The sequence below is a fragment of the Halictus rubicundus genome, chromosome 5, assembly GCF_050948215.1.
Source record: "Halictus rubicundus isolate RS-2024b chromosome 5, iyHalRubi1_principal, whole genome shotgun sequence".
Taxonomy (NCBI): Eukaryota; Metazoa; Arthropoda; class Insecta; order Hymenoptera; family Halictidae; genus Halictus; species Halictus rubicundus.
The window spans coordinates 7864925-7934740 of record NC_135153.1 but is presented as its reverse complement, the minus strand read 5'-3'; the positions used below and the strand labels follow the sequence as shown (position 1 = coordinate 7934740).

The window sequence follows — 69816 nt, the reverse complement described above, 5'->3', positions numbered from 1 at the left end:
TCACCGTTTTTGCCTGAGCTGGGGGCTTCTGCTCGTCATGCTGACGTGTTTCTCGGAGGGACACTTCTTCTCCGAGGAGTGTTTTCTTTTGAAGTTTATCAAGGACATGTTGCGACCTATCAAGGACAAATCCGGAAATACCTACGGGATAGGTCACTACTCGGGTCATGGCAGACGGGCCCCGCGATCTAGCACGACCTCGACGACGTCGACGACGACCAGGCGCCCGACCACCACCTCGTGGATCTGGATGTTTCCTACACCCAAAACACCAACCACCACCACCACCACCACCACCACCACCACCACGGAGGAAACGGGCATCGAATTTCGGCAGATCATAGATTTTCCCATCAGGTGCCCGGAGAATCATGTTTACGTTGGGGGAAGGTGCCGATTGCGTGTGTGAAATAAACGGATTTTGCATTCATTACATTGGTGTAGCTCGATTTCTTTCCAATTAACAATTTCAGCGCCGCGCCCCCCGCAAATGGGACACGGGATTATTTGTCTAGATTTATAAAGACATATTTAATATTTATAAAGAAATATTTGCGAATGCTGGGCGACAGAGTATTCTTAGAGTAATTCATCAACTTTTCGATTTTTTTCTCCTTCTCGTAGATTGACTATATGGCATTTTTGAAACTGCTGGGTAGGCACTCAAAGTGTTATCAGGCGATCCTCGCTATTCGTTATTCAAGAAACCACGAGGACAATCTTTTTGAACATTTATGTACAATTTGCCTCTAGTTCGAGGAACATGTACTCTGATTTTTTCGTTGTAAAATATGTATGAGGAATGGATGTGTGTAAACATGTACGTAGAGCCCCTCGCCTGTAGCCTTAAATTTTTAACAGCCTGAAGTCTTTAGCCTGGAATCTTTACGCAAAATGTTTGCATTGATTGCGAGACGCAGGAGCGAAATAAAAGTTTATTTCTTCTTTTAATTATTTTATTAAGTTGAAACCGATACGCTGATATCCTTAAATCTTTTTAATATGTCCACTGGTTTAAATTGCGGTTATCCATTTCTGTCATGAATGTATAAAATCAGCAGTCTAGTAATAAAAGAACGAACAATATTAAAAATTTTGCGAAAACAAGTACAAAATCGTCGAACTGGTGCAAGGTTGAACGAGTATTTTCTCGTGCACCGAAAGAACAGATTAATTCTACACGACTCGATTCAGCCGGCACTTTAAGGATTCCTTCTCCTAAAGGGCCAGAATATATGGAAAAATGTCTACCGTAGATTCCGGGATCTTGAAAATACTCGGAGAAACGCGAGGAGGATGTTCAACTTAAATACGCTTTTAAATTCAAATTCCTGGTCCTGGGTGGAATCGAATAAAAACCGAATCTAGGAACCGGAAGTAGAGTTTTTCGAAGATTTGTGCCTTGTCGATGTTATTAGGTCAGCGTGAAAGCTCGTGTCCGAATTCGTATCAAAATAGAACAAGGAATCAATCAGGAACCATTGGATAATTACCTTTCGTGCGGGAAATTCGAATCGTCGATGCGGACGTCGGATACTTTTGAAGAAAAACGAGGATCTCCGGGGGTTAAGGGATGACGCGAGGGGGGTAACATAATCTCGCGCAACTTCTTAGAGGATCGTGGAATGGTGGGAAAGTTGAAGAACGTAGCAGCAAATAAAACGCGAGGGGAAGAGTTATCGAGGCAAAGGTTCCGCGGGGGTGAAGTTTACGAGGGCGCGATGAATCTTGCGTCAAATGAAATGTGAAAAACTTATCGAATAAAGGTACCGTGTAATTTTACGAGGGCCGACGAATCTTCCGTCAAATGAAATGTGAAATAATCGCTCGAATGAAACCGTGCGCCGTGCCGCGTCGGCCGACGCACAAACCGAGCCTGTACTCTCTCCTGATTTATTCGCGGCTGGCTAACCGACCGTTAAACAACGCCCGAAAGGAAAAATGAAACAGAACAAACGCATACACTCACGCACACACGCACCCGTGCCACGCGTGCAGACGAGAGTAAAAAAAAAAAACGTGCGACCACCGGGAAAAAAAGAGCGGGTTTTAATCGATCGACGCCCGTGTTTAGTTTTCCATCTGGTAAACACGAATCGGCGTTAATTTCCCGTACAAATTGACAGAGCTGCGCGAAATTCCCGGGAAAAATGGTTCAAAATGCTATATCAGATACGCGTACCTCCGATCGAGCTGCGGTGCAAATTGGCGGTATAATGCTTTTTTGTTTCTGCCATTCGATGCGCGGAATAAAATGTAATCTTGGGATTTCACGTTTCTGTTGAACGGGTAATCATTCCTGATATCTAGAATGCATAACGATACGATCTACAGTAGTAGAGATTGATTATTGGTCAGACGGTGCTCAGGAAACGACCCTTAACACTAGGTTTACGGGACGCGTATACAGATATATATATGAGCCGTTTATTTTTAAAGTGGCCTAAGTCCACTTATACTTAATTTGAGATATTTAAGGGTTTGTGTTTCAATAAAATTAAAAATATACATACAGTATACCAATGTGTCATACTGCTTAAATGTATCTAGAAGAGTTAAATTTACAGTTCCTATTAAAATGATAGGAATTATTAAGTGAATGATATGTCTTTCCTTACCAAAAATGGAGTTAAGCCACTTTCAATGGGAAGTTTTACCGCACCCCCCGTACTCACCGGATATTGCTCCCTCTGAACTTTTCAGATCTCTGGAGCATTATTTAAGAAATAAAACATTCTGTAGAAGATGTAAGGAGGCACCTTGAGTCATATTTTGCTTCTCGAACCCTGGATTTCTATAAGAGGGGGGTTGAAAATTTGCAGGAAAGATGGCAAACTGTCCTTGATAATGATGGAGATTATATAATAAATTAAGAAATAAGGACTTGAATTTCCTACAAAGTTCGTTTTAGATTTCAAAATAATTGATTACTTATGGCCCCCCCCCTAATACTTAGTACAGAAGTCATGATTTTGGTCAGGTGAAACCTGGAATTGTAGCTGGGCGAATTTGTCAAATGTGTGACCGGGCGTGTTGTAAGTCGGGTGTCCGCGGGATTATGCGACGCGTACGCGGGCGTGTGCTTGCTGCTGGCACGGCCGTTGAATGAAAAGGAGAGCCGAATTCGCGTGATCGCTAATTGTGAATGTAGCCGGGGCTTTGTGACGAGTCCCCGGCACACTGCCGGGGCTGCTTGCTCGCCCCGTATTCGAGTCAGCCAGATTTTGTACTCATTGTCAGAAGTAAAGACCGCCACCCTCGACACTTGTTGCTCGCCATCGACATTTGTCTGCTCCGCAGTTCTATACGCCGGGAGCAGAGAAGAGAGGAGAAGAGAGGAAACCAGAGAGAGAGAGAGAGAGAGAGAGAGAGAGAGAAAGAGGGAGGACGGCCGCGTTTCGCTTTCGTGGTCGCATTCTTTGCCGAGTTACACGCGCAGACGGCCACGTACACACCGCGAACGGTGACTTCATAATGCCGGCCCGGTTGGTATTGCGTTTCCTCCGTTTCCTGTGCGGTGACGACGAACGCTCGGGAACGCTGCGGGAACGATTCCTGTGATGTCCTTCCAGCGCGGGGAATCTGCCACGAGCGAGGAGCATGTTCGGTATGGAGCCCGGCTCGGACCGATCCCATTCGAACACCATTCTCCCCTTCGACCAGTTAACCCGTAACCCCTGTCGTTCCATTTATCCAAAGTAATTAGCTGTCGTCGGATAAATCTTGATTCCGCGAAAGTCCGCGCCCGGCCAACCGCAAACCGCCGCTATTGAACATTCTATGTCTGTAGACAAAATACGGCGCGCGCGTTCCATTCGTCGCGGGTAATTAGATGTCGGCGAATAAATTTTAATTTTACACGGTCTGACCAACGACAGACCTGGACTACTTAAAATACTGGCGTGTAAACTACCGCGAGACTAGGACTCTACCGCGTCTAGTAGAATTGAACCTTACGGGTCCTGAGCTCCGTCTGGCCAATGGTTAAGCTGCACTACTGATAGATTCTCAAACAGGGTTTCGAATACATAGAACACATTTTATTGAATCGAATCCCATTCAATTGTTCTTTTGTACAGAGACCAGTCTGATCATTGCTACATCTGCACTACTGAAACTTCTATGTCGATGTACGCGTCTATAAGAACTATATTACGAGGCGTTCCTTTTATCACAGATAATTGTACGTCCGTAGATAAACGTTAATTGTGTAGACTTTACGTCCGACCAATTACCATCCGGCGCCGCTGAAACTTTTACCTGTGCTTCTTCGTAGAAAATAAACCACGGCACATCACGCTTATTAGAAGCAATCAGACGTTACAGTTCTGTCTGACTAATAGCTGCCCGGTACCTCTGAAACTTTCAAACCGAGCACAGTTTAAAATTTGTACGGAAAATTCAACCATCGCTGTTACCGCGGATAAAAATCACAATTCCGCGTGTACTGTAGAATTTCTATTGTATTCGGCGAAGATCGACGAATAAAACCGCAGAAATTTTCGGCCGTTGTTTTCCGTTGGTTTTGACTGCGGGAATGAAACAAAAAAAAAAAAAGTATTTCGGGGAAAATGCGACTTTTCGGCTACCGGGAGCGAACGATAGAGGGAGCCAGCAAAACAATTTGTTAGCGCCGGTGATCGGTGACCACCGTGGCAATCGTCGCGTTAACATTTACGGCCGCGAGCGTGTAACCGCGCAGCTTTAATTCGAAGCCGTGTCGCGGCCGGCGTGTCACGCGAAACAATCATGAATCAAACGAGCGCAAACTCCATCGTAATTGATAATTGGCCGGGCCCGCGTGGAATTTACTTAATAAGCGATCAAGGCCGATAAGGCTCGGCCCATTTGTCGCCGTTCGACCCTCGCCTCGCCTCGCCTCGCCTCGCTTTGCCTCGTGCCACGCCACGCTGGCAAAATGTTGCCAATGCTAGCGAGAGAGCTTTCAGATGTTATCAGATGTTATCGGGGAACGATAAAATTAACAGGGGACCGCAGTGTCCCGGACAAACTTGAACTCGCTTATCGAATAAACGCGATCAGGCCACAGTGGCGCGTTCTGATGAAAATTATTTTTTTCCTCTCCTTCTCTCTCTCTCTCTCTCTCTCTCTCTCTCTCTCTCTCTCGTTCTCGCACGCTATTAATAGAACGAGGAGCGGAGCTCTGCGATTCGCAGGATCGGGTAATAGCCACCAACGGTAAATAGTCCATTTTATTCCGAGTTTTTCACTCGGTGTGAAGTTTTGCATATATATTGAAATGATAGCACTCTGCTTCACGCGTTAGATTACCGAGACAAACATATTTTATTTAACTTTGTATATCGACGCGAGCTTCTCAATTCGCAGGATATTGTTTCGCATAGTAATATGCTAATTACATTTTCAACTTTAATAATTTATCGAAAATATTCTGTTCCATGCTTTAGATTAACGGAATCAAAATATTGCATTTTATTTTGTATGTCCACGCGAGCTCCTCGATTTGCAGGATATCGTTTCGCATGGCGATGTGTCCATTATATTTTCAATTTTTTACTTAGCGCGAAGTTCTGCAAATTTATCGAAAATATCCTGTTCCACGCCTCAAAATCCTTGGATTATCGATATCAAAATATTTTGTTCTGTATGTCAACGCCAGCTTCTCAATTCGCAGGATATTGTTTCGCATAGTAATATGCTAATTACATTTTCAACTTTAATAATTTATCGAAAATATTCTGTTCCATGCTTTAGATTAACGGAATCAAAATATTGCATTTTATTTTGTATGTCCACGCGAGCTCCTCGATTTGCAGGATATCGTTTCGCATGGCGATGTGTCCATTATATTTTCAATTTTTTACTTAGCGCGAAGTTTTGTAAATTTATCGAAAATATTCTGTTCCACGCCTTAGAATCCTTGGATTATCGATATCAAAATATTTTGTTTTGTATGTCAACGCGAGCGGCTCAATTTGCAGGATATTGTTTCGTAATGTGTTCATTATAATTTCAGTTCTTCATTCGGTGCGAAGATCTGTGAAACTGTCCAAGCGAAAATGTGCTGTCCGTTGGATTATCGGAGTAACTATATTTTATGCATCGCGGTGTTGAACTAAACGGGACCGTTTTTTTATTCTCGGAATTTTATCTATCGGCTGGACGGGATCGATGTCGACGAATTATTTACGCGAGCCACGAACCATTTACTTTCGCGAATCGCCCTCTAATCGATTAATCGAGAGGCAATTGGCTGAGTAGCTTTCCCAATTAGACGGAGCGCGCGTTTTGAAATGTTCATTTTCGTCGTTTGCGGGAACCGTTGTGCGTCGACCGCCGATATTTTTCTAGGGTCTTCGAAACGTTTAACCCTCCGGGAAACGCCGCATTCGAATTTCGTGAATGAAATTGAATGAAACTCTGCGTGCTCGACGCTCGGGAAAAAGCTTTTCCGCGTGTTCGATTGTAATATACGCGAAATATTTGTGTTTGATTCTCGCTTGTATATTCGCGGCTCGGGGAGTACACTGGCACAAATAAAAATTTAATTTTGCAAATGCCGTCGGAAAAGGCGGCTACGAATGGGCAATGCGTATTCGCGGAATCATTCTTCCTCGAACAGTAAATTTTGACATCCGGAGCGGCGAAGCGAATTTAACGTGTCTATTAAAGCAAACGGAGAACGCTAAACTTTTATTTCTCGTAAATATAGTCGGGATCAACGGCGGTTTAAGAAAGTTACGGGGTCTCCGGGATTCCGCGAGATTCAAATGTCTGGTCGTTTTCAATAGGGCGAGCAACGATAAACTCGAAAAGCGATGCGTCTTCGCATAAGTTTTCATTACGACTCGTGTCTCGCCGAAAAATCCTCGGGTCCGTCCCCGAGTAATTAAATGTTCCACGACGATGGGACTCGTGTTATTGAAATCACCGAACAAAGGCCGATGATTCCAGCACGATGCAACGTGGCTTGAAAACGAGCCAAAAATTGGCCGACGACAGCCGCGAAAAACACATAAAAATTCCGTCCGCGTAACTTCATCTGCATTACTAATGTATCCTCGCTGTCAAAACAAATCCGCCCGACGAGAACAAGCGTCGCGACGCCGCGACGCAACGCCTCCGTTGTTGCTTCGTCGTACACAAATTTCGAAGAGTTTCAAACTCCATTTTCGAGAGAGGCGGAAGGATCTTCTTGCGGCGCGGGAATTGGATTCATTAAAGCGTTGTCCTGCTTGCCAGACAACGGCGGACCGGTAATGAAAAGGATTTCCAAATCATTTTACACTGGATATTATGCTAGATCCACGCTGAAGCAACATCGAGCAACTTTTTCTAACTCATTGTTACCTTCTACTTCTTTTAATGAACGAAAGAAGACTGCAGGAAAGCTGAGAGTGTAGCGAGCTGAGAAAGTAGAGAGCTGAGAGAGTATAGAGCTGAAGGAGTAGAGACATGACCTTAGAAAGTAGAAGGTTGAGTGAGTAGAGGCCTGAGAGAATAGAAAGCTAGCTGAGTGAGTAGTGTCCTGAGACAGTAGAAAGCTGAGAGAGTAGAAAGCTGAGAGAGTAGAGAGCTGAGAGAGTAGAGAGTTCAGAGAGTAGAAAGCTGAGAGTGAAGAGACCTGAGAGATTAGAAAGCTAGCTGTGTGAGTAGTGACCTGAGAGAGTAAGAGGTTGATTGAGTAGTGACCTGAGAGAGTAGAAAGCTGAGAGAGTAGAGAGCTGAGAGAGTATAGAGTTGAAGGAGTAGAGACCTGAGAGATTAGAAAGTTGGCTGTGTGAGTAGTGACCTGAGAGAGTAGGAGGTTGAGTGAGTAGAGGCCTGAGAGAATAGGAAGCTAGCTGAGTGAGTAGTGTCCTGAGACAGTAGAAAGCTGCGAGAGTAGAAAGCTGAGAGAGTAGAGAGCTGAGAGAGTAGAGAGTTCAGAGAGTAGAAAGCTGAGAGTGAAGAGACCTGAGAGATTAGAAAGCTAGCTGTGTGAGTAGTGACCTGAGAGAGTAAGAGGTTGATTGAGTAGTGACCTGAGAGAGTAGAAAGCTGAGAGAGTAGAGAGCTGAGAGAGTATAGAGTTGAAGGAGTAGATACCTGAGAGATTAGAAAGCTGGCTGTGTGAGTAGAGACCTGAGAGAGTAGGAGGTTGAGTGAGTAGAGGCCTGTGAGAATAGGAAGCTAGCTGAGTGAGTAGTGCCCTGAGACAGTAGAAAGCTCAAAGAGTAGAGAGCTTGGAGTGTAGAGAGCTGAGAGAGTAGAGAGCTGAGAGAGTATAGAGATGAAAGAGTAGAGACCTGAGAGAGTAGGAGATTGAGTGATCAGAGGCCTGAAAGAGTAGAAAGCTAGCTGAGTTAGTAGTGTCCTGAGACAGTAAAAAACTGAGAGAGTAGAAAGCTGAGAGAGTAGAGAGCTGAGAGAGTAGGGAGCTGAGAGGGTATAGAGCTGAAAGAGTGGAGAACTGAGAGAGTAGAGTCCCGAGAGTTTAGAAAAGTAGCTGTGTGAGTAGTGACCTGCGAGAGTAGGAGGTTGAGTGAGTGGAGGCCTGAGAGAGTAGAAAGCTAGTTGAGTTAGTAGTGCCCTGAGACAGTAAAAAACTGAGAGAGTAGAGTGCTTGGAGAGTAGAGAACTGAGAGAGTAGAGAGCTCAGAGAGTAGAGAACTGAGAGAGTATGAGCTGGTAGGCTAGAGACCTGAGAGATTAGAAAGCTGGCTGTGTGATTAGTGACCTTAGAAAGTAGGTTATTTAGATGTAGGGACCTTAGAACGTAGGAGAGTAGAAAGCTAGCCGAGTGAGTAGTATCCTGAGAGAGTAGAAAGTGGAGGGTTTTAAAATGCTTTTCGACTGAAAAACATAGAAAAAAGGGGAGATCCAAAATAAAAGTGAGGGAGAATGTGTTCCAAATCCCATTTCAGGGAGGAATGGCAAGGCAGAGGAAGGGACAGGCAAAGACAGAGTTATTAGAAAAGTGTAACGCATCACGAAGGACGCGGACGTCGTCCTAATTGCGCGAGACGTCACGATTGTCGATATTTCGTGATATATTGCCGGCGAGATAGCCGCCCGGAGAAAATGTAGGTCCGTCTCGTTTGCGGCAGCCAGAAACAGATGACAGGATATTGCCTTTATGGCAATAATCCATTGTCGTTACTTCGTTACTGGAGGCCCGGGGCCGCGTTATTGCCCGGCCGGGACAAGAATCCTCTCGCTTTTACATTTCATTGGACACCCGTTGATCCGGCACATTTATTTCGAGAGCCCCGACCCTTAACCCTTCGCCCGGCTTCGGGGACTGTGCCCGTTTCCCGATCCGACGGCACATTTCACTCTTATCCGGCCGGTGCGGGTTCGCCCCGGGGTTAAATAGGCGATTATAGTAATTAAAGTAATTCGTCCTCGGAGCGCACTCGTCGTTAAAACGATAGAACGATAAATTTGATGAAGGTAATCGTCCGTCATGGCGGGGGGAAACACGGGAATAGAATGCGTCGAAGGGAAAAGCGATAAACTGAAAAACGATTATACTTACCAAACGATTCAATATTTGCCCCCCGGACTTCCGGTCTGTACAGAGCGTTCAAAGCGTTTTCGTCCAGCGTCGAACTGATAAAGACGACGAAATACTAACAGCGAAACGTCACGGAGCCCCGTGAAACGGGTCGAACTATAATATTGATTCCCCGCCACCAAAAAAATCTGTCGGGTCTTTCATTAGAGCACGCCGCGCGCCGTTGCCCGTTCATTCGAGCGGTCCCGGTTACTTAGGGACAAGAGTGCATAAACAAATTAAAAAAACGGGACGGGAAGAGTTCGAAGCCGGCGTTGCGCGCTATCCACGCTGGAAATTCTTTCGGCGAATTCGCGTCGGTCCATCCATTAGCGAAAATATCACGGATCTAAATATCCGCGACTCGGTCAATCAATTTTCCCGAATACTTCTGGTCTGCTCGAATGGATTCACCCTCGCGTTCCCCTTCACCGTTCTCGCCCCTCGTTTACCCCGTCCGACTCTCCATATCTCTCGGTTCGACCGGTATCTGACCGGAAAATGCGAAAAAAAAACCGCGGCCGTGCGCACACACGTATACACAAGAAAGACCAAACAGAAAAACAACGAAAAAAAAAAAGAATTCGTCGATTCTGAAAGTTCATTTAAACGTGCCCCCTCCCTCTTCCCCTACCTGGAACGACGGTGGTTGGCTCGGAGAGAAGAGACAGAAAGAGAGAGAGAGAGAGAGAGAGAGAAACCGGAAAAATTTCTCCATTCGATTCATCGAACGACTAAATACAAGAGCAACGGGGATTGGGGGATGGGGCACGAGAGGGGGAGGGGGGATAGACGGCGCGACACGAGAACGAATTTCGAGGCTGAATCCCCCTCTGTCCCCCCACCCCCCACCCTCCCGTTCACTCCGGACGGCTCGTCAAACACCGAATTTTTTATCCCGGCCAATATCTGGTCGCGGTGAGGGTGATTTTTGCATATCCATGAGTCGCGGCGTCGAACAGCATCGATAACCCATAATGATTGGTGGTCCCGCGCGGCTGGCAATCGGCATGAATAAAACAAACATAAGTTTCGCAGCGGATTCAATATACCTGCGTCGCGCCGCGCCGTACCACCACGGCTCCTCAAAGTACGAGGAACGATCTGGAATCGGCACGTACGATGAACGGCGCGGGCTCCTCTGTCGCAGAGCAGCGAAAGCAAAACTCCGGCGTCCGGTTCGTCCGACTCCACCGAAATTGGCCTCTTTTTATGGGGCCGACACATCCCCCTGCGAAAAACGCGCTTTAAACATTTTTATTGTCTGACCGGTCCAATAGGAATTTTCGAAAGTTTCACCGCGTTCGGACAACGGGGGTCGAAGAACACGCGAATTCTCGAGTTGACGGATTGATTTTTCAAGAGGTTATTAACCCTTAGCTGTATCATTATTCAAAATATTTTTTACATTATTAAATTTCTTTGTATTTAATAAATTATTAAACATTTCGATATTGTACGAGTAAATTCCACCATTTTCGTATGTATAACATGAAAAGAAAATATATAGAAGGGAAATATTCTAGGTGGGAAGAAATCTTCCGTTTTGGAGTTGAAATAGCTTCGAGTGCAAAGGTTTAAAATATATAGTGGTTCGCAAAAGTTCTAGTATGTTTAAAAAATTGATCTTTTATTACGGTATCACAGTTTCTACTAGATTAGAAAGTCCAGTGGAATCTACAGTAATTGCGATGCGTTATATCTACGGTGCGTGAAAAAGTGCTGGGACGTTCTCGTGTCTATGTTTGACCAATGCAGAGGCTATACTACTGAAACCATTTACTTGGAACTTATACGTGAGCCGTAATCTATTTCAATTTGACTCTCGAATAGGAATTGCGTGATGAGAGATTTTTTTCATTGAATTCAAACTGTATCCTTTGTGTCTGATCAGGAACAGACTCATACCCCTTAAACTTCTAAATCGATGTTTCTGTATAGCGTTTATGAAGGTATATTGCGTTTATCCGATGAAATTAACTGTTAGAAGAGAAATGTAAATTGTACACCAGTTGCGTCTGACTAATTACAGGCATGTACTACCCAAACTTTAAAATACAGGTCTCTCTGCACAGAATTGAGCTAAATTGTATTGAGTAGACGCCAGAAAACCATGAAAACAGTTTTTCATTATTTTCTACATTTTTATCTGTGCGCAGTGTTCCGCCTGATCAATATACTTATGCTACTGAAAAGTCTATATTGAGCTCCTGCACAGAATCCATTACTTTAAATAACAGCTATTAGAAATATTTAACTTTTGGGAGTGATTCTATATTAACCCTTTGCACTCCGGAATTTTGCAACCAGTCAACCTGTTAAATGTCGCTCCAGCCTCGACATACATCAGACGTACATCGACGTAAATCAGAACTTCTTCGAATCTCCGCCTGATCAATGCTATATCTGTACTACTGAGCATTGTAAATCGACGTTCCGTGTAGGACATATCACTTTAAATTCCATTTACGTAGACACAATTACTTCTGACGGTTGATTTTTCATCGAGTTTCAACCCCTGCTCGAGTTTCCGTCCGACCAGCGGTAAGTCTGCGTTACCGAAACTTCTAACTACATAACGCAGTACGAAACGGACTACATGCATTAACACTTTGACTATTAGTAGTCTATCAGTACGCTTTTGAATGATTCAGGCACATCTACAGAAGGCTCAATAATTTCATTTTAACCCTTTGCGCTCGAATATTTCCCTTCTATATATTCTTGTTTATGTTATACATACGAAAATCGTGCAATTTAATCGTACAATACTGAAGTGTTTAATAATGTATTAAATACAGACAAATTTCATAATGTAAAAAATATTTTGAATAATGATACAGCACTTTTTAGTGGCGTCTTACAGTCGCCGTTCGACTATTAAGGGTTAAACAATTGTTCCAAACTCTATCGCTATCGAACAGCTGACCAAGGATTCCTCGCAAGACCGCGATTTTCATAAAACACGCGAGGCGTTGAAAACAATTAACTCCTAGCAGGAACGTCTCTGAATTTCGCGTTGTTTACGCCTGGACGTCCGACAAACGGCTGGCCACGACTACTGGAAATTTCGGAATCGAGCCTCGTCGGGCAAAAAGCACGTTGTTTCCGATTATTTCGTCGGATGAAGCGAGGTGTCGTGGGTAGCGTGCCGCTAAATTCCATTCGCTTTCGACTGTCGGCCGCAAATATTTGCCCCCCGGCCCTGCCCGGCCCGGCCCGGCTTTCAAGCAGTGCTCGAAGGAGATATCAATGAGAAAATATCCCGACCCCCATTCTTCAGCGCGGGCTGGCGCGTAGCATGGTTCTCGAGCGCCGCGCCGGTACAACTCGAGTGCATTTCTATTCATTCGGACGCAATATAAGAGGATCGGTGAAGTGGACCGGCCGCCGATCGGTGCCGATCCCGAGCTCCACTTTTCCGCACGCGTGTCGGAACGACGAAGCGAGAGAAACAGCGGGACAGAGATTGAGAGAGAAAGTTAGAGAGAGAGAGAGAGAGAGAGAGGGAGAGAGAAAGAGAGAGAGAGAGAGAATGGCCTGCCTAGCTGCCTAGCTGGCTGGCTGGCTGGCGAGAGAGCCGCGTTTCGGGCAATGCCGCTTTGAAAATCGATAAGCGGCTCCGCGTAGTCGACCAGTCAGGAGCTTTTCGGTGTATCCGCGCGAGATCCTGGCTGGTCACGTGGCCGTCCATAGCGTCCGCGTAAAACCGAACACACCGACGACCCCGGTGCTAGCATGCCCGACGTAATTTCTGCTCTTCGATCAGCTTCTCTCCTCTCTCTTTTTCTCTCTCCCTCTCTCCTTCGCGCGAAGCATCTATGAAAAGATCACGTCCCCTGAAATTCGATCGAACGACCAAGCGGGTCGACCCTCTGTCTCGTTGCTCTTCTCTCCCCATCGTCGTTGATCGACGACGGATGATTGATCGAATTAATCCTGTCCGCGAGAGGGAGAGAGAGAGAGAGAGAGAGAGAGAGAGAGAGAGAGGGAGAGAGAAAAGATGACGGAGACAGGATAAAAAAGTAAAAAAGCAGCGATAAATGGAACGCGGCCAATTTAAATAGGATCGAGTAACGAGTTCAGGCTGGCCTGGTGACTCGATAACATCTCGGCCCATTGATTATTCCCATGGATAAGGATGCGGCGCGGAGGGGGTTCGACGGTGACGAGAGGGGGTGAGCGGGGCATGGGGGATGGAGGGTCAAACATCTCGAAAAGGTCGATTCATTAGGGATCGCGGTGGAAGGGAAACGCTGGTAACTGGTACAGATGTATCTCTGGCCTCCGAAGGCCGGAGGACTCGAAGAAGAGAGAACAAGAAGAAGAAGAAGAAGAAGAAGAAGAAGAAGAGGAGGAAGAAGACGATGACGAAGACATCGAAGACGAGGACGAGGTAGAGTAGAACCATGAGAAGGAGAACAGGACAAGGACGACGAGAAGACGTCGGAAGGAAGAAGCTATCGCGTCGTTCGGCCGGCGTAGTCCTGGCGACGTGCAATGCGCAGACGTCCTCCGAGGATGCCCGAAAGAGTCACGGAGGCGCGAAACGCTCGTTCCACCGTGTCCGGAAGCATCGATGTGGGTGAACGGAGGGCCACGGTCGGAGAAGGAGGACAGGACGAGCGAGCGAGCGAGCGAGCGAGCGAACGAACGAGAAGCGGAATAGAGGGTGGAACACGGTGTGCCGAGGAACCCTAGAACGAGGAGGAAACACACGGGGATGGATATATAGGTGTACATCGGGGGACGCATGCGTACGCTCTCTCGGCTACCGGAAAACCCGACAGAGATCTAGATGGGGTACGGATCGGCCGAGGCTAGAGTCCGACAGAGAAGGGTAGAAGACCGCGCGCGAGAGGGGTCGAACAGAGGTCTGAAGAGAGGGAGGGTTGGTCGAAGAGAGGGAGGGAGGGTGAGAAGGAAGGAGGAACGTATACAGAGAGCGCGGCTCGTAGGGCAGTTGTTCCTCCTTCGTCGTTCCTTCGCGGAGGCGCAGAGCCGCGCTTTTAACGAAATTATTCCGTGGGAAAAAAAGCTCGGCCCTGGCCTGGGCTTGCCGCGAGCCAGCCAGCCGTCGACAAGCCTCTCCACTACTCTCGCCTCCGCTCGGGAGCGGCGCTACCAACTCGCCTCCGTCGCGACGCATCGCCTCGCCTCGCCTCGCCTCGCCTCGCCTCGTCTCGCCTCGTCTCGCTTCGCTTTGCCCGACGGAGCGCAGAGGCAGTCGGATAGAGAGCAGTCTGGTTGTTGCGTGCGTGCCTGCCAGCCTGTCTGCCTGTGCCTGCCCGCCAGTAGAAAGCGCACAGTGTTGTCCGTCGCAAAGTGCTGGTGACAAAGCCGCGCGGCCGCCCCACGGAGCAGCAGGAGGCGCGCCGGAGCCGCGGGGCCACAACCGAAGCCGCGAGAAGCCGGGAACGTCGCACGGTTTTTTCCTTCGTCCACGGTCAGTATCGCGAGCCTGCCGCCAAGGACCTTCGTTCGCGAGTCCACCGCTCTGCGACTTCTTCCTCGAGGAAGGAGGAGAATCGAGCCCGGGCGTGGATCCCGTAGCCGGAGAGATTTCCTCGAGACGGTTTTTCCGGCCCCCGATCGCCTATTATTGATTTCCGCAGGACGCGGCGCCCGTTTCTCCGCTCGTCACGCGAAAATTTTGGCCGCACCATCGCGCGTTTCGCCGCGATCGATTCGCACGCTCGTCCTCCCACCAGTCTCGCAAGCGCGGCCGACCCTACGCCGAACTCTCTCTCTCTCTCTCTCTCTCTCCTTCCTCTCTTCTTCCTCCTCGTCTATCTACCCCTCTGGCCATCTCTCTCTCTCTTATTCCGTTTCTTGTTCTCTCTGTCCCCGTCTGATCGCGCTCACGCTATTTCTCCCGAGCGTCGCGGTATCATCGTTTTTCGCGGTTCCCTAAGAGTTCTCCGGCCCTCGAGGTCGAGGAAATCGATCTTCCGGCCGAAGAAGGATCTCCGGGGCGAGAGAGATCCTGGGGATCCATAGGGTCAATTCTCGCGAGTGTGTGCGGGTGGATGTGGGGACGTCGCGCCACCACTGTGGACACAGTGTTCGTTCGATCCTTCGGGCCGAACCATGGCGATCCTCTCGCGGTAGGAAGCTGTTGAGCCAATCCGGACACCGGGTCTGTCTATGGCCTCTGTCTCTTTCTCTCTCTCTCTCTCTCTCTTTCTGTCCCTCTCTTCCACGAGTGCACGGGACGAGTCGACGCGGCCGTAGATTCGAGAAAACCGTGAGTCGAGAGTCGAGTTCTACGGGCAGAACGGTCAATTATCGTGGAGAGCCGGGCCCGTTGTTAGCCCGGCCGTTGTTTCGACGGCCGGTCAGCGAAACCGGGAAACAGACGCGTACACATCGATATATATATATAGAAGCGATTCGAAGCGATACCCATCTATGTAGAGTCGCTTTGCCTGTGCACATCTACGCGTGCCTGCCTGCATATATGCATGCAGGAACGCCGAGCGCACTAGAGCCCTCCACTCCGATAATTGCACTCGAGTGGAAGGGAAGAGACCTCTTTCTACGCCTGATTAGACGGTATTCGAACTAGAAGCTCCGCGAGCCGAGCCGAGCCAAGCCGCGAGAAATATTCGATTCGCCGTCGGCGCCGAGCTGACCGTTCGTTTGCATAGCCGGAAAGGTCCTGCTGTCAGTGTAACCGTCGCTTCGACCAGGCTTCCTTCTCCTTGTGACTCAGGTGTGTTTGCAAAAGTTCGCAGGATTCCTTCCCCCTCCAATGGTGGAGAATCCTCGTTGATCTCCGTTCCGTCGAAAGAAACCGATTCCTTCGGAGAGTGCCAACGCTGTTCTCCTAGTCCTGCGCCATTTTTACACAGTCGAGAAAGACTTCGCAGGTGTCCTTCATGGGAACAGAGGAATCCTTGGAATCGTCGAACCTACGTTTCTATGTGAAATCTTTATCGACAGATTGGACGGCGGATTAATCGGCTCGATATTTAATTCAGGACTCTCTCTCTCTCTCTCTCTCTCTCTTGATTAGAAGTAGAAAGGGGAACAGGTAAAATCGTTCGGGCGATCGAACGATAAAATCGCTGTCGACGATTATAAACAAACGGGGACTCCGTCCCCGGAGCCTTTGTCGAATCGACGATAATTGTCTCGTTATCCGTGAATCCCGCGAGACGGGAAAAGTCGCGTCGATGCGAGCGGATTGCTCCTCGGAATCCGATAAGCTTCCGAAAATAGCTGAAACTCTCATCAGAGATCGCGATAATCGACGTGTCACTGAAATATCGACTCGTTTTGCGAGCGGGACGGTGAAATTTTACACAGGAAACAGGCGAATCGCTTCGGGACGTCGATTATCTGCTATCCGACGGACCAGGGCCGTCCGGAGGATCTCGCCGACCCTACTTGCTCGCATACTCGATCCCCGATCTTTGTTACAGAATTTTATTCCCGTACCAATTCTTTGCTAATCGTTCCACGTTGATCCTAACCTTTTTATCCTCGTTCCAGAAACGTTCCACGAAAATTCTTGTACTACTTTTTAGAGTAAACCCTTAACCTTTTTTACTCTCTTCTCACAATTCGTTTTTCCTTGGGAATTTCTGCACTATTTTTCGTTAATCCTTCCGTGGGTATTTAGAGTCAACGTTTAACTCCTTTTTCCTGCGTTTCACCAATTTATTTTCCTTTCGAACTCACGTACAATTTTTCGCTGATCCCTCGGCGAGCGGTTAGAGTCAATCCCCAGAATTTTTACCTTTGTTTCACTGTTATATTTTTGTTTCGAAGTTTCTGCACAATTTTTCGTCAATCCTTCCCCGGGAATTTAGAGTTAACCTCCACCCTTTTTCAGCTTCGTTTCACAATTTGATTTTTTCCCACCGAATTCCTGTCAATATTTCGCTAATCCTTTCATAGCTATTTATTCTCGCCTGAAAACTTCTGCCTTTATTTCCAGAATTTCACTCTACCTTTCCTGCGGCCATTCGTGCACAATCCCTGGCAGTCTTATTTTTATTTCGCTCCCCAACTCTTATACGATTTTTAGAAAACCATGGTTCCAAGAGGTTGCATTAATAATGGAGTCATTAGCGACCGTTTCTACCATTATCGGTTACACATTAGATCGTACGATTTATACTTAACAGTTATTTTATTAATCTCGTTTTCATAGGTTCTAGACATGAATACGCGACTCTCAAACTTCCATTCGAAAAATTTATTCCCTTCCAAACTTTCTCTAGAATCCCTCGCTAAATTCTGGCGATAATCTCCGTCTCAAAATTTGATTTCCACAGTCCCATACCAATTTTCCTGGTCACTTGAGCCGTATGCACACGCTCAACTTTGTTGGTCACTATCATCATTCGTTAGCTAAAAAATAGAAATGGACTGTGTTGTCGGAGATGAAAGTAGTAATTCTGATTTTTTCTTATACTGCTGAAATATGAAGTTCTTTGACTTGTAGTCATATTTGTACTTAAATATAATAAAAAAAAGGCCTTCTTTTCATATTTCCTTATGATGCAAATGGGTTAACCACCTCTTATCGTGCAAACTTTCAAACAAAATTAGTCGAGCACGAAGGACGACTTTTATTCTGTAGCTACCAGTATTTAAGCAATTAAGCGAACGCAGGGACACGATTCATCTAAATTGTCTTTCTCTTCTAGGGAATCGTTAGGAGTAAAGAGGTTCTAGCGATTGTAACTCGGAGGAAGACCATGCGTCAAGGGTTTGGCAAAGAATCGGTCGAATAATCGCGGTGGCTCGACGGGATCGGAAGCAAACAGGATCGGGAGACGCGCGGGTTTCGCGGGCGATCGGCTTATTAGCGTCGAATGAGCCAACTTTTACGCTCGGTTAGAATGCGGCCGCCGCGCCGGGCCTCGGACAAAGGGTGCTCGCGACGGAGCGAAACAATCGTTCGAAATTCAATGAAGAACCGTCTGGTAGACGGCTTCGGCGGCGGCCGAAAGAAAAACGAGTCGGCGGGCGGATAGGGGTAGGCGTTGCAAGGGGGCGGTACGGGGGCCAGAGGGAGGGAGGGGGGCAGGGCGGTTGAGAGCCGAGTCATCGTACTCGGGACACGGTCGGAGGGCTCTTATCTCGATGCTGCCGGTGTAGGTTAGAGACACTCCGGTGTCCCAGCGCGATCCTCAGGCCCGATACGAGGAGATCGGATCGATCGATCGACTTTCCGAACAGAGTCTACTCGAGTTTTCCTGACCTAAGAATACATCGGCGTGGAGTGTCGTGGAACGGGGTGGAGTGGACCGGGTGGGTGGGGGGTCGCACGGTTGCCGGTGGGTGGCGGGTCGCGGGCGGTGGGCGGGGGATCGACGGGGGAACCCCGCCCCCTCGGAGCCGGAGGAGCGTTTCGACAACGATCACTGCAGATTTGTCTTTTCTTTCGCGTGTCCGAGGCTCGGCGCGACGCGACGGCACACGTCCGCGATCCACCGGTGGGTTCACTAGCCGGCCACGGGATCTACGCGATCTAGCGTATGGGGAGACGGAGTTGTGGAGGTGGTCGCGTGACCACGCTCGATTAAAACACGCCCCCGTCGTTGACATTCCCGCACGATCGATATCGTTATCGCGTGTGTCATCTACGCGCGCGAGATCCTCGGACGAGATTAGGGAACCGTGGTGGTGTATCCACGCCGCTTTCGTCGGACGAGCCAAAGGAGAATCGTGTGTCGTGTGCTTCGAAAGAAAAGAAAAACAAGAAAAAAGAAAGACGACGAAGAGACTCTCTGGCTGGGATTAATAAAGGGAAATTGATTCGCGACGTTGCGCTGCCGCGCGGAGATCAAAGACGATTCAGAGAGTATTCGTTAGGGGATCGGCCCACGTGGGAGACTGGGAACATCGTACACGTGTTCGTCGATCAACCCGATATATATATCTATATCTATATATATATATATATCTTCTTCTTTCTCTTTTTCTTCGTAGAATCGAGACGAATGATGTTCAATTGACGAAGACCGCGCAACGCTAGGAATGGCCCCATTCAGTTCCGTTTTCCTGGGCGTCTGGGGAGTGTTCGTTCTCGTTATGATACAAGGTATTGTGCGACGCGAACCGGCGATCCACGGGCCGCGTAATCAGCGGTTCTTAACCTGAAGATTAATCGAACCGCCAAGAGGCCTCTCTTTTCTCTTTCCTGCTTTCCCGTCGCATCTTGTCGTTTCCTTCCCGCGGAAACGACTAGCGTCCGGTGCTCGCGAGGGCTAGATCTTTTGATATCATTGTTCCCCCCCCCCCCCGGGGACACGAGACCGTGTAATTGAGACGAGTGGCTCGTTATTCGGCGAACCGTGGCCAAATATCCACAGCCACTTGACCCAAGACGTAACTGGTTCTAGGTTAAGGACTGCTCAGCGCGTCGCGTAAACGACATCGCGGAAATTCTTGATAACCTAACTATTTCCAGAATCTAGGCCCGTCAGCTGGGACGCCTGGTGGACCTACGACGGCATTTCCGGTAAGGGATTCTTCCGTTAGGTTCCCGCCGATCGTTAACTTCCACCCTCGCTCGGAGACCGAACCTGTGTCCTTGTCTCGCTCCTTCGGAATACGCGGAATCTTCCCCCAAGCAAAGTGTCTGCCGAGTGAAATCTCTGCTCTCCGAGGAGTCTCCCTATCGCGACGGCTTTGACAAATCTTTTTTTTTTCTCCGGTCTCTCGTGGCTCTGTGTCTTGGAAAGTGGTTTGAACTCCTGCAGTCCTCGAAATCGAAATCCGCGCCTGCTACCGGTGGCCGAATCTCCGAAAACCAGTCGTCCGATTTGCTTGAAATTGAAATTTGCCAGACATCTTCGGAGGATGTCTCGCTTCTACACGAATCCGAATCGAGTCGATACTCGCGGCGTTGCATCCGCGAGAGTTAAAACATCTGGCAATTACTTGAAGAGAACAGGAAATTCGTATTTCAAAATTTCGATGTTCTTCCGCGTTTTATTTTTCTCTATTCGACTATTTTTCGATTCGGCTTTGGCGATTTTTTTGTTTGTTTCGTAAGTTCCCTGAAGATTGATGAAAGTGTCTAAAAATTTTGAGACCGATACATTCATTGGTTTAGATAAATTCCTGAAGGAAGGTGTGAATTTTCGACCATCGAAGTTCAGTCGACCGTTTCTACAGTACGTGTCCCGAGAGCACGATGAAATTGCGTGTATAAGAATGAACAAAATATGTAGAATGAAATTTTCTCACCTGATGGTTTGTTTTAAAAAAGAATCGGTCTTGGAACTTGATCGTGCACGCGAAGGGGAAACGGTCAGCCATGCACGGACACGCGAGCGCGTCTGACGGACATTCAAGCTCGATTTTCTCGAAAGCTGGACGTTCCGCGAACTAATTTAACACTGTACGCTTTCTGTCTGTATCGTTTCTCAAGGAATCGGTTCGTGTCTCCTTTCGATCGCGACGATCGTAAAAAGCTTGCGTTCTATTCGCTGGCCTATAAAAATAATTAAGAGGCTCGTGGCTGGTCTCGGCGTCCGCTTTGAGCCACTTAGATCAGACGCGACGGTTTTCCCATCGTATGAAAAAATGATATCGGGGGGCTGGTTTTATGAAATCATGAACCGGTCGGCACTTGACTCTCCCCCGACCCCTGAATAATTTGTCAGGCGGGCAGGCCTTGCGCGCTAATCCCCGGGCTTAGCGTCGCGGAAACTTCGTTCCGAAGTTGTTAACCGGTCCCGTGGGGGTCCGCGTTCATCGATCGAAAGCCTCCCCGTTCCCCACCGGTTTAATCGGCGCGATTTGAAGGTCCCGGGTTCTGGGGTCTGATCAATCCCGAATGGTGGCTGTGCCACAAGGGCAGGCGGCAATCGCCGGTGAACCTCGAGCCGTCCAGGCTCCTCTTCGACCCGAACCTGCAACCTCTACACTTCGACAAGCACCGGGTCGGCGGCGTTCTCGCGAACACAGGGCACAGCGTCGCGTTCGCCGTCGACAACGACACACGACATCCCGTCAACATCTCCGGAGGACCGCTCAGCTACCGGTACCAGCTCCACGAGATCCACCTGCACTTTGGCCTCGACGATCGGACGGGCAGCGAGCACATCGTCGATGGACACGCCTTTCCAGCCGAGGTGAGACTTGACTTCTTTCAAGAGTCCAATCGTATAAACTATTCGGCCCCAATATCATTTTCAGCAACACGTATCTGCGGAATAATGCCTTTACTCGTGGACTTCCACTTTGCAAGATCGAGACGAGACCTTTAATTTTAGTTTTCTCGGTCCCTGTAAAAGATATTCGAGCGAATCCAACGGGAGATAGTAAAGGCATCCTAGCTCTACTTGACAGAAGTTTTTCAAAATTTTAACCCTCGCATTGAGTCCAGGAAAAAATTATTTAGTTTTTCTCTTTTGGTTCTTCGAACTACTCCTTGTGTATCACTTGTGCGGAAGTCTAGAGCGATGTAACCATAGGAAATTCGTAAATAACTCGAACAATGATTAAACTGAATGAGAGGAAACACTTGTCTAATTCGAAATAAATTTTGTAAAATTTTTGTCTCGTCTTGTGCTCCACTGTCCGTACGTCTACAAGAATTGAATTTTTCGTCGGTTTTTGCACTAATTTTGTAAAAAATGAACCAGCAGAGACGTTAAGGAAACTCTTGTCGATGTTCTTTCGAGTGCAGATGAAAGATCAAGTCGAAAAAGTTCAATTCCGCAGGCGAGAACACAAAATATGCAGGACGCCTGACCAACGGCCGACCCGCACCACTGAATGTCTTCCACATTTCCATTTATACACGCAAGGAGGCACATTTGATTATTCCGCAGATACGATACTTGTATTCATTCAAGGGTAATGCTACTCTCCCGCATCTGTGAACTCTGTTACGGGCGTCTGACCATTCGCGGTACTACTCTACTTAAATTGCTAAACAGATGCTTCTATATGTTCCTTCATTCCTCGATCCTGGGTGAAGTATGCAACTTTGTCCCCTCGCATGCATTCTTCCTGTATTCATTCAGAGGGAACGTTTGTCCTTCTTGCCTCTTCTGGAAAGCATGTGGCGGTGGTCTGACCACTGGCACTCCTATTCTAGTCGAATCCCTGAATACATTCACGATGTTCCTCTTTTATCTCTTGTGTGGCCTTTTTACAATGAATATCCATTGTGTGTCGTTGCTGTCCGACTAATGGCAATCCCATTCCACTGGGAATTCTAACTTGCCTGCACAGAAACCGTAGATTACGTTGTCGTTCGTATTATTATAAAATTGAACCTCTATAATCTGTCAGGGTATAGTCGTTTAATCACTTTCGCACCTTTTGTATTCCTCTGTTTGATCGCAAACGATCTATTACTACTGAAGCGTGTAAATCGATGCTCAGTATTAGAACTGCTTTGCAGCTGCATTTCAGGTCTATTTACAGTTCTGTCAAAGATAAACAAATACCACTGTACACACAATACATTGTGTTGTACTCGGCAGTTAGCGACCGTACCTTGTTAGAATAACTTTCTATTGAATCCTGCACAATATTTCATTTATTTCTGACTGAAGGCTAACTTGTACCACTGAACCTTCTAAACCAAAGCCTTTATGTGAAGTATGCTGTGTTACGTTCGAATGATTGGCAACAGTAAATTAAATTCGACACGGTTTCTCGTCTCCGTCTGACCAAAGACAAGTCCATACCACTGCGTGTTCCGAGTGACCACAGAAAACAATTGATCTATCCCAAAAAGCAAGGTGTTGGGACAGTTTCCTGGGAAACTCTGTTCCCTTTGTCCTTGTCCGACCAAAGGCAGACGTAGACCGTTGAAGTTAGTAAATCGAAGCGCGTACACAAGGCGCGGCGGTGTTGATGTATCAGAAACAGTAAGTTGTTTGGGAGGGGTAGGGGTCGGTTCTCCCCGGCTAAACTGTGGTCCGTTTTCATTCACAGCTGCAAATATTTGGCTTCAACGCGCAGCTGTACAACAACTTCTCGGACGCGTTGCACAAGGCGCAGGGGATCGTCGCGGTGTCGCTTCTGCTCCAGGTACATGTCTAATCTCTCTCTCGCTCCGCGGATATTCCTGCCGGCAAAGATCGGGCCGGCGATCAGCGAAGATCGCACCGAGCGATACGTCACAGATATCCTCTCGGTTGGCTTTCAGGTCGGGGACCTCTCGAACCCGGAGCTACGGATATTCACCGAAGAGCTGAATAAGATCAAATACGGAGGTGAGAGCATCAGTAATTTAATACGTTCTCTCGCGGCGATGCCAGACAGATTCGAATTTCCCGGGCAGATAGCCCCTCGTTGTGCTCCCCGCTAAATTCACCGCAAATTTATTACGACAGCCAACTCGCTGGCCGGCCGGCGCGAAAATTGATCTGGAATTTTATAAAAGTCCGGAATCTGCGAAACGGTTTGCGGAAAATTGGGCTCGAACGTGAAACAATTGAATTCCGAAAAATCGATTGCCCCCGGGTTTTCGAAAAGCGTAGATTCCGTGGAGTATACCCTATAAAATTGAATTGGAACCTAGGAAAATCAAATTTAGGAAATTCGATTCCCCTTCTGTTTTAGAAGAGTATGAAATCCGTAGAGTGCATTGTAAAATGGAGTTCAAACGTTGAAAAATTGTATTTAGTAATATCGATCGACTCTCGGTATTTTATGAAACCGTGGATTGCGATGGTGCTTATTTGTGAAATTCAGTTTGAAGGTTGAAATATTGAATTTCGAAAGATCGGTTGTCTTTGTGTTTCGCGAGTGCGCGCGACGTCTACGGAATCGATCTATATATAGACACGAAAAAATTGGGCGTTGAAAGATCGATAGACCCTGTGTTTTATAAAACTGTAGAACCTATAGAAGGGTATCTGTGATATTAAGCCGGGAACGGTGGCAGAAACTGACGAAAATACGAAGGTCGTGCGCGAAGAGGCGGCCGGTATCGAAAAACCGATTGGATTTTTTCGTATTATCCCGGGGCTTGGCACATAAAGTTATAGGCTGATAGCAGGAAAATTCATCCTTGATATCTTATGGCGCACCCCGGTCCTTTAAGTGACATATGTGGTACGAGGTCAGCCCCAGAGGGCTGTTCCGTCAGCTCCCTCATTTTTTCCAATGTAGCTGGCGTATAATATTTCTCGTCGCATTTTACTCGATCTTCCTCGGGGCGGCTGAATACAAAGACTATTCGAAAATACGTGTTCCGATGCTCGCGACATCTCATCGCGAAACGATGCCCTTAAACACTGCCTCGCGTTCTGCCAGTAATTAATCGACGGAAAACCGTTCGTTCTAAACCGTCCGAATCGATCAAAATGACCCACTTCAGCTTTTTTATTTCGCGGTCATCGACGTCGCATTATAATGGAGACCGCGTGAAATTCGTCAATTGGTTTTTCAGTGATCGGTACTTGTAGCGTCAACGGGCTGTGACGTTTTTGGGGGAAAAACTGCTGGACAGATTAATTTCAAATTTTGAATGTTCATTACCAGGTGTTTCAAGGATACGGAATACTTTTAAAAGTGGAACAGATCGCGTGCAATTCGTCAATTGGTTCTTCAGTGATCGGTACTTGTAGCGTCAACGGGCTGCGACGTTTTTGGGGAAAAACTGCTGGACAGATTAATTTCAAATTTTGAATGTTCATTACCAGGTGTTTCAAGGATACGGAATACTTTTAAAAGTGGAACAGATCGCGTGCAATTCGTCAATTGGTTCTTCAGTGATCGGTACTTGTAGCGTCAACGGGCTGCGACGTTTTTGGGGAAAAACTGCTGGACAGATTAATTTCAAATTTTGAATGTTCATTACCAGGTGTTTCAAGGATACGGAATACTTTTAAAGGTAGGACAGATCGCGTGAAATTCGTCAATTCAATGATCGGTACTTCTTGTGTCGAGGGAGTGGAAGGTTCGGCAATTTTTGGGGAGGAAACTACTGGGCAGATAAATTGAAAACTTTACGTACTCGTTGCCGGGTATTTCAAGAACACGTGGAATTCTTTTCAAGCAAAAATATTCGTGCACTCCGAGGCAGTATTTTCGAAGGCTGAATAGGTATCGAGCACAGCAGCTTGCAACTTCAATATTAGTAAATCGAGGAGCGGTAGAATGGAGCGGGCGGTTGATCACCATCCCCTAAGAAGGGTTCGGGTTCCACGGCGCGGATAAGGGTTATTCGATAACCGTGTCGGGATCGCGCGCGCGTACCCCAAACCCCAATCCGGCGGAGGGTGTATAAAGCTGTCCTCGTAGGCGCGAGGTAGCATCCGCTGGTTGAAAATTTCAGCTGCGTCCGCCCCGTGACCCGCTTGCGGCGCGGCGGCCCGTTAAGCCGGAGAAATTTCGCGAAGTTGAAGCCAGCAAGGGTTCGATCGGGCTCGGAAATTAGCGTGGCACGGGGCTGGCCGTGTGTCGGGACGCACGCGAACTTTTCGCCATGCTCGCGGCCATTAGCTCTTAAGTGACTGGGAAAACGGGCTCCGGGTGTTGTAAGCGGCCCCGGTATTACACTTGCCTGGGCGGGGGCAAGGTGTTAGAGGGGTCGTGTAGAGGCACGTCGATGCTAATTGGGGTACGTATGCGCGTCACGGTCGATGCCTTGTCAGATCCACCTCCCATGCGCCCCGAACACCGCTCGTTCATCGATCGATTCTACCGATTGCACACAGGTCAGGCGATGGAGATTAAGAATTTCGCGGTGAGGGCTCTCCTGCCGGACACGAAATATTACATGACGTACGACGGCTCCTTCACCATGCCGGCCTGCCAGGAGACCACCACGTGGATCATCCTGAACAAACCGATATACATCACCAAGCAGCAGGTGAGAATCGAATCACGCTAACCTACCACCGATACCTCGAGAACCAGCATGCTCTCTCCGTGCCCTAGCTCGAGCAGTGAATATCAATCGCAGCCCCCGATCTTCTTTTTCGAGCTGGGCTGACCTTTGAACGATCCGAGGGTGGGGCTCCGGCACGCGGAGAATGCTCGAAGCGCGTCAGCTGTCGGGAAAGGCGCAGCAATCCTTGGAAACGCAGACGTTTCATTGGCCATCCATCTGTTTCCAAAATAATCTGCTTGTAGAAGAAGGGGGGAACAGTTGCGTAACAATTGCACCGTTTGCTGGAAATAGTGTTTTGAAATTTGGACGCGAACAAAGTAAACACACCCTTAGATTCATATTTCAGAGAGCATACAGTTTTCAATGATATTTGATACGCGACAATTTTCTATTGAATTCTACCGTTTCGCACTTGTGTCTGACCAGAGACGACCCTGTACTACTGAAACTTCTAAATCAAAGCTATCTACATAACATACCGTTATAATGGAGTTGTCATCGTGAGCTGTAAGAATAATTTTCTATTAAATATTAACGAGTTCACTGATCAGAGGCATTCTACTAAGGTTTGACTAAAGACGAAAGTATACTACCGAAGTTTCTCAATCAAACGTGTACATACTTTATACTGTTTTCCATTCGAGTTGTAAGTATTTCCTATAAAATTCTAAAGAATCGTTCACGTGTGTCTGACCAAAGACGAACCTCTACTACTTAAATGTTCTAAATCGAAGCTGTACATACAGTGTACTGTGTTCAAACTCTTGTATTCGAGCTATTAGTAGCTGTGAGATGTCGGAATAATTTCCTATAAAATTCTAAAGAATCGTTCACGTGTGTCTGACCAAAGACGAATCTGTACCACTTAAATATTCTAAATCGAAGCTATACATACAGTGTGCTGTGTTCACACTCTTGTATTCGAGCTGTTGGTAGCTGTGAGATGTCGGAATAATTTCCTATTAAATTCTACATAATTGTCTCGTGTGTCTGATCAAAGGCGAACCTGTGCTACTAACACATCTCAATCAGCGCTGCATACGCATTGCCTTGGTATTGGATGTAATTGTAACAGTACCATGTCAGAATAATTTTCTATTAGATTCGGCACAATTCTTCATGCGTGTCTGACGAAATACGAATCTGTACTACTTAAATGTTCCAAGTTAAAGTGGTTCGCGCAGCGTGCTGCGTTCACACAGTTGTATTCGAGTTGTTGGCAACTGTGAGAAGTCCGAATTGGTTTCTATTAAATTCTGCGCGGTTTTTCACGTCTGTCCGATCAAACTCGGGTCAATACCACTGAATCTTTCCGGGCAGCCGAGAAAACAATCGCTTTATCCGGGGGAACGTAAAATTACGATTTCTATGAAATTTTCAGCCGAATCCGGTTGGAACGCAGGAGATCCGTAGTCCGGGGATTTCCGGATCAATTTTCGAAAGTGGGCGGGAGTGTTTTCCGTGGTTTCCCGGTCGGAAAGGACGCGGAGCGAGATTTTCGCGGGCGATATCGCGCCTCCAGGGTTGACCTTATTCGGGCCGGGGGATCGAAGCAGCAGTTTCCCCGATCGTGTTCAGGGTCTAGAACTTGATTCCTTTGGCATCGGATCGTATCTGGCCGCGACGACTTGAGGGATCGCGGTAGCTCACGCACGAAAGTAGTTTCTGATGTTCTTTTAACGATTTCGCGTGGCCAGGGACGCGGCGTAATCTCGTGCGGCTCCGGCGCGACCTCGAACAAAAGGAAATTGGTTTACGTGGCTCCTTTTATCTGTCCCGGATTACCCTTTGACGACTTAATGCGATTTTTTTCACTCGGAACAAACGATCGCTCCCACCCCACCGGTAAACCGTATTATTGTCGGCCGGTGAAAGGGTTCGTTAATTAAACCGAGCCATCGCTTGATACACTCTCGCTCGGCGACGTAATGATTCTATGATAATTTAATTATTCGGAACGAGCGCCGCGTAAAATGATCCCCGGCCGCGTTTCGTTCGATGAAACAACGCGCGGCTCGTCTTTATCGCCTCGGAAAAGCTTCGTACTAAACATCGCCGCTTCGTATTAATTAACACTTTGCTCGCGATTGGTCGAGCTACCTTGCTATCAACTGGCGTAGTTTGATCGTTTCCTTTCGAGCACGGAAAGTGAATCTAATTCATTCAAATTAAGCACAAACCACTAGGATTTTGTGCATTCGTAACGAAATTGTGTTGGTGAAATTTCAAATATTCGGAATATTAGAGCAAATGGAAGAAGGCTATTTTCAATCTACTATTAAGATTATCAAAGAAGGAAAAAACTTTCTATTTGGTTCCTATTTTTTGAAAACATTGATTCTCCATAAAAATCCGCAGTCCAATTCTCACAATTAACCCGGCCACGGTCTCCTTATTATTTCAACGCAACAGTGCCATCACGCGTCGAGAGTGGGAGAGTATCGATAAAAATGAAAAAAAAAAAAAAACGTCGGGAAGTCTCCGAATAAACTGGCGATAAATAGTGGAAGACTTTTAAGCGCGAGATTCGACGGGATATGAAAAATTGCGAGCGTATCGAACACGCCGAAGTAAACAACGATTCGGACGCGTAACAAAATAACGAATCGGCTTTGCGGAAAGTTTTAGCCGGGCAATTATCCGCGGATTAATTCTGATCGATCGTCGGCGATTTATTATTCACGGGACCCGACCGGTTCGTGAACGATTATTGTTCGCGCGACACGCGGGCCCGCCGCGAAATCCGACGCGGCCGGATCGATCGGATGAACGGGGGGGGGGGGGGGGGGGGGCGGCGGCCATTTTCGAAAACACCCACACACACAGTCAGAGAAAGAGGGAGAGGAAACGGCACGGTTTCGTCTCGGCTCGCATTTTAATAATACGGGGGCACCGGGAGTCGTAGCCGGCACGCGTTCGCGAAAAAACGGGCGCAAACAATGCCGGAGAATTCAATAACGGAGTCCATTGACTTCCGACGGAAGTATGGCGGTGCCTATTGTCAAACGTTTAAACGATTCGCGAAGCCCCCTCTCGCTTCCTCTTCTTCTTTCTCTGTTTCTCGCACAGCGGTTGGGGCTGCTGCTGCTTCGTTTCAGAAATTAATCATCGACCCGAAAAATACGAACCGATCCCCACCGGTCGATCTTCTGTTTTTTCTCCCTCTCCCGCTCTTTTTTTTTATTCGTCGGAATTAATTACTATTGTTCGGTCGAAACAAAACATCGGTCGGGAAGATAAAAGGGCGCTCTCTCTCTCTCTCTGTCTCTCTCTGTTCGCTTCCCGGAAACGACGGGGGTACAAAGAGCCTCCTTCGAGGGTTCTCGCGATTCAATAATTGGAAAACGGCCTCCCGTGGAATAAAATTACGATACTGTTAAATTCCACGGCCCTGATTCGCGTTGCTCCGGCCGGCGATGCCGAATGCGGTTGCGAGAGGATCGAGAAGATCGTGGAATCCCCCAATCTCGCGTTCTTGATGGGAATTTTTTCCTGTTAAAGTGGTGCAAGTGCAAGGGATTAAAACACGCGTGATGTCTGTAGGCGATCACGAAATTAAACAGTGGCGGTAAAACGAAACGCGACGTTAAAAAATTCGAATAATAAATTGTGACTTCAACGGGATTATACAGAACTGATAGAATAATTCCTGTGATAAATTTGAATCGTGGGATGTTTTTGGGTGCTAACGTGAAAGCAAATAAATCGGAATCACGAAAATTCGGAAACGCGGCAGAAAATTAATGGGTTTTTAATCGGCGAAAGAAATTCTTCCCTCTTCCTTCCGACTTTTATCGAATAATCCGGAATAATCCTACCAGCAACAAACGCTATCATTAATATCATTTAATTGTCTGAATAATTACCAGCTGAGTCCGCAGCCTTCTCCACCGTTCTCCTGTCAATTTGTCAGAGTCGAACGAGCGGCGACAGCTCGTTTCCTGCTTCCGATCTGCATATCCGTTCGCCACCACTGCATTTTATCGGCCCGGTGTCGTGCGCCTTGGAGCAACAATGTAGCAGAAACCTGAAAATAAAACGATTACTCACTCACTCTCTCTCTCTCTCACACTCTCTCTCTCTCGCTCGCTCGCTCGTTGCACACGCGATCATAAAAGAAAACGATGTTGTCGAATCGGGAACGAATAAAATTGAATCAAACGACCGCGAAAATAAAATTAAACGGCCGATAAACGAGCGCCGGGAAAAACGGCCGATAACACTTTCCGTTTTCCGGTGGTTTTCTGGCCGACTGTCCGTTTACGGGGTGGCGGGAAAAACTCGGTCGGGACGTCTGAGAAAAAAGTTTCGGTTCATTAAGGGGCCGGGGAGAAGTGCTCGAAAAGTTCCGCGCTGCGTTTCGAGCGAGCAAAGCATCGTAAAGCGACTTTTTCTGCCGACAAAATTATCCAAAAACGAACGATATTCAGGAGGTTGGAGCTTCGAAGTGTGTGGCAATTTGCAGGAAAAAGAATTCCTTTAAATAATCCTGGGGGATTGAACTTTGGACACGAAAAGTCGTTTTACGGACCGCACACTGTACGTCGGTGTAAAGACGGATATATACTACTGAGACTGTTGAGTCATTGTTCGTGTATACAACATACTGTGTTGTATCCATGTTGGCACGGACAGCGACACGCAGGAGTAATTTTCTATTAAATTCCCAATTTATTCACGCGTGTCTGATCAAAGATGAATCTGTACTACTGAAACTTCTCGATCCGAGAGGCGTCAGAATCATTTTTCCGTTAAATCCTGCACTATTTCCACGTGTGCCTGACCAACGGCGAGCTTGTATTTGAGTTGCTTCGAGATTTGAGTTGTTCGTAACAGCGAGAAAATTCCAGACAATAGAGCATAAACTGTTAAACTTGAAAAATTGGCTATAGGGAAGAGAAAGCAACTTTCCAGGCTGTCAAGCCCTACAGTAACGCAACCAAGAGGGAGTTTTCGATTATGTGAAGGACCAAGCGCCGTGAAAACGGCTCCCCGTGCCCCGTGGCGTCGAAGGAGCAATTATTTTTGGCTCGTCGCCCCGTCGAATTAATCTCGGCGATGCGCGCAGGCGATTTATCCCGCGGACGAGAACTACATGTGTTCAACGCGACACTCCCCTTTTTTCGCAGGGGTGTAGAAAGGGGTGGCAGAGTAGAGAGAGAGAGAGAGAGAGAGAGAGAGAGAGAAAAAAAAATTGTTGACTGGAAAATTATGTCGACGCCGTGTCGTTGAGAGCGAAATCCCGGTGTAATTAATGGAGAGGCGGAAATCTCCGCTCGCAGCTTTGTTTGGTATAGAGGGTGATTCATGTCGAGTGGCGCCGGCTGTTTTTGACTGGAGAGGATTAACGCGTTTCCATCTTCTCTCTCTCTGTCTCCCCCTCCATTTTTTTCGGCCGTGTGTATTTTGTTGCGGCAAATGATCCGTGCCGGGCGAGCGATTATCCGCTTCGAATCGGTCTCTCTCGAGTGTGAAATTGTACAGGCCGTTTCAGAGACCGGGTCAACCGATAAACATCCTTTTAGCATTGCCACCCTCGGAGAATCCCGCAATGTCAAAACACTGTGGTCAACGAGGGACTAGGACATTTTGGGGTCGGTCTTGTACGCTGTTTTAATTAAAAACTTGGAGGTGTTCGAAATCTTTTGAAGCTTTCATAAACTAACCATCGTGGTTCCAGTTTTTCAGCTCCTACGTTGATAACAACTTTCTAACAAATTGAGTGGCAGCCTAAAAAATCCCACAAAAGTAATTTACGAACGTCAAAAATTCATTTCGGACGAACAATTCTGTCTCCCGTTTTCGTCGCACTCGAACTGTTAATGAAGCTTTAAAAAAGCCTACGTGTACGCAGCTGTTCCTTATTTAGATCCATAGAATATGCAGACAATGTGTGACCGTTTAAATCTGGGACATCAGCTCCGCAGAGAGTATTTCCCGATCTCCTCTCTTTGTCATGTTGATTGACGCTTGTACAGTTATTCCAGTAACCTATTACGGCAATATACATACGTGACCATTCTGCATGCACATACAGAACGTCGCAAGAGAAGCGTAACGCACGCGAGCCAACGGATTAGCCGTTTCGATCCCTCTTCGCGGTTATGATTAGCGATTAAACGGTGGATCGGCACTTTTGCGAACGGCAACGGCGAACGCTCGACGAACTTGATAAAACTCCACCGACAACCAGTGTCGGTGTGGGAAGGATTATACTTGCTAATTCCCCGCGACAAGTTGCACCGAGCACGGCAAAGGGATGCAAAATAACCGAACACAGTGTGCCGTGCCCGGGACACACCGTAACCTATCATGGCCCATCACCATAATAAATAAATCCCGAGGATTCTTCGGGATTCTCCGGCCAGCTCTCTCTCTCTCTCTCTCTCTCTCTCTCTCTCTTCCGCGAGAGCTTTGCTCTCAGTCAGATCGATGTTGTAGGGTTGGTTCGCGATATTGGCGAAGGATCGCAAAGGTGAGGCTCGACTCCCAGTACGTCTGAGAGCTGATTCGTGTGTCTTTTCAGCTGCTGGCGCTGCGGCTGCTGATGAGAGGCGAACAGAAGGACCCGATCGCGCCTCTCGGGAATAATTTCAGACCGCCCCAGCCGCTTCATCATCGTCCCGTGCGAACAAACATCGATTTCAATGTGCAGGTAATCCTCGAACCGAGTCCCGACCCCCTGCTGCGGAGCTTCGTGCAATTACCGTGAACAAAAATCCCCCGGAATTTCGCAAACGCCGCCACGATAAAAACAAAATTCTCTTTGATCAGAGTTTCGTCGGTTCAACCCCTTGCCCTGTGATATTTCTCACAGAATCGTTAGAGTTTCTTTGCTCTTTATAATTTTCCGAAAATGTACATTTGTATTTGTATACTTTCACTGATGTTCAAATAACAAGGAGTCATACCTTCGTGTACAACCTGGGTAGTTAACGTTCGATGCGAAATTTCAATCTTGAGTTTATTTCTGTCCAACATTAGAGTTTCTTTGCTCTTTATCATTTTCCGAAAATGTACATTTGCATTTGTATACTTTCACTGATGTTTAAATAACATGGAGTCATACCTTCGTGTACAACCTGGGTAGTTTACGTTCGAAGCGAAATTTCAATCTTGAGTTTATTTCTGTCCAATATTGACTTTGTCCCGTTAATGTTTTAAAGATTTGACGGTCCAACTTGGAACAGTAAAAAATTTAGTCGCGTACGTAAACGACCCAGTATGCAGACGGCGACGATAAAAATACTTGGAGTGCTGAATGTGTTTAATAATTTAGAACCATCTCTGCTCGCTGGGTAATTGTGCATAAACAAACTTGAGATTCTGGTTAATCTTACCATTTTTCATGGACCATTTATAGTGAGATTGTGTAAATCAATGTTCTAAAACAATGCGCGGTGAAAGTTTAATTGGATTTTTAATTCCTTTGATGGAGAAGCCTCGACGCGGGGAATGTGTTTTAATTTTTATAAATCGTTTCACGGAGGTCCGAGTTTGCACAGAGGTCCGCAGCGTAGTTGTAACCGAGTTTGATTGTTTAAACGTTTCTTCCCTTGTTATGCTGTCCTCCAGGGACCGAAAAACTGTCCGACGATGAACAGGGACATATATTACAAAGGTATGAGAAGCTGTACACAATGGCCGCGAGATAAAATGGGAAAAGTTCATTGAATATTCGCTGGAACTGGGTTACGGCTCGTCCCGCCTAATTTCGCGCCGGTATATTTCTGTTTTCCCGGCGACGAAACGAGGGTGAACGGATCCGACATGCCTGCCACACCTGCGCCCCATTTCGATGCAATTATTTATAGCGCGCCTTTACGAAAAAATAATCAATTATTGGTCTGGACGAGCTGGTTTTCCTACATTTTTTACCGACCAAAATTGTCTCTGCATTTTTCTCGTTTGCAAAAACGGAAAATTCGAACGAACATTCGCGATATTTCAATCGGTAACGTCAATTCTTCCTGAGTTCTTATAAAATAATCTAGCTTACGTCAAATTTTTTGGAAGGGACGAAAGATCATTGACCCGTTGGTTCATCGATCACATCCGTTGATTGACAGGTACATTTAATTAAAAATATTTCATTCAGCAGGCTGTAGCATCGTTTGAAAAATTATTAGGATTGTTTAATAAGAAATTTTCGTTTGATAAGATTGTAATCGTTGGAATGCAGTGTCCCTTCATGCTTCAAACTTCGAATGTAAATTAATTTAGAATTATAACTGTAGAACAATTTCACTGTCAACAAAGACATGTAAGAAATTGTAAAGACAAATTGGAAGTAACTACTTGGATATTTGAAGAGCTCAGGGCAACAGTCAGCTCGATTTAGACATGGCTGCCCACTTGGATTTTATAATCGTCCGGGGCAACAAACAGTCACAAACTTTGTTGTCCCGAGCTCATCATTTATACAAGGATTAAATGATTCACAGTTTTAAAAGACCCTAAAGTAAGAATTGCTAGAGTCCACCACTGTTTTAAGTAAACTGTGCCCACGTGTAAACGAGAAAATGGTCGACAACTTTGTTTAATTTAAAGCTACCATAAAATCACGTCATCTTGCATCAGCTCTAAGGTAAAAATTGCCAGAGTCCACTCCTGTTTTAAGTAAACGGTTGCTGATGTGTAAAAGAGAAAACGTTCTCGTACCTTGAAGAGTACGCTGAAAATTGGGGCTCGCAAACTATCGGTTAGGGGACACACGAACGCCTTGAAGTGTTCGGTATCTCACGGCCATTTTGCCGCCGAAAACCCTGCACTAGCCGGCGGCGATAGCATGATCTCTCGCGTTTGTTGTTGCAGCGAACAGCTGGAAATAACCTTGAGGAGCCGAGGGAGACGGCCGGCGTTTCGCAGTTAACTACGCTTTCCCCGGGAGGATCTGGAGGAGTTCGCTGATAAGAGAATTAAAAAAAACCCATTGACATATCAATTATAAGACGCGCTCGATCGCGGCGGTCCTCGATCAGATCGAGAATCCGATCGATATTCTGGTCGCGGTGTTTGGCGCGTGTCGTTGAGGTCGCGCGTGTGAGAACGAAGGAACGAAAGAGAGAACGTGCGAGAGAGAGAGAGAGAGAGAGAGAATGTGAGAGAGAACGAAGGACGAAAGAGCGAGCGAGAGAGGGAGAGAGAGAGAGAGAGAGAGAACACAAGAAGAGGCAGAAGAAAAGAGGAAGAAAGAAAAGACGTGGATAAAGGGAACTGAAAAAATGCTTCGTTGTACTATTAGACGTGAACTGCCAAGTATGTTTTCAGTAACGAGAAAAGAAAACAGAACACACACGATTAAAAAGAAAAAATATACAACACGTACACACACAAACACACACAGAAGATATACCTATATATATATTATATATATAGATTACAATTTAGCGGAGATAAGGTAAAACGTAAGATTACACAAGATATATTATCATACGCATATCGATCAACTATCGAAAGCTATTGACTATCGTGGCCTGGCGTGCGAGGGGGCAGGGGGAATACGGGCGAGAGGAGACGAGAGAAAGAGAGCGAGAGAGAGAGAGAGAGAGAGAGAGAGAGAGAGAGCGAGTGATGACTCTTATGTATAAAAATGAAAAACATTCATGCGCGACGACAGTGCAGACACGTACACAGAGGACACACATTCACACAGACCCTATCGAAACGAAAGTTTATACTATATTCTTGTAATAAAATGCTGAAAACGTAGACGGAGGTGCGACATCGAGAACCGGCGATACTACAATCCCATCGATCTGATCCATACATCCTTTTTTTTTTCAAGATTCTGTTGCATCCTTCGATTAATTTCCTTAACGCCTTCGCAGCCTTTCTCTAGAAGCTTCGTCCTCCCAAAGAATGAAGCTATTGGAAAAATCATAGCGTTCACAGCGTCCAATTTTTTTTAAACCCTCTATAACTATTTTATTTGAAATCCGAGCGGAAAGGGTTGTAACTCGGCAAGAATGTAACTTGGAAAGAGTTTGAAAAATGTATGAGGCAGTTGGAGTTGAAAAGATTGTAAGATAAAAAAAGTTCTTTAAAAGGCAGGGGAATAAAAAATTGAAGCTGTAAACGAGTGATCTTAAAACTGCATAGCATTATAAAGGGTTAGTGCGTTCATCCGAGAGCATGGTAGAGTTCTGTAAATTAGTCCGTAAAGATTTGTATGTATAGAAGTATCCATTTACATAGGCCATTTGTTGGTATATTATAGATTTTAATCTGTAGTGATTATGCATCAGCTGCGAACGCGTTAGGCATCCTGGTAACAAATTGACGCTGCGAGTGATTCGAAACGTACGTGATAGTGCATTCCGTATGCAGTATTTCAATACAATGTACAGCAGGGACGTTGCAACGATTCACTACACATGTACTCCGATATCGTTACTAGGATATTAAATAGAAAATTGAACGGGCCAATCGTAAAGCTATTAAAACCGACTCGTTTTCAATCTCGCATCAAAGTTACAATCACCGAGACCAAACAATTTTAGGCAACAATCGAAGCAACGTCAGGGTCACTTCGATCTGCTCGACTCGTTTTCAATCTCTCATAAAAATCACAATCGTCGAGAGCAAACAATTTACTCTACAATTAAAACAACTTTAGGCTCGTTCCGGTCTGCCCGTCATATTTCTCATAAAAAGCACGATCGTCGAGACCAAACCGTTTGAGCAACAATTACAGCGACTTTAGGGGCTTCTTCGATCAACCCCACTCGTTTCCAATTTCTCATAAAATTTCCAAACAATTTAAGCAACAGTCATTTCCATCGGGCTGACATACTTCCCATAAAAGTTACAGTCGTAAAAATCAAACGATTCAAGCAACTTTATGGTCGCTCTTCCCCGCAGTCCCATCAATAAACCAAAAAGCGAACCATTTTTATACTACGTTCCCCAGAGTATAGTCTCCATTTCCCCAAAACGACAGTCCCCGGACTGAACTCTGTACCAAAGTCCCCAATTAACACTTTGTGTTAATACGGAGTAGTTCATTTCATGAAATAAAAATCGAGTGGCAACTCTGAGGCTTAACAAATGACTAAATATTTAAATATTCTATGAGCAAATTGCATAGGAAGGAAATATTCTAAGTCGGAATGTTTAGTTAAATTATTCGAGTTAAACTACTTCCATAAACTAAATGATTAAATTATTCGAGTTAAACTACTTCCGAGTGCAGAAGGGTGAGCTGTACGCGCACGGTACTCTTTGAACCCTGTTGCATTTTGCGGATCCTAACCGAGCTTGGTACGCCGAATATATTAATGCAAAAATCTGTTTTTACATTCGAATACCATTTCTACCATTTCCGGGAGACGCAGCGCGCAAAGTGTTAAACAAATCGAAGCGGGTCTAAAGAATAATAGATTGTCGATGAAGAAACGCGATAAAACCAAAGGGCCCGGTTTCCCATGATCCTCCACCTTCCGGTCCCGTCTAAAACCATCTCCGGCGTCATCCGCGTCGATAAGCCAGGTCTCTACCAGGATGAACCGTGTCTCGGAGGTGTCCGCATAGTCTGTTCCCGGATCGATCGAGTCATCGGCATGCTCACGGCAATTAATTCTCCTCGCGTCTTAGTTTAGAGGCGACCCTTGGCGGCCCTTCTAGCCCCTTCTAGTCTCCCGTAAAGGGTGTACCATGCAGAGAATCCTAAAACCGTCGTCGGCAGAGGCTGAGGCTGAGACGGAGGCAGAGTCAGGCGGAGGGTTCGCGTGTGAGCGGAATCACGACGAGTAAGAGGGCAGAGCGGGGTCGAAAGGTTATGGGGCGGGGGTGGACGTGGGTGTCGGAGGGGTCGAGGGGTTGGAACGGATTTCATTGAACCAGAGAATTCGACGGTGCTGCCCGCGAACGGTCGTCTATGCGGCAAGGGAGTCGAAAAGGGATAGCCAGCCCGAGAGGGGAGATCTGTAAAAGAGAGAGAGAGAGAGAGAGAGAGAGAGAGAGAAAGATGAGAGAGAGAGGTGAGCGAAGGAGAAATTGAAGCTGCGAGGGAGGGGGAAGCGAGAGGAACAGACACGGGGACACGGAGGCATCGTGTCGGTGGCCTCTGCGGCAAATCTGCAGGTTTCGCGTGTGCCGTGTGCTGGGACGGGCTGCGATCGGGCTTGTCGCCGGGAATTCGTGGATCGGCGAATCGGAGGTGGTGTTCTCAGGTGTAGCTCAGGTGTGAAATCGGGGAAAGAGCAGGGTAGCAGTGTCGGCGCCGGCGGTCGCACGGCGCTCGGGGGATGAAAATGTTCGATGGAGCGGCGCGGTCGCAGCATCCGCTCGCGCGTCTCCCATCGACGAGCACCGCCGACAACGACGACGACGCTCAGAGGCTGAAACGGAGCCTGGTGTCGTTAACGACGAAGACGAAGACGAAGACGAAGACGAAGACGACGACGACGACGACGACGACGACGACGGTGGAGGGCTATCGTCTTGTGTCGGCGGCTTCGGCGGCGGTCAGCCGGATTGATTGATCGCCGTAGAGGATAATAGAAAAGTACGCTCGATGCCAGTCGACGACCCCGCGTCGGCACAGGTGGGGGGTGTCCTCTCGTGAGAACGGGCGAACACACATGCTACGCGTGGATCGGGCAGAAGCTGACAAGTGCGTTTCTAGTTGTCGTGTCTGTTTCCGTTTCTGGGCCTCGAAGGGCTTCCTGCTGACTCGCTGCTCCGCTCCGGCCGCAAGCCAAGGTGAATAAAGCGACGGGGCGACGAGCGGAGAGCAACGGAGACTATGGTTCGCGAGTGAAACGGTGCGGCAGGATTTCGTGGGATCTGTGATCGGGCCGCTGATTCGACGGCGTACTCGTCGTTCAGGATCACCGGTGAGCCTCGTTTCTAGTCCCCGGTGGCGTCGACTAACCCCCCCCCCCGCCCTCCGATTCGATACAGTGCGACACACGGGCTGTGTGTGTTTGTATGTGCGTGTTGCTCTCGCCGAGAATTCAATTAGCTGGTGTCCTTTCGCGATGCTTTGAATATACTACATTGTAACCTTTAACCAGTGTCCTTTTTTTTTTGAGGAGGGTAGGGGATGTTCCTCCTTCGAGGTGTTCGTCGCGATCGTGCACGGTCGAGCGGGGGAATTATTGGGAGGCTCGCGCGGCCCTCCTCGAGCAGAGCCGAGTTTTACGAGTAATTTATGATCGATATAAATTTCGTGGCGCATTACGCGGGCATACCATTAGCCGAGTCAGCAATTAATATGCCTTAGTAGGCGGCCGGAAGCGCTCGTGCGGCCCGGGACTGGGGTTGGTGTCCTGGGTGGGCTTGAAAATTCGCGTTCGTTGCCCGATATCAAAGCGGGCTCTCGCCGTGTCGACGACGCGACGGGTCGAGGCGAGTCGAGGCTGGTCGGGAAACAACGTCGACGCTCTCACCGTGCTGCGCGTACCCGTAATCGACTCGAAAACGCGTTCGAGCACCGTTTTGTTTGGTCACACCGGCGCGTTGATGCTACGATTTGATTCGCGGACGCCGAACGAGCCGAGAGAAAGAACTCTCTCTGTCTGAGCAACGCGACCGAACAGAGATCGGGAGAAAGAAAGAAATAGAGGGAGGAGGGGGAGAGAGGGAGAGAGAGAGAGAGAAAGAGATAACAAGGAAAAAGAGGTTACATAATCGAGGGATTGTTGTTCTTTGTTTGTTGCAGATTAGAGGGCCGGCGAGACGGAATCGGAGAAGTAGGCCAGGCCCGCGCGCACCGCGCGCACCGCGGACACCGTACGCCGCGCTTAATCAGAATGAAATCTAAGAACCCTTGGACAATAGGTCCGTGATGCCTGAAGGAGACCGGTCGGCGAAATGAAAGCCCCCGAGAAACAATGGAAGCGTCCACGCAAGCATGACGGCCCCATTCAGACACGCAGACGGCATGCTTAGTGGCGGCCAAACGAGACGATCAAGTAAGAACACCGACGCGGGGCTTCCTCCGAGGAGTCGCGTTCCACAAGCACGAATCGCGATGTACACCGCCCGATACGAGACTGTTGCACCGCTGCCTGCTACCCTCACCACCTCCATTTTGTTCCGTAATAACCTTGCATTTCCATTCCGCACGCCGCCGCCGCGATCTTGCCAATATTGGCTCGCCCGGCGTCCACGATTTTCTCAGCTGCGAGAACGAATCGAAAAGGGTTAGATAATCCCTTCGTCGAGACATTTTTATATCGAAACAACCGCAAAATATTCTCTGTTCAAAAAGGTGCACTTTCGAGTAGTTCCGCTAACTTATTTCTAGACTGTGGAGCTTTATGGAAAATAAAAAACTTTCTAGTCAATTATGGGGAACATAATGACTCCTTCTTTCGACGATTTGAATATATCGAAAATAGTGTTTCCTTTTTGCGAGAAATCCATGAAATCCGCAGTCCTATTCATTTCTTATTGATTTGGATCCTTGTGTTCGTAGCTTAAACGATGAAAACAAGGGACAGTAGCTAGTTGACTGTGCAGTGAAAGCAGTGGAAAGCTTTCTGTCTGGTCACTTTTATCTTATCGATTACACTGTACATCTTCACGTACGTTCACGTGTTCGTGACACAACTGATGGTAACAATAATACCAGCATCTTTGGCTGTATAGTTTGCTTCGAGCATACGTATACATTCTGTATTAGTTTTCCATCGGCGTGGTCATTTATACCTGACTAGCCTCCGGTTTTTCTGCATTTATAAGAAAAATAAGTAGATCGAGTACAAAAACATACTTCCAGCTTTATACAGTGAATACGAAAAGAAATGACTAGTGTACGCGGCTTCCGTAGCTCGAAATGAGTACAGACAATCGTTATTTTGCACAAAAATCCACAGTCTACTAGTTACACTGTGAATCGAGACACAACCGATTGAGACAAGAACAACCACCCTCAACTATAAAACGCGTCGACGTCTCTATCACTTAGAGCACACATCGTTCGCACAGAATATCACTTTTTAATCGATCCACACCGCCTGGCGGAAGTTTGCCTGCGAAAACCAGGAACCGCGAACAAGCAGTCTAGGAGTTAAATGGGATATGAAATCTGTGTTTGCCTTTGTTCAAATTTTTCGTCGCTATTATTCACGAGCGGTATCAATCGGACTGATCGTTGCCTTTGGTGTAGCTCGATATTCACGACCGAGAAAAAGTCTGTTAATCTTCTGTCTCATCGACATCTCCTCGAATCTATTAAGAGGACCCATAAGTAGTCAATTATTTTGAAATCTATAACAAACTTTGTAGTAAATACAAGTTTTTATTTCTTAATTTATTATATAATCTCCATCATTATCAAGGACAGTTTGCCATCTTTCCTGCAAATCCCGCATGAAAATGAAAAAGTATGCAATGACGAATATGGTCCTCGGAACGTACGGACGCCGCCATTTTATTACAGGGTTGTAAAAAAAATTATACTTTTTAGAATATTTAGAACACAGGCTGCTCTACCGAAAACTGTGAAAGAATACGTGTTTCCTCTTCAACGATCGGTACAGAACTAAAGGCGAAACAAATTCTTTCGAAATAATTGATTACTTATGGATACCCCTAATATTAGTATAATTATATTTACATCGATGCTGCGCTGGACGGCAACAAATCGGTTCTACGTGCTCGTTCCTCGGGATCCGTATTAATGAGCCGTCCTCAATTATTTCCGCGTCTGTTAGCTTTGAGGAAACTTCATCGAGCAAAATCGGCGAGCGATTCTCAATTTTCCATCTTTGATTCAGGATTTTCTTTATCGTTGGCTTGTCTCGTCCTTTGTCGAGCGATTCATCGGTGGTTGAACGATTTTCGCGGATCGGGGCTCGCGACGGGGGAGGTAATCGACTCCGCGTCTCTCCGATTAAATTTCCACAGCATTGAAAAGCATACGACTCCGCCGATAATGCATTCATTCCTTTTGTTTCCGATTTCACCTCGCCGATCGACTTCGCGAGCACGCGGCGCGTATCGAATCGATTCGCTTAGCTTTCGCCGAACGCTCTCGCGGATCTCCATTGCCGTGTTAATATTCCGGATCGCGTAAACAAATTGTTAATCTGCCCGCCGGGTGTACATCGTTATCAACCGGTGTTCCCGCGGCCGTTCGATTAAAATCTCCGAGCACTCGTTACAATTAAGGCTGTTACGCCGACGTTTCCCAACGGGCTCGCAGGACATTTCGAGATAGCAACCAGACGAGATTGCTTTCGCCGACAAGAAGACTGCCCCCGGTCGCAAAAATCTTTGGAATCGAATGCGGGAAACTCTCTTTCATCGTTCCGCTGTGTGTGTGTGTGTGTGTATGTGCGCGCGGAAAAAAGTTGGAGCCGCGGGTACCCAACAAAATGCCCTCTGTTCTGTTTAACCGCTAATAAAACGCACGAAATAAAGTCCCCTTTATTCTACGCCCCTTTCCACAGGAAAAAACTCCGCACAGAGCTTTCACATCTCGTAATAGAAACGGTCTCTTACTTTCTGTTTTATTCACCTGCCAGCAACAGAACGCCCCGCTCGCCGGCTACGCTCGCGAATCGTTTCACGCACGTCCAGCATAATTACTAATTAGCGAAAATTGTTACCTCGCTCCCTTGAACACGTTTTTTTCGTCGCGCAAACAGCTGCTCCCGGAGTTCACGGCTTTTAACACCGTCGACTCTCGTTCATCGCCGTGATCGTATCTCGATATGGCTTTACTCCTCCCGGTTAATGAGAATTAGCAATTGTGCTTTGTAAATCGACGTGTATGCACATGCTGGACATTTTATCGATGACTGTTGAAGCTGCTGTCAGATACAGACGATTGCAAATGGCGAGGATCCGAGCTTTTCACGATTTTCGATCGTTTGTCCTGATGGAAATTTTTAAAGCATCATCCAGTCAATTAAAGATTCAGCGAAGACGTCCGCGCACTGTACTGACTCTAACGAGCATCCGAGAACGGATTACACGAGGTTAGGTTATCAGTAGACCGCGGATATTTATGCAAAATAAAAATGGTCTGCATCTGTTGCAAGAGACAACCAGTTGAAAATAATTGGTATTCTCGAATCATTTTAATCTTTTCACTGTTTTAGAATGCACCTACTCGTTTGATGCGTTTATGACAAAAATGGGTAGGCGTATTCTGAAACAGTAAGAACATTAAAAAAATTTTTAAGATGCTGTTACATTATTTTCAACCTATTAAACATATTAAGAAAGAACATCAATTTCTCTTTCACTCCAGTCTGTTGCAATTCAGGTAGAAAATTTTGATTTTGCATAAAGATCCGCAGTCTAGTGATTAGGTACGTTACACCTCCATCCGTTATTGCTACTCTCGAGCTTGGAGATAGGTATGAAAAATGGGAAACAGTCTGATTAATCAACGTATTGGAACGAGGTCTCCGAAGGGTTCACCCTGGTTCCTAATAAAAAAAAAAAGCCGAATCGCTTGGACCAATTCTGGAAATGTTGTCCCGGTTTAAAGAGCACCTGAGCTCGCGTCACACTCGAAATGTGCTTTTCGGCGCAACTGGTAATTCAGATTCGCGCTCGCCCACCAGAGGAACAATAATGACAAAGAGTGTTGGGGCCGATGGAATCGGGAAAAATATTCGAATCGCAGTTAAGCCGGGGATCGAAACGTAGCCACGGGATATCAAATTGACGAGTGCGTGCGGCCAAAGGGACGTAAACAGGCGTTGTCAGGTGAAACGCGACCGCGAGCGCTCTGTTGCTCGCCGAGAGAGTCGAAGCCGAGCTTACATTTGTTTTTGAAATGATCATTGTCGACAGGGAAATGAAAATCGACGGGAGAGTGAGAGTGGAAAGAGAGAGAGAGAGAGAGAGGGAGAGAAAGAGAGGAGAGGACAGCACGTGTGTGGCGTTTAATCAACAGCGCACAATAACGCGTTAAGTAGCGCCGCTTATGTCGTGGGAGGGCCGTGTTTAATCCGGAAATTATCACGCGTAATTTTACATGCTAACGCAAATAGGCTAAATGACAGAGTGGCCGGCCCAACAATGCAGAAGGTTTCAAAACGTTCCACGTGGATTGTTGTGCTTAATCATCGCACGAGCACCTGACCCTTCAACGCAACGGATGATTATTTTAATACCGCCGGCTTGTTCCGATGCATCCTCTTTCAACTGGTCCTCGCAATTTATGGACCAACAAAGTCTGGTTAATTATGTCAAAAATCAGAAGAGGCTGCAGTTTTCCTTCGGCTTCGGCCCCTTCAGGGAGCAGCTTGTCCGTTGCAAGTTTAATGAGCTTCTCATCTTCCGTAGTCGACAACAAGGGGCTACACTTCATTCTTCGATAGAACTTTCAGAGAATAGCGTTTTAGGAAAAGAGCATTGTTCAACAGCCAAAAAAAGTGAAAATTGGCCTGCCGGGGCCGATTGTGTATGCTTGTCCTGCTAGACCCTTTGAGAATTCCGATCCTCTTCCTACCCATCCTGAAGTCCCCTATGTTATTTGCAGACTTCTGTAGATTACAATGCGACGAGCACGTCCATACAAACTCGAGACGACCGATCCTCGTCCTAGCCGTCCCGAGGTTTCCAATGCGACCGGCTAACGTGATTTCCGTTGTTGCAGACTTCTAATCGGCGAGGGGAAGCGAAACAGACTGTGGCATGTTAGGGGCAACGCGGCACCCTCTCCGAGGGAACCTCCTGCTGTCCCTGTTCTTCTTGCTGGGCACGTACGCGTTGCTTTCACGAGCAGCCGCGTTCCCGGACTGGACCGACTGTCCGGCCGTGTGCCGTTGCAAATGGACATCGGGTAAGAAATCGGCGCTGTGCCACGACGCCGGTCTGACATCGTTGCCCGCGTCCCTGGACCCGGACATGCAGGTGCTGGACCTGTCCGGGAACAAGATCCCGGCGTTGCAGTCGGAGATCTTCAAGCGGTCGGGCCTGCTGAACCTGCAGAAGGTGTTCCTGAGGAACGCGGGGATCCGCGACATCCACGCGGACTCGTTCCGCAACATGACGATCCTGGTGGAGATCGACCTGTCCGACAACCACGTGGAGACGCTCGAGCCTGGCACGTTCCTGGGCAACGAAAGACTGAGGATCCTGATCCTGAGCGGGAACCCGTTGGGCTGTCTGCGTAAGCACCAGTTCCCTGTGCTGCAGCATCTGCGTACCCTCGAGCTGCAACGGTGCAAGCTCACGGAGATCCACGGCGAGGCGTTCGTGCATCTGGTGGGCCTCGAGTCGTTGCGACTCGATCAGAACGAGCTCGAGTACGTGGACGCGCCGGTGATCTCGAACCTGCCTCGCCTGAAGACGCTGACCATGGACGCGAACCGGTGGAGCTGCGACTGCAGGCTCCGCGATTTCCGGAGCTGGCTGATCTCCGACGTGCCCAACAAACTCTATTCCGTGCCTCAAGTGTGTTCATCGCCGTCGCGGCTACAGGGTCGCAAGTGGGAGGACGTTAAGCCGGTCGAGTTCGCTTGCGAGCCTGTGGTATACGTCCAGGCCAACAGCATCCAGGAGGAAATGAACGGCAATCTCAGTCTGGCCTGCCGAGCCACCGGTGACCCCGAGCCCGAGGTCTGGTGGCAGTTGAACGGCGGCCCGGTGAACGCCACCAAACTGACCGATCAGTCTTACTCGGGGACGTACGTGTCCTACGCGACGTCCGACGTCGGTTACGTAGAACGGTCCACCGTTGGTAGGGAGAACAAGGTAACCGACAGGTGGAGCAACCTGACGGTGTACAACGTGAGCGACGGGGACGCTGGGGAGTATGCTTGTTTCGCGAAGAACATCGCCGGCCTGGCCAGGGACACCGTCAGTGTGGCAATCCCGCGAGTGTACACGGCGCCCACGCTCTCCCAGAGTGACAATTGGCTGCTGTGGGTCAGCCTGGCTGGAGGCGGGGCCGCGGCTTTGTGCGCCTCGATCTCGGCGGTTCTGTTGGCCCTTTGTGTGTGCGGTGGCTCCCGGCGGCAGAGTGCTCGCGAGAAGGTCAAGCTGCAGGGTAGCACGAGCTTCGGCGACCAGGAGAAGAAGCTGCTGGACCTCTCGGTGACCACGACCACGCCCGGTAACAGCAACGAACAAGGCAGCGGTCATGGGAGTATCGTAGAGGCGTACAGCTCCGGGGACCTGGAGCTGGCGGAAAGGGGATCGATCTGCGATCCCATGAGTGCCGCCACCGTCACCATAGAGAGACTCCGACCGGAGGTGGCCGGTGGCGCCGTGAACGCGATCAGATCTGTCCCCTGCGCCGCCATGTTTCCTCCACCGCCCCCGGAGTTCACCAACGGTGTACTCCCCGCCGGGATCTTCGGGAACATCTTCATCTCCGTGTCCGTGCCGCAGGACTCCTCGGAACGATGCTATCCCGACTTGCTCGACCTACCTGTTCACGGCGGCGTTGTGAACAAGTCGAGCACCGCCGTTGCAGCAGCCTCCAGTGTCTCCAGTTTCGCGACGCTACCGCGCCGGGCTTTGAGAAACACAGACCTCTGCTCGCCTTACGACAATATGGGGCCCCGTGTCACAGCCAATGGCAGCTCCGCGTTCTCTTTGACAGACGTGGATTTACGGTTATCGCCACCACCGCCCCCGCGGATTATACAACCCCCGCACGAGTTCGTTTCTCTGTAAGGACCCGTACCGACACAGCCCGATAAACGCCGGCTTTCGAACAAATAGTCGGTATACTTGTTCAGAGCTCATCCGTCGCTTCTACTCCCACGTTCGGTCGCCTACTTCCACGCCCTTGCTCACAGTTCCGGTTCGCGTTCCTCGGAAACAATAGCTTACACACGTGTCGAGCCTATCTTATGATTAGACTGGGTGGAACCACGTGGAATATTCTTTATGTCTCGAATGATTGATTTTTCCTAGCATTTCAAATTTGATGTAACCTCAATTTTCTCAGAAACGCATAGATTTTTCGATTTTCTTCAATTTTTCATTTTTTTTCCTCAATTCTCTCAGAAAGGCCTAAATGCATAAATGCGTCTAGTCCTTTGCACTATAAAGGAACGTCGCAGATCTCGCCATCGTCTGGGGCAGGGCTGCTCAACTTCTTTTACGCGGCGCTCCGTTCACTCCTCTACCCGGGGGTACCCCCTTGAGACACCACGAAGCTGAAAATGCAAAATGAGATACACCTACGATTTTCCTTTCCCCTGTGACTGCCTAGCTTTTGGGAAAACACCGGCCTGTCGTACACAGTGCGGTTTTTTTGTCGAAAGATAAAGTTGGGTGAAAGAGTCACAAGTGGCTCACGAGCCGCCAGTTAAGCAGTCCTGGTCTAGAAACCAGGAAACAGGAAACTGGTCTGAAACTTTCGTTTCGTAAAATCTGTGACAATGAGATTTCGTGCCAAGTCCTGTCCGATTTATTTTCATGAATAACAAATAAACGAATCCGTTTGAGTTGCTTTCTCGGACGGTGGGTAAGGGTAAAACGGTGTGTTGTTCGTTGTGTTCGTTGTCGACAGTTCTCCGCGCTGTATTTTATACGGTGAGCCGTTGGCCTACCAATGGAAGGCAGCTTGTGTATACTTTATCCTTTCCTGTCGCCGCGAGATCATCCTGATTGCGCTGATTTCTTTGTTCTTCCGTCAACGGTGTTGGTTTGTTCGAATCACTTGGTAAGCGAGCGGCTCACGTTTTTAACCACCGAGAAAACCCAATCCGCAAACGTACACTGAGTATGGTTGTCTGCATACAGGGACCTAGAACGTTTGTATCTCGTGCGTATATTAAAGACGTCCGACAGGTTTACGAAAGTAGTATACAGAATATTTGATCGAATCCACTCCAGTTATGTCTGTCCATCCTACTCGATTATGTAAGACATCGAATGTCGGAACTGCGCGTTCTGCCCATTGAAATCCAACCGCGGCGAATCGATAGAAAATATTCTGTTCAGCGCAACGTGTCTTCCGAATCGAAGTGTGCGAGAAAGTGGTCCAACGATGCTACTTTGTTCGTTTAACATTTCAAATAGTTCTTCGTCCAGCAACATGAAAATCAACGTTCAATCGCGATAAGCATTTCCGTTTTCTGCATCGCCGAATAAACTGCTTCGATTTTAGTGGGACTTTTTCTGGGCACCGATTCGACAGTCTGCGTCAGCCACGGATTGCGGATTGCCCCGCGGGGCACCGTGTGGCTCCGTCAGAGCCGCGAGCGCCGAAGCCACGCCCACCACCGAAGCCACGCCCTCCGGGGGGAAAATTACTTTCTACGGAGGGGAACGACGGGAGTTTAACGGACTTCTGTTGCAAAATCGAGAGTCTCTCGCCGCTGTGACGCGATGTGCCCCTCTGGGGCAATGAAGGGGGCTCTTCGATCGTGTCTGGCCCTCGCTTAGAATCCCACGTGCACCGTCGAATCGGTGATAGCGGTGCACGGGGCCAAGGAACGCGCAGTTTCGCGAGACAAGAGCCCGTTTTGTCCGTTCGCTTGTCTCTGGCTTGCATGCTTGGTCGGCGTACAATGGCTGCCTGCAGGAATATGTGTGTAAGATGAGCGCGTGTGTCACCCTAGATTCTAAGTCTCTTCTAGCTGCCAATATCCACGGAGCCAAAAGGTGGTTTGTACATAAACGGAATCCTGAGGGATCCCCCGATCCGCGTCGCGTCCCGTCGCGTCGGAAACCAACGACCGACGGGGAGGAGGATCGATGGGGAAAACGACGAAGTAATGTTACCGGTTATCTCCCAAACTCATTCTCGAACTGTATCACTAGTTTGTTACCGTACTCTACGTGTGTACATATTTGTTATCGCAGTACACGTATTATAGCGTGGCCGGCCGTGGTGCGTCACGTCGCGCCGGTATTCATTATGAACACTTTGTCAATTAATAAAACGATTGAATTTTACACACATCGCGTTCTGCCTCCGATTTATTCCGGCGCACCGACCCGACCGTCCCCAGGCTTCATGTTCTCGTTCGCAAGCTCGTCCATCCTCGTACAAGCCGACATGAATTCTAGCAGTTCTCTGCTTTCATTTTTGAAAGTACAACCTTCAAAATATCATTTTCTCTGTCCTCGGGGGATCCGAAATGAAAATTTAACGCCTCCCTACAGTGTTCGCACCGGCTTCAGCTTTTCATGTTAATCTTCAGGACGATCCAACAGCTTCGGTTTATACATTTTCATCGCTCGCGTCGGGGTTAAAGAATTGAACGGGCCTCTTTATTTCCGGAAACCGTATGAATATTGGGAAGGCGTATAATCTCGCAGAGTAGCGACGTTCTATAAGTGAAACGGAATTCCACGGTGCTCGATCACCGTCCGTTTTCCAATTCGTAGGGAACGGTCGAGAATTTCGGCTGGCTGATAGCAATTGCTAAATGTACATATATATCCGCTTCGCGAAGAGAACTCGAGCGGAGGAGGTACACGAGGAGGAATAGGATTGCTCGTGGTTCGGGCGTGGGTGGTTGCCATGCTCGAAGGAAAGAAAACGTAATTCTACGGGCCTTTATCCATTCATACGTCCGGGACGTTCGGACTATTTTCGCTGACAAAGGGGGCAATAAAAGGTTTGTGAAATCACGTTTTCCCGCGGGCCGATACAGAGAAAGAGATCGATTGTGGATATCCATGCACAGAGAATCTATTTGCAGCTTTCTGTACAATGTCAATGTTGTGCGTCACTGGCACGAGTCAACGAAGGCTCTCTGCGTGGATCGAGACGTGCTGCATGCGCCAGTGAAATCTCTCGGTGTCGTTGGATTGGCCCGCGTCGAAGATCGTTCACCAGGAAGCTTGTTAAAATTCGGTCTCGCGTCCCAGTCTAGGCGTGTAGTCGTTCAGGGCCAGCTGACTATTCCGAGGACCTGCAACCAGTCATCGAGAACCTTTAAAGATGCCACTCCCATATAATTTTCTGGTTGGAGGGGCTGTATATTTTTTTGAGAGACAGTTAACACGTTAACTGCCATGTCGGTCACATATGACTGACAGTGATTTTTGACCAGGTTTAGACATTCATTTTTGTTGTGACATATACAGATCAACCGAATTTTATTAAGATCTTTAGAATTCAACAGGATTGAAACAGCATCCCCTATAATGCATTTAAAATTTCTAGTTTCGCTTACATTAACACGTTGAATGCCACGTTAACCATATGTGGGCGACGGAATTATTTGTGCAGGATTTAAAATGAATTTTTACGTTGATATATTCATCGTACCAAACTTGATTAGGATCTGTAATATGCAAGAAAGTTGGAGGACTACTCAGTATCGTACATTTAATTTTTTTTCAATTTTTATTTTATTAAATAACTTACTTTGATTTTAGGGAATTTTTGGGGTTTCTAGTTTGCCGATCAAAGCGTTAATTAAGTTACTCTGATTTTGTAAGGATCTCCGGGAATGATATTTGGCACTTAACGTGTTAACGATGCGCATGTTGACTACGGACGTACGAGTGTACTCTAATTCAAAAAACTTCTCGTTCCTCCAACGAGTCCAATCGATTGCAATAATTACAATAAGGAGTGCAAGATATTTCAAGCTGTTACAAAGAAAAGCTGTTCAAATCCGAAAGATGTCCCATTTTCGACCGTAATTCGTTCCTTCTCCTCAGGTAACGAACGGTTGACACGGTCAAATATATCCGAAAAATATCAAATATATCGAAGTTAGTTTGGAGCAATTAACACGTCGCCCAGAGGAGAGAATGCAAATTTCTTGTTCCGGGCGCTGTTCCTTTTTTTGTTCCGCGAATTTCGGACGATTCGCATGACGCGCGGTTTTGGTTGACCGGCTCGCGAGAAATACGAGCGACGCGAGAGTAAAAATGAAATTGGCATTTGGATCGGGCCGGGTCGCATCAACAGAACATTCGCGATACACGTCCGCACTTTCGCTCCCGGATCACGTATCAACGGGATAGATTTTCACGCGGCCACCCCCATTGCCTCCGCGCGCCGAAAAAAAGACACTTCGTGACGAGCTGCATGGCTTTACAGCCTCGATTCGAGAGAGAAAAAAAATATATATATAGAAAGAGCGGACAGAGGGCAGATAAATGATCGCCGCGATATCCCGACAGAGGATACATTAGCGGAACGGTGCGGCGGCCCATGCTCGCACGATGCGTGAGAATTTATCAAACGCGGCGCCCGGTCTGGTCGATCCTTCAAATTCGACGAGCGCATTTGCAATTCCATCGCAAATGCCCCGGATTCGCAACACGCAGGTTATGCTATAGGTACCTTGGGCGCCGGCGAACATCGGCCTCGGCTCATCGATCTTCTGAAACGGACGATACTCGCGCGGACGATCCAGTATCCATTGGTCCCGAGCGTTCTTGTTCCTCGATCTTCCTTGGAAACCTGGCAGAATATTATCGACTGAACCACTTCATTCCCAACGATCGTTCATCCATATATACCCGCAGTTTTCTCCGGCGAACGGTAATCTATCTTCGAGCCGGCAATCTCGCCCGCGAAAATCGCCATTTGTCTTTGTACTCGGAGTTCGTTCTACCGAACGATCTTTACCGGCAATCGTTGCTTCGTTATCGAAATATCCGGCCCCCGTTTGACAAACTACGATTTATCACGTTCGAAATCGTACGCGGTTCAGTTTCACGTTCAAGATCTTCGTTTCTCGAATGAAACTTTATCTTCACCTACGAGGAATATATTTTCAAACTAGAATCGATCTTTCTAATTTATCACAACTCGAAATCTCAGCCCCCGTAAACGCAATTTGTCACCCACACTATGGCCCGCCATGTCTCCGGTGCTTGATCTTTACATTCAGAAATCTTGCAAGAGAAAAGAAAGAAACGAACTTTTACCGACTTTCGCCGAATCGATTCCTCTAAATCCGCGGTCCCTTCTTACATCCCGAGCTTTTATTCCCGAAGCCAGCAGCGCGGATTCAAGAAAACGATCATAAGGATCGGAACACGGTCGGGTTCACCTTCGTAATCCTGATCGAGCGCGGCATCCAGCTCCAGGTCGCGCACGTTGTAAAACTGAAGATCCCCGTCGTTCTCTGGATCACGGTAGCGGTTGAAATTAACATTCGAAGTTGATAGATCGGATCGACCGACCCTCGGATACTGCACCAATCCGGCGGCACGGTCTGATCTTGGTCGCAGCATGTCCGCGTTCCGACCGATCCTGGGATACGGCACTAATCCCGATGTCCTCCTAACATTAGACTTCAACTTTTCTGCCTCTGGAAGATCAATGGATTAAGAGGTTGATCGAGGATACACGATCGATCAGCGTTACGGGGAAGCCGGGGAGCAAAACGATCGGATGAACGGGGATTCGAGCGAATGGGAAGCGGAGGTTTCGATGCGCTGCTTCTTGATGGTTTTGAAGTTAAATCAACCGTGATTGCACTGCATAGCCGGTGGAATTAGACACAACCAAGGATACATGCTTCATTTTAATGAAACCCGTACCGCTCGCTCCTGTGGGATCAAACGAAACTCGACGCACTCGATGATATCGCAACAGGGAACGCGTTGGGCTGCTTAATGAGTTTCGCGATTGAATTAGCTAAATTGCGCGGATCGGTGGAACCGTGCCATCGAAATCTCAACGACTTGTATGACAAGATGCCCACACGCTGCGGATCTGTATGCAACACTCTGTGTTCAATTATTTCGAACGAAGCAGTATCTTAAAGGTACGGAGTAAAATTTGTTCGAGGAATAAGTAAAATCCGGCGATCTCGATTACACGGGGAGAAAACCGCGTGAAGCAGGGGTTCGAACGAGGTAAGTCGGAAAGCAAATGGAAGGCTCGCTGTTTGCGATCTATCGGCAGCCTGTGTTTCGGTGGCCGGATGGTCGGACGATAGTCGCGATCCCGGTGTAACGAGGGAACATTGTTCGCGAAGAAAAAGGGGCCGCAGAGCGCCATGGCAGTCAAGAAGGTTGACAAAAGGAGCGGGGTAAAGAAGAGAGCCGGGCGCTCGGAACGAAAAAGACGACACACGCGAGCGGCCGGAATAGTGGAAAGTTTCGGTTACAGAAAGAAAAGCGTGGCTCGGTGTGACGGTGGCGGCGGCGGCTAAAAGAAAAACAGAGTGTATGGATAGCGGAGAGAGAGAGAGAGAGAGAGAGAGAGTTTTTTTCGTGCAACGAACCGCGAAACCGGTGAAAAATATGACAGCGTTTCGCGGAGGATCGATCGATGGCTTCACTTACGGTTCAGAGAAGTTGAAAATATTAGCACGGCCAGGATTACAAACAGGTGATTTGTATATCCCATTGCAGCGGCGTTCCTTTCGGGTATCGTCGGGCCGAGTAGCTCTTTCCGGAGTCGAGGATCGAAATTCGATGAACCGATGTGCCACGGCGATCTAACCTGCACTGAATACCTCCAGGTAGCCGCCGTCTGATTTTATACCTTGCGCCACGACCGGCTATGGGGGCTGGCCACCCCTCTGCACCCGTTAGCCCCGTTGGCCTCGCATGGGGGAGGCTTCAACCCTCTCGATTCGCGTTCCCCATCTCGCATTCAACCCCGGCAACCACCCGCCGCGGCGTCATTCTCATTCACGCGATCGGCTATGGTTATTCGACGCGAGAACCGACGACACCGTTCGACACCGACACGTTTCAATCGCCTGTGATAAGGAGCGCGATTACCGATACCTACGTCGGAATCGATCCCTGAGAACTCTCGCGCGAAACCAGCGAAACCACGTGCGAAAGTATGCACTTTGAGCAAAATGAACGCTAAACGAAGTTTAGCAAAATTCACAGTGAATTGGTGCGTATTGCTTTCTAAACACGACGAAGCTGAATTTTATTGTAAAATTTACAAAATTCGGCAATTGTAAAGTAAGAAAGCGTTCGCTCGATCGTGGCAGGTTTAGCGTTAAAGGGCCGATAGATTTTCGTTCAAAGTGTTGTAACGTCATGAAAAAACGACGTAGAATGTTCGCTCTGGTCTCACATTAAAGCTCGGACCTCCTACTTTCGAAATCCATTGTTCGTTTTTCTCGACAAAGTGTACTACGTTATAGAACGGGAGGGAAAGTGTACATACCTTTTTGTTTCGAAAGTTTTGCAATTTCATACGCTCGTATAGACGTTGAAAAATGTTCCCAACCAGTGAAATCAATGTAGTCTCGAAGAGTGGAGTCTTACCGTTAAAATAGGCGCGCGATGATCGCTGTAGGATTTTTTCTTCTCGCCAAGTTATTGAACATTAAATGACCAGTGCGACGCTGACTATAGTTATCATTGTCTCGAAGACTCGAGTCCACTCTTCTGCAACGACTCCGCAAAATCTGGCCTAAATCAGTTCGACTGAAGCTAGACTTGTTATTAAACGGCCAGGTGTTAGCACGCCATTCATTTTAGTTTGTTAGGCGTCTAGTACGCGTTGCCTCGGCTCAGCAACGTCCGAACGGTATACGGCGAACGGACTTTCTTTTATTAAGTGTCAACGGAATGGACTATCAATTTTTCCGACGCAAGTCGTGATCCTTTCGCCGGTAATTATAGTTTACCGGCGCCGGGTCGTAAAGCCCGTTTTCATTGCGCGAGGCGCTAACGAGGGATAAACTTTTTGTTTACGGTCGCGCCGCCCTGTGAAATAATTGTATCGGCGGAAGTTTCACAGTTTCGGGACGGTGGTAATGTATCGTTCCGACTTTAACGGGCTCTCGGCCGCCTAACTTTCCGGGAATTAAGAATTTCTGATAGTTCCGAGCGGATTTCTGTCGTTCGCGAAATAGTTTCCCGGCCTACCCGTTAAAGCCTCCTTGCGGTTCCGGAATTGAGAATCTCGAATTTCCGGTTGACACTCGAAAACACAGCTGCCGTCTGTCGCGCGTCGAATATTCGATTTAATTATTCATTATGAACGTTAAAAGGTATTGCGTTACGCTGGCGAATCAGAATGATTGCGTTCCCGACGCCCGACAAAGTTGATGATAGCAATGGCTCCAGCATTCTGTCCCGGCTGCGAAACTTTTTAACGTTGCACAATAATTATAACTTCGCCCGTGTCGCGCCCGGGAACACCGAACGCGTTTCATTTTCGTCCGAGAGGAAAAAATTAAAAAAATATATATATACGTATACATATGTATATACTGTAGGGATGGAATTGGCGTGCCGCGAAACAGAATATCGACCCAGAAATCAATTCGGCCCTAACTCGCAATTTATATCGGGGACGAAACTCATTCCCGCGGTTCCGTGTCATTGCATTAAATACAGAGGAACCGGGGCGGTTTCTGTTAATTGCAAAATACGATTTATAGGGAGGGTCGAACAATTTCGGTAAACATTAATTGCTGTCCCAGTTGTTTGCGCGGGACAGCTTGGCCCTTTCATTAGCGAAGGCGGAACGTCAAACGCTATCGCTGACAGAGCCCGCGTAATCGGGTTGGCAAATCTATTTCTGAGTCCTACGAGCATTATGCTGTTGCAAGATTCGGTGTATCGTTCATCGAGACTCAAAAAATTAATTTTTCCACTCCCGCTACAACTAGGATTGCTCCAACAGGCACCGAGACCGCTCTGTCTAGATTAAGGGCCACTAAACCACGCCCATCGAGGCCACGCCTACTTTCGGAGCAAACAGTGTTCCTTGCTGTGTTTAACCCGTGTTAGAGGCTTCAAAGAGCAACTACCCTGTAAAACCTTAACGGTTAAACTTCTTTTAGAGATCCTCGGGAATTTTCGAGTGGAGGTCCTTTTTATAAAATAATTACCGTGGACACGTGTCCTTCGATTCCTCGAAGAACCAAGGCACGCGCAATTACGGACAATTGTAATGATTATTCATCATAATCCAAGTCCACGGAGGCGTGTGTTATACGACCCGGCGGGGCAGGCAGATTTATAAATACGTGATACGATCATAACGGCACAGATTATGTGGCATTACCCGGACGCCCGTGTGACACTATGCGCGCGACACACGGAGATACTTTAATCCGCGAAACAGGACACTGTGTTGCACATTTTTCCGGGGAAACACGGGTCCTCGATATCCCTATCAGAATAAATTACGCTGTAAAGTTTTACAAAGGGCCGTTCCGAAATGGAATCGGCGCGATTCCGCGTAGAACGAGCGGCGTTTCGTGCGCATCGGTCATCTCCGTGGAAGCAACCGGCGATTTTCCATTAAAAAAGTTCATTTTTCCAGCCATTTCTAGCTTCCAGATGCTGTATCAACTTTCTACATTTTTTTTTCTCCCCCGAGCGTCGACACGCTCAAAATTCGGGAAAAATTGAACGCTTCCGATCGAACACGGTTCCCACTCCGTTGCGATTAACAGGGAACGTACGATGCCGGTTCTGGTAACGCGCGGGCACCAGTTAACAGCGTTTCGATTTCCAATTTTGGCCGACCGACAACATTTTCAGAAGAGCGTTCCGCTGTAGTTCGGACATTGTCACGGCGCGGCGTGAGAAACAACGCTGTAAAATCTCTTCTTATTCCAGCCGGAGAAAAACTCGAAGATGTTGAGAACAGCTTCGAAAACGGGAAATCCCCTTAATCCAGTGGCGCGGTTTACTACGTCGTGTAACTCCCCGGTTTAGCGCGACCGGACGGTCCTGATTGGTTCGCGTTATCCGGGCGCCGCGCCGTATCCTATCCAAGGTTTGTGTCGGTGTTTTGCATGGGAGCAGACGCCACGGTTATTTTGCATGATACAAAGAAGAGGCCAGAGTACCGAACGCTATCGATCCGACCGTGGACATCCTCTTCTCTGTATCCTCTTTCCTGTAATAATACTTCTCCGATTCGCTATCAGACCCATCGATATCCACGGATTCCTCGAGCACTCGTATAATAAAAATATAAAATGGACGATCAATATGTAACGAGTCTCCCCCTCCCCACTCTCTCTCTCTCTTTCTCTCTCCGTCTCTGCCTCTTCTATACCCGAGGGGATAGAGAAACAGACGAAAGATTCAACGCCGGGGTCATCAATTCCTCTCAGCCCAGGCGCAATTCCCATGCAAACTTTTCTATCCGAGGCGGACGAGTCCCGGGCCTAATTTAATTTCCAACGTACGGGACGGTTTCGTAAACGGCTCATTTGCATTCATTCGCGAGGCAAGGCGTGTCTCATTTAAATACAAAGGAGCCGAGGACACACCGTGATACACCGCCATATTTAACGTTTAAGATCGATCATCCCCCCGTTACGTTTTAATTAAGTGAGTCGGGTAGCGCACCAGAGAGAGAGAGAGAGAGAGAGAGAGAGAGAGAGAGAGAGACGAGTGGCCGTGTGTCTACCTCGAATAATATTGCTCTGGGCGCACGCGCTTCATTAACGTTGTTTAGACGAGAGAAAATTTTCCGCTTCTTGCTCGTCGAGAATTTCGCAAATATTATATTCAATACCAGGGGGATGACTTAGGGGGTGGAGTAGAGACTAAACACAGGCAACTTCCTTGCTTGCCTACCTTTCCCGTCGTTGTCCAACCCCTCCAACCTCTGCCTTACTGCTCCTCTTTCGTGGAACAGTCAGCGCGCCATTTAAACGGGCATGCTTTCGTTTTTTCTTCTCCGCGAAAGTACGACCGAGCTCGCAAATCATTCTGTTAGGCACAATGAGAAGTTTCGCCCGACGTTGGCAAAGTATCCCATAACTGGAGCTTGCAAGCACATAACGAAACAAATTTATGGGATGCTAAACTTATCCTCCCCCTCTCCCACTGTTACTCCACGGAATTCCATTCTTCCGACGAAACGCCGTTTCCTGTCGCTCCGACGAGTACACGAAGAAAAAACAGAAGGTTAATTTAAACTCGTCGAAACTGTTTTACTTGCAAGCTCTTTGATTATCTTCCCAGACGTGTTTCCTCAGACTCCTGGAACACGATTGCCCTTTGCATTCCTGAGACCCCGAGGAATATTATACACGGTTGTACTTTGCATTTGTAATACCGATTTTGCATTCCCTTACAATATTGAAATTGCCATTGATCCGTTGCATTTCCGTTGAATTGTTTGTACACACCTTTGACTTCTCCGAGATCCTTGGAATTGCATTCCTATTGGCCCAAAGAATTGTTCAACCGATCCTGGCAGCCCTCCTTGGAATTGTCCTTTGCATTCCCGTGATCCTTAGAAATGTTGTGGTACATTTGCCGCCCTGAAGTTCTTTGAGAATTGCATTCCTAATTGTAACCCTTAGAATAATTATCCTTCTGTATTCCTAGACTCTTAGAATTGTTGTCGTTTGCATCCCCTGCGGCTCTTAGGATTGTGGATCTCTTTTTGCATTCTTAAACGGGCCCTGCACGCTATGTCCTAATTGGCCCTGGAAATGTTACCCTTGAAAACCCAAAGGATAAGAGAAGATTTTTTTAACCCTTTAGGATATGTATTAGGGGGACCCATAAGTAATCAATTATTCTGAAATCTAAAACAAACTTTGTAGTAAATTCGAGTTTTTCACGGACATTTTATTACAGGGTTGTAAAAAAATTATACTTTTTAGAATATTTGGAACACAGGCTGCTTTACCGAAAGCTGTAAAAGAATACGTGTTTGCTCTTCAACGATCGGTACAGAACTAAAGGCAAAACAAATTCTTTGCAAATAATTTAGTACTTATGGGTACACCTAATATATAATACACATCCATTCTAACTAATTATTCGGAATGAACTGAGAAAAATCTGGCGGTCGGTCACAACCCGATGTCTGCCCGACACCGCGACGTCCGTTGCTTAACTTGGAATACCATGTGGCTAACCACACTACGAGGTGCCCACGACCTGTCGCAATTCTATTACTATAGTACATCTAGAACCATTTTCGTTCCGAGAATCATTCCTCCCTGCGAGTATATTATCTCGAAATTATTTTCCCAGACGAGATACGAAACTTCGAGAGGGGATTTCCAACTATTTTTAACGAGAAATTTCGAGAGACGTTCCATAGAGGTCCGACGGGACGGTGCGGTACACCGATCTCCGCCGTTGGATTTCAATTTCACGCGTTTTATACATCGTTCTCGGCGTTATTATCGCGCTGCGAACATTATTTCATCCTCGCGAGCGACGCGACGGTTCGCGGCGAAACGTTCGATCCAGTGAAGTGAATCGCTCGTTTTCCCAATTACCGTGCGCGGATTTCATTTTTGTAACGTGATTACGTGCTCCGGTAAAATACGGCCGGCTGTTTGTAAAGCTGCGAGCGCGACGGCAGATTTCCCGCGATCCCCAGATGGAAAATTGCACGACGTGAACATCGCGATCGTGACTGATGCCGGTCGAATAATTAATCCGGTTCCTCCGACGTGCCGACCGAAAATCGCGGCGCGTTTCCTAATGGAGCTCGACAGCCGGCGAAATGAAATTGTAAATCTCGAGAACCGTACGCTGCTTCATTAAAATACAATCGTTGCTGCCTACGCTGGGTTACATTCTTCTTACAGCTGTACGAAGATTTCCACGCAGTTTCATCCCTCGGTTATTATTAAACAAAGACCGAACGTCGTTTTCACGTGCAAATTAATTGAGTCGTGCGACGAAGCGAATGAGAATCCTGCATGTTTTAAGAAACATTGACTCCTCAAAAAAATTAAAGGATGATACATACGCATAGCCGACAAATTGGATCAATTTCAAGTGATCAAAACTCCGGCGAAAATTGTTGTAATTGAACAATCGATCGGAAACAGTTGGCCACGGGGACTGTTTGCACCGCGGATATGCAGCTGACAATTGTTCATTGTTAAAGTTAAAAGCACCATTTTCGCTTCAGTGTTGCGTAACTTCGACAACCAGGTCTTTTGCACAGAAAAGCAGGCGCTTTCAAATGATGGTAAAAATTGATCTCTCTCCAGGTGATGACTGAAAGTTGAACAAATGTTTGTTCAACTCTCAAAGTCTTCTTTATAACGCTACAACTGTGTTAAAAAGCAACGTAACTCAAAATTTGAAGAAACATCTGAAAGTAGAGACTCCTAGCATTCAAATGATTTTTTAACGATATCGATACAACAATTTTTGTCGGAGTTATGATCACTTGAAATTGTGATCCTTTAACGCTAGATTGCCGGAGCGAGTCAATATGACTCATTTACGATTTTGTTGCTGTATTGTTTTTGTTTTTAAAACATATCTTGTTTTTTAATAGAATTATGAAGATAGGTATCTGATCAGAGGGAATCACTAACTGACTAGACACCTTCTTTTTCATCCGGCAATCTAGTGTTAATTTTTTTTTTATTTGAGGAGAGTACTTTCTAATAATCTATGTCGAGCAGAAGGGTGAACAATTGTCAGCTGCATCCGCGGTGCAAATAGTCCCCGTGACCAACTGTTTGCGATCGATTGTTCAGCAGATTCGATGCACGGTAAAATCGAGCGTATGCCTTATGCATCGGGGAGAAGGGGTAGATGGCCCTTTGTTTCCACTGGAATAACATCAACAGAGCTTGCGGGGTTGACATTACTCGATCCACGTTGCTGTAAACTCCCTTGGACCTCCTTCCCAACCCCGGCAAAGAACATGATTCATTGATCGTCCTTAGAGACCGTTCCAGAGCCCCGATAGTCCTTACAGGACAGCTCCTCAATTTTCGAGCGCGCAGATTCATAGTTAAACCCTTACTTAGCCGAACCTAAACACCTCGTGCTTTATTAAACGGACGCCGAACAGAATTTCTCTCAAGGTGACCTTTTATTATTAACTTTCAGCAACAATATACATTTACATACAGTTTCTTCACAAGTTTCGCAAATAATGTCGTCGCACCAAGTTTATTAAGAGTTCTTAACCAAGTACAAGCTCACATTTCGAGTGGGCAACGGAATTATCGATCTCCCTCTGTAATCAAAGTTCTTATCGCAACTGTTTCTCAAGTTCGGCAAAACAAGTTCGGAAACACTGGTTGCTTGGGAAAGGGAATTTTCTTCGTCCTCGATACTTAACTCCCCCTCTTACAACCTTATATACTACCCTCGTTAATAACTTATTCTATTATTTCATTACATTGCAAAAGTCTTCCGCAGAATATTACAGGGCGAGGGCTTGAAGGTGAAAAGGCGAAAGGATTTTCGCGACATTAGGTACGCCATTTATTCTCAACTCATGCTTTCCGCGCCAGCTCAGGGTCGTTCCTCGGCGCAGTTCCCGTTCGATCGTTCCTCGTCCTTGCCCAGGATCTGTTTCACGCTGTACCGATACATGGCGGCGTTGATTCTCTTCAGCTTGTCGATCTCCTCCCTCATCTCGAGCAGCTTCCGGGAGGCAGGGCCGTCCGACCCATCATCGTTCCCTTCGTTTCCAAGGTAGGACTCGAACCGCAGCATATCCGGCGCGATTTTATCCCTGGAGACCACCTGAACGATACTCTGCTTGCCATCGACATCATCCGAGATCCTCTGCAGATTAACCACCGTCAATTTCGGTTGAAGATTGGCGACCCTGAAGTTCTCGTAGTTCTTCGCGAAGAACGCTGCCGTTATCGGTCCTTTGTGATCGAAGGTCCTGAGGACCTGTCGACTGGGGACGTCCCAGAGGAGAACATCTCCTGACATTGATCCAGAGAGCAGGTACCTCGCGTCGACGGAAATCGACAGAGCAACGATCGTCGATTTGTGTCCTCGGAAAACAACAGTGGCCCCGGAATCCCCGTTCTCTCTTACCGTCACGTGACGCTCTATGCCCCGAGGAGGCTCGTGGAGGTCGAACTTGTAAATACTGCCGTCGGTACAACCGACGAAGAGGTCGCTCTCGCGCGTGCTTAGGCGAACTGCGGTCAGAGGCACGTCGAAGACCAGCGTCAACAACAAACTGCCGCTGCCTGGCTCGTAGACGTTGCAAGTGCGGTCTAGGGACACTGTGCACAGTCTGCCCCTGGAACCTGGATGGCCAAATTGTAAATCTTTCACGGGTAAGGAATGGTGCGAGAAACCATGAAGAGGCGCAGCGCGTTGGTCGTTCAGGACACGGAATAGAGACCACACGAACACCAGGCCGTCTTCGGCTCCACTGGCGAATAAGGAACCGTCGCTGCTGAAGGACAGGCAATTCACTGACTGGTAGTGCTGTGATAAATGTGCGAGCAGTCTGCCGTTACACACCTGCCACAAAAACAGTTTTTCCGAGATCGCTGCGACCATGTACGCGCCGTTCGGCGTGCATGACAAAGCGGTGACCTTGCCCGGCGTGGTCAGACGGAGGTTAGGCACCGGGTTAGGGCTGTTCAAAGGCCACACGTGGATCCTGGGTTTTGTTAAGTCTGCCCCGATGATGTAGCTGTCACCCAGAAGCTGAAGAGTGCCCTGCGCCAACGCGCCAGCGTGTTTGTACGCCGATAAAGATGATCCCGTGCGTGAATCCCATACCGCTGCGCTCCAGTGTTCACCGGTGCTGTCGCTCGTCAGGATCACCTCCCTCGTGTCGGCGATCCACGACATTTTCCTGTCTTTTTGCTAGGTATTCGACGATGTTGTCACCTCGACTTTCACATGGCAGTTTCAAATTTCCCGTGTGCACGTGCCGCTAGGTTACGTCTACCAGGTTAGGTCTCCGCCATGGAGTGGCGCGATACGAGACCCGCCGTAAGCGTTCGATTTTGCGCCCGGCCTAACCCGCCAATCAGCTGACGAGAAAATATTCGGTTTTTGTTTAACACGTAGACCCCTAGTTGTTAATAATAATTAATACTGAGATAATTGGGGATTAATTCTTGAATGTGATTTCAGGTGTTTTTACGAGGGGAACTGGTTTTTGTTGAAGTTGAATTGTGGGAGTAACCTCGTGACTCGAAATGGCGACCACTCTCCGCCGAAAAGCATCCTTGTGGTTGTTTTTATGTACTGTATTGTAGAAAGTAAAGAATTCATCATGCACTCTTTGTTTCCCGTTATTTATTGATTCCAGTTTTGTTGCTCGACGCGTGTCGTTCAATATTGTTTGGTAAATATTTTGGATCGGTGCGTCGACACGCGAATGACTGAAGTTTGTATTCCTTGTCTGACCTTGATCGTGATCGTATGACATAATTCTGCATTTTTAGGGAAACGTAGATCCTACATAGTGACTCATAGACTTTGCTAATTTGGTTATGTTACGTTTGATTATTGCGGTGTTTGACGTGCTTTGCTGATAAAACCGGCGGGAACCTGTTCGATCGCGAGGCACAACAGTTGGTTCTATTTTCTCATGGGCTTTATCGACGATGAATTGCAAGAAGTGTCAAAACTCTGTCAGAATGTTGTCGACGGTAGCCGCCTCGTCTCCTGTGTGCCCACAATGGTGCGAGTGGAAATAGCGTAAGTTCGTGGACGATTACATTGCTTCGTGTATCCGTTTGTTTACGCGTGCTTCCGTTCACACAGGAAAACAAAGTTCAAGACAATCGTTGCGTGCATCCAGTTCCCGAAGGACTATCCTCACAATCCGCTATTGGTCGAGCTGAAGAGCAAAACTCTGTCGTCGAAGCTGCTTGATGGACTAACCGAAGTTTGTGAGAAGGAATGCAAGAAACTCTTGGGCAAAGCACAGGTGAAATTATTTTCATATTTTTGTCGATACAATTTTTGGGTGTTTGTGCTAATTGCGTTGTTCCTATTCATTCAGGTGCTTCCCACGCTGAAGCTTATCCGTAACTTCATCGATAAGAATCCTTTGATTTGCTGCTACGATGAAATTTCTACCCTAAAGAAGATCTTGGAGAACGACGACGAGCTGAAGCTGAAGCAGACACATTCTTGCATCTTCCTGAAAATCCAGCAGGGGTTGTACTCTTTCAAGGCCAAAATCGAAGTACCAGATAATTATCCGATTGATTGTGTAAAGTATGTGTAACTGATACATAGCGTTACACGTGTGCACATAAACAGAAGCTAAAGCTTTGTTTTGTTACAGATTGGAAGATGCTGATACAAATTTCCCTCCATTGTTTACCCGCTACTTCTTGGGTCAAGGTAGAGAGCTAGGCAGACAGTGTGTGGAGCCTCCTTTAAACAAGCAATCGCAGAAAGAGCCCTTCGCACCGTCACCATCGTTGAACATCGTTGCTTCCTTTCTCATAAGGTGATTAAATGATTATTTCCTATTTGGGTCTTATCGGTCTTTATACCGATCTCTTTTACTTGTTTAGGTCTGTAAAGAAGTTGCCCCAAGAGCACTGTCAGTCTTGCAAACAGAAATGTTTGCCAACAAACCCAGAGGAAGCGGAGACCAACGAGAATGCAAACATGCATGTCGAGAGACTGTACTGTGGTCACTTGTTCCACTTGCATTGTCTTGTGAAATACATGAAGACTCCTCCATTCCATGGTAATAAAATACGTGTTACATATGTGTTCTGTCTTGTAAAGAAACAATTTTGTTCTCCTCGCAGGGGGTAAGAAATGCCCAACTTGCGGAAAACGCATTTACCATGACAAATGGGCAATAAGCGATAAGCTTGCAGAGGATCGTTGGGCTCATCAGCAAGCCAGAGCAAGGGAACTAGCAGAAGTGGCAGACTTCTTTAATTGAAACAAAAGTTTCGATTAAACTGGCATAATTTCTGCCACAAATGCGTTTGCTCTGAGAGGTCAGGCAGCGAGTAAATACAATTAATAACATAAAAAGAAATTATCTGTAATTCAACATGTTGCAACATTCGAAAGCGAATGTTCATAGGCCAGTCAGAGAGAAGGTATTTTTAATACCATAAAGTATATTACATCGACTATATTTATACCATGTTTCAATGGATTACGAACAGATTGCTTGATATATGGTGCTAATATAAAACAGTTGATATCCGCCATTTGTTTCACCTGTCCGAAATCGATTTTTCGAACTACCAATTAACAACAATATTGCATTATTTGACATTGTAATAATTATATTGATTTAACAAATATGTATACAGTAATTAAGTTTTTATAGCGTTGTACAATCCGAGAATTCCACAAGAGACACATAAACGTACATGGTAAGTTTTATATCTGAATTTGTACCTCGAGATACTTGTACGATTTCTTTTATATTATACATATATATAAAATAAGATGTCGGTTGAAAGTCAGTGTTCGATCGCACTTCAAGGAAAATTCAATTGACAATTAATTCGTATTTATCGAGTGTAGTGGGACTCACCGGTACGTTGAGGCATCTTCGGACAGTTGGCACGAAACCGACATGAGATTACCTTTATTCTTCGTTGAAGAGTAATTGTTAACTTACCTCTTTCCGTGCACCGTATAGAGGACTATTTTCTGAAGTTGTCCAGTCCTTTTCTCCAGTCAATTCGCACTTTTCCCCACAAAAATCAGCAATTTCTGCGGGAACAACCGCCTCCTCTGTCCAAAAGATGCGCGACTTCGCGTCTTTTGGTTTTAGCGCCGCGCGCGGGAAAATTCAAACGCCTTAAACATTACAGCACGGTAAATTCAAATCGTTCGGTTACCCAATCGTCGATAACTCTCGGGACTGGGCAACTTTTACCCTACGATGATAATCAGATTCATTTATACAAAGAACCGCGCCGGAAAACAGCGCTTTTAACGGTATTTGTTATACTCTAATGTTGTTGTGCGGGATGTACTTACAACTTTCTTTGTAACAATAAATGTATTTGATGGAGGCAAGCTGTGCGTGTCTGATTTGTTAGGATCAATCATACTTTTGTCCTGTTTGTCTAATTTCAAAGAAACTGGTGTAATGTTAGAAAAATAGGCTTGTAATTGACCATAAGTAGAGAGACATTTTGCAGGTTGCGAAGGAAATAATTGACGAGTCGTTTTCTGCTTGTCACATCGATTATAATTTCGACGAACCAGTACTTTTATCCAGTGGATTGTATATACGCTCATTGTCTGGTGTGTTTGTGAGCGTGGTTGTGACATATTGATCCTCGGTACCGACTACGGCGATCCTCTATTTATCTCGGTCCCGTGGTAGCTTGCCCAGCGCTGTTTCTGTGACCATATTTTCATTTATCCCCAAGTTTGTCGTTCCTTACGTGACAGTCTGTTCGCCACAAGTTTCACCGTATAACAAACTATATTTCATCATACAAACGTATAAATCCCCTTGAAACATACTGTCAACAACTCGAGTTAAAAACAATATCCTTAAAAAATTCTCTTATCTCAACTTATTTAATTTTCAACCAGTGTACCCAGCGCGGGAAATTCAAATCTTCAAATTTGCCACTGTCCCAAAGACTCTTCCTAGCTTTCTAGGAGTTCTGAAAGACCTAGATCCGATTGGAGCAATTAGGTAACTGATCTGGGAATTGTTATCGATGGCAATGAGAACGCGACGCAGTTGGCTTGATTAGACAGCTCGGTTAATTAGTCCACCACGTACCGGCGAGGTTTTTCACGTAGACACACGTGCTCGGCTCTGGCAGACAGCCTGTCAGACTAATTCCCAGTTATCGATTCCACGCATACGTGGAAACGCACCGTTGTGTTACATTCGTGGGGTGGGTGAACTGCATATTTCTTACACGCCAGTTCCCCGAATTGTGTTATGGGAGGCGGTCACAGTAATCCACATTTTCTCCTTCACCGGCACGAGTCCAATTCCGAAATTCTACCCTCGGATATCACCGAACTCTGCAGAAACTGGGAACGTTGCGCTCGATTTCAATTCTGACGAGTTATAGGACCCTGGAAAAATGTCCCGACGAGAATAGGCGAGGAAAAGTTTCGGTTTGATTTATTGTAAAGATCATTCTAGAACAGAAACTTTCTTCATCAATATTAAGAAAGTCCCAGGCTGTTGTAAGAAATACTGAATATCATTCAATGAATGGTATATTAAATTGTTATTACTAGAACGGATTGTACGCATCTGTAGTAAAAATGGCTAAGTGGAATTTGAACAGCTTCTTGAATCTGCTAATGGAGGGTTCCTATTTCCGTTTTTGCGCGAATCTTTAGGAATTTCTTTCAGAAAAACTATTGAACCTTTTCAATGAGGATTTTACATACATATTAATCGGTATTTCGAGTATATCTGTGATTATTTTTCAAGTAAAAATAATCAATATTGTTCTAGATATATTTTTACAATGTTTTGAAGAAGATGGATCGACGGTCGCCACGTTTGTTCGGTTCCAGTTTCTCGCAATCGACGTAGACAATTTTTATTCCGCATAAAGATCCGCAGTCTGTCACAGTTAAATTGATATTCCGGACGAGCTGAAGAGAGGTAAAGATTCAAGTGGACCGAAGATACCAGCCTCTTCGAGCACTAATTTCTATCCTGCCTGGGACTGATCTCGATGCTATTTACATTCGATTCTAGGCGTGTCGGAGTGCAAACGCGACCCGAGCAGCTCGCGATAACGATCTCGGTGGGGTATAGGTGACTGGACTCATCAATTTGGCCGACTATCCGCAAGGCCAGTGCCCCAGAAAAACCAGCCGCAGAAAGCTCGCGGACTCTCCTTTCCTTTCGGACATTCTGCCTACAAAACTTCGCGTTTTATCAAGGATCCGTTCTGACCCGTTTTCCACCGCAGGAAACACTAAATCCTCTACGGGAACTAAATACCGCTCGGCGATAAACTAGTTGTCCTTAATAGCGTGCACGGCCGTCGACGAATCCGTGGATCCGCGTGGAGGATCCAGGCCAAAAATTTTTCGAGATCGTCCTTGTGCCGCCGATCCAGCCGGCCCCCTTTCCTCTCTCCCACGCCCCTCTTCTCGTTCTGTACGTACCAGGGTCGGATTATACACACGATACACCTATAATTGCACGTAGGGCAGCTTCGTCGTAACGCTTCATGGATCGATAGCTGGGAAATGGCCGGAAGCCAAGTCCGGCGATGTCGTTTCGAGTTTTGCCGTTGTCACCGTATGGGACCTAACCCCTTTCTTGAACGTCCCACTTGTATCGGTCATCCCCCAACGCTCGGGAACCCCTTCTTCGGCTTTGCATACCCTTTGGCCGCCTCTTTCCACTGCCCTGGTCCTTCCTTGATGAATGAGGGGGGCCTCGGTGCCGAAGACGGCGCGATCTATACCGCAGCAACGATGGTGTTTCGTTGTTTCCTTAAAAACCCGAGATCGTTAGTTTTCAGGAGGTTTTCTCACAAGACTCGCCGTGTTTCCCGTATCCTGGTCCTTCCTGGCCCTTCATTCACGAATAAAAGAGCCCACATTGTCGAGAACGTTCCGATCTATTCCATAGAACATGCCAGAAACTATAGCGTTTAGAGCAGGAAAAGTCCGAGATCGTTAGCTTTCAATTTTTTCCGGACGGATTTGCCACCGTATCGCTTCATGTTGTGACAATCGCTACTACGATCGAGAACATCAGTTTTTTCACCTGCTCCCTCGAGAGGCCATTGTTTGCCCTCCTTTGAAGCTCTCAATCATCGATGTTCGAGTCGCGATCCGGGCTCCGCCGCGCGGGGTGCCATTTATCCCGGCTTCTTTAAATCCTCAAGGGTGGCCTCGGAGAACAGCCCCCGGCGATATCGAAATATGATGCTGTGTTTAACCAGCAGGGTGCACCGGGCGCCGGGGAAGGGGGGTGGCAGGAATAATATACGCATTGTTTCTTTTTTCCGGTCCGACCCGAAGTTCGCCCCGGCTTATTGTCGGGGAAACTTTTTTTCCCAGCTTCATTCCCGTTTCCTGAACGATCTGGACGTTTCAAGGTCGCGCTCCTCCGCGACACCGGTAGCCCCGAGGCTTCTGTGCACGCCTGTTTAGCTCTGTTTCATAAAATCCTGATGCTTCTCCAGAAGCAAGAAGAGGTAGAGCGACAGGGAGCTAGTTTCATGATGCGAAACGACGTTTGCAAGCCTTGTTAATATTTTTGTTGACAAACAGCAAAATTATTCTGTACGTTTACGTTCTTGGTTGATCACTAGACCGCGGATTTCATGCATTTCTGATAAAACCGAGGAGATGCAATTTAAAGCAATGGAAAAGTTGAAATTATTTAATAGTTTTCACGGAAATTTCTGTTTCGCTCCTGATCGTCGGTGTAAACAATTTTTATGAAAAATAAAAATCTGCAGTCGATTGATTACAGATAAATTTACGTTTCAGGCATAAAAATATACAGTGCAATATCGTTGAATATCGCGGAGAACTTTGGTTATTGATATAAGAGTTAATGGGAAAATCTATAGGCGTTGAGCACCCAAGTCAGATGCATTCTGTCCAGATGCATTCTGCAGAATCAGTCTCGGTGAATGTTCTTCCCGAAAAACCGGAGATCACGGCGTCAAAGGCTGGGATCTGTTTTAGATCCCCCGAAAGCTCCTTTGACGCAAAGCGACTCTCTCGTATAGAGCGACGTTTCCCGAGCAAAAAGGAGTAGCGTAGGGTGAATCATCCCCATGGTCAAGGATAGCGAGTCGAACTGGCCAGGGTGGCCGCCGAGCGGGCACAGACACATCAAAGGTGCCGGCCCGTAGAGCCCAGCCGACCATTCAGTTTCGCGGGAGAAGGTGACCGTGTACACCGTTCCAAAAGAGTAACAGAGAGTCTCCCTCTAGGCTTCCAGGGAGCGATTCCTTATCCTGGGGATCTGAAAGGCGACGGCTGCCGAGGAAGTAAAAGAAAGGCG

At 47.1% G+C, this 69816-nt stretch overlaps 6 protein-coding genes across 9 annotated transcripts in view; 4 read left to right on the top strand and 2 right to left on the bottom strand.

The window, feature by feature from the left end:
* LOC143354125 (uncharacterized) overlaps positions 1-433 on the top strand; it is a 3155-nt gene extending 2722 nt beyond the window's left edge. For both annotated transcript variants that reach the window (XM_076787907.1, XM_076787906.1), the window contains exon 2: positions 1-433. This exon is cut by the window's left edge and continues 47 nt beyond it. In XM_076787907.1, the coding sequence (XP_076644022.1) occupies positions 1-409 (409 nt within the window). In that variant the 3' untranslated portion in view covers positions 410-433.
* Positions 434-14473: 14040 nt separating this feature from the next.
* Carpb (Carbonic anhydrase-related protein B) lies at positions 14474-36458 on the top strand. Of its 2 annotated transcripts, none has more exons than XM_076787959.1 (10): positions 14474-14966; positions 19469-19580; positions 19950-20000; positions 21293-21621; positions 23441-23536; positions 23655-23721; positions 26173-26327; positions 32875-33003; positions 33924-33969; positions 35163-36458. In XM_076787959.1, exons 2-10 carry the CDS (start codon positions 19517-19519, stop codon positions 35177-35179), a joined length of 954 nt encoding a protein of 317 aa, XP_076644074.1. In that variant the 5' UTR covers positions 14474-14966; positions 19469-19516; the 3' UTR covers positions 35180-36458. The 2 variants fall into 2 exon arrangements, with proteins under 2 accessions (XP_076644074.1, XP_076644075.1); XM_076787960.1 differs by lacking the exon at positions 14474-14966 and adding an exon at positions 15780-16235.
* Positions 36459-38367: 1909 nt separating this feature from the next.
* On the top strand, positions 38368-47044 carry LOC143354636 (uncharacterized). Of its 2 annotated transcripts, none has more exons than XM_076788894.1 (3): positions 38368-39053; positions 40015-40267; positions 44917-47044. In XM_076788894.1, exon 3 carries the CDS (start codon positions 44955-44957, stop codon positions 46941-46943), a length of 1989 nt encoding a protein of 662 aa, XP_076645009.1. In that variant the 5' UTR covers positions 38368-39053; positions 40015-40267; positions 44917-44954; the 3' UTR covers positions 46944-47044. The 2 variants fall into 2 exon arrangements, with proteins under 2 accessions (XP_076645009.1, XP_076645008.1); XM_076788893.1 differs by having other exon boundaries at positions 38368-39187.
* Positions 47045-49903: 2859 nt separating this feature from the next.
* Positions 49904-53719, bottom strand: LOC143354635 (CAPA peptides). Its single transcript, XM_076788892.1, has 4 exons — positions 53490-53719; positions 52247-52507; positions 51532-51651; positions 49904-50143 (listed from the first exon to the last, which is right to left on the bottom strand). Exons 1-4 carry the CDS (start codon positions 53551-53553, stop codon positions 50076-50078), a joined length of 513 nt encoding a protein of 170 aa, XP_076645007.1. The 5' UTR covers positions 53554-53719; the 3' UTR covers positions 49904-50075.
* Positions 53720-60919: 7200 nt separating this feature from the next.
* Positions 60920-62836, bottom strand: LOC143354123 (WD repeat-containing protein 18). Its single transcript, XM_076787904.1, has one exon. It carries the CDS (start codon positions 62694-62696, stop codon positions 61383-61385), a length of 1314 nt encoding a protein of 437 aa, XP_076644019.1. The 5' UTR covers positions 62697-62836; the 3' UTR covers positions 60920-61382.
* Positions 62837-63063: 227 nt separating this feature from the next.
* LOC143354124 (uncharacterized) lies at positions 63064-65867 on the top strand. Its single transcript, XM_076787905.1, has 7 exons — positions 63064-63198; positions 63299-63554; positions 63621-63786; positions 63862-64079; positions 64150-64317; positions 64385-64563; positions 64628-65867. The coding sequence occupies exons 2-7, from the start codon at positions 63445-63447 to the stop codon at positions 64765-64767; spliced, it is 981 nt and encodes a 326-aa protein (XP_076644020.1). The 5' UTR covers positions 63064-63198; positions 63299-63444; the 3' UTR covers positions 64768-65867.
* Positions 65868-69816: the final 3949 nt, after the last annotated feature.

Coding starts and splice junctions, on each gene's coding strand:
- LOC143354635 (XM_076788892.1), bottom strand. CDS start 53,553: ATGGGATATACAAATCACCTGTTTGTAATCCTGGCCGTGCTAATATTT. Junction 52,508..53,489: donor ATTTTCAACTTCTCTGAACC/GTAAGTGAAGCC, acceptor TTGATCTTCCAG/AGGCAGAAAAGTTGAAGTCT. Junction 51,652..52,246: donor GCTCGATCAGGATTACGAAG/GTGAACCCGACC, acceptor ATATTCTGCCAG/GTTTCCAAGGAAGATCGAGG.
- LOC143354124 (XM_076787905.1), top strand. CDS start 63,445: ATGGGCTTTATCGACGATGAATTGCAAGAAGTGTCAAAACTCTGTCAG. Junction 63,787..63,861: donor AACTCTTGGGCAAAGCACAG/GTGAAATTATTT, acceptor CTATTCATTCAG/GTGCTTCCCACGCTGAAGCT. Junction 64,080..64,149: donor TATCCGATTGATTGTGTAAA/GTATGTGTAACT, acceptor GTTTTGTTACAG/ATTGGAAGATGCTGATACAA.
- LOC143354123 (XM_076787904.1), bottom strand. CDS start 62,696: ATGTCGTGGATCGCCGACACGAGGGAGGTGATCCTGACGAGCGACAGC.
- LOC143354636 (XM_076788894.1), top strand. CDS start 44,955: ATGTTAGGGGCAACGCGGCACCCTCTCCGAGGGAACCTCCTGCTGTCC.
- Carpb (XM_076787959.1), top strand. CDS start 19,517: ATGGCCCCATTCAGTTCCGTTTTCCTGGGCGTCTGGGGAGTGTTCGTT. Junction 19,581..19,949: donor CGTTCTCGTTATGATACAAG/GTATTGTGCGAC, acceptor AACTATTTCCAG/AATCTAGGCCCGTCAGCTGG. Junction 23,537..23,654: donor CGGTGTCGCTTCTGCTCCAG/GTACATGTCTAA, acceptor GTTGGCTTTCAG/GTCGGGGACCTCTCGAACCC.